The sequence below is a fragment of the Sebastes umbrosus genome, chromosome 4 (assembly GCF_015220745.1).
Source record: "Sebastes umbrosus isolate fSebUmb1 chromosome 4, fSebUmb1.pri, whole genome shotgun sequence".
NCBI lineage: Eukaryota > Metazoa > Chordata > Actinopteri > Perciformes > Sebastidae > Sebastes > Sebastes umbrosus.
Genome location: NC_051272.1, coordinates 12,439,244 through 12,500,191, shown reverse-complemented (window position 1 = coordinate 12,500,191; position 60,948 = coordinate 12,439,244). Strand labels below are relative to the sequence as shown.

Below are 60,948 nucleotides of genomic sequence, written 5' to 3'. Positions count from 1 at the left end.
TTAGGGCTGTTAACGCCATGATAACGCATTAACAAAAATTAATTTTAACGCCACTAATTTCTTTAACGTATAACAGTGGCAGCTGCATACGATTGTTTCTGACTGTGATCCAAACATTTCCAATAACTCCGGAGCGTTGTAAAGTCCAAAAGTATAAAATAGTCCAAATAGATCATTTCAAAATTCACAATATGTTTTAATTTAACGAAATATTCAGATTCAATCCATATTTGTTGGCGTTTAGCCTTTGAAAACTAAATCTTCCCTGCGGTTAAAAAACACGAAGGGAGGCAGCACTGACGAGTTCTATTCATTAAACAAAGTTCATTTAATATAAAAAGTAGGTCTGTCAAAGTTAACGTGATGATGCGTTAACGCCGCGTTTGCCATGTAATGATTTGAGCATATTTTTTATGCTAAATGCAGTACCTGCGAGGGTTTCTGGACAATATTTGTCATTGTTTTGTGTTGTTAATTGATTTACAATAATAAATATAAACATAAAGCAGCATAAAGCAAGCATATTTGTCCACTCCCATTTTGATGAGAGCATTCAATATTTGACAAATCTCCCTTTAAAGAGACTATTTGTAACTTTCAGAAATGCTTGTTAACAGCGACACCTGTGGCCGTGAAATCAACGAAAGTCAGCGTCGGGCTCGCGCTTGCTCGCTCTAAATAGACATGAACGAGCATCGCTCAAAACAGTGAGGCGACACACGTCAGCTAAAACCACAATATCACTCTATATTTCAGCTGCTTGGCAGTAATGTTAGCTGACCAGACGAAGGTCTCTCCATGAACATGATTTACATCTGGTCCTAGTGTTGGCTTTTCTTACCTCAGCGCAGGCTGAGAGGCAGCGGGGCTCTTCAGCGTGTCTCCCTGCTCTCTCCGCCCGCAGCCGGAGAGAGCAGGGAGACACCGGCACCCGGTCGGTAACGAGACGATAACGTTTCTGCAGGCTAAACTAACTCTTCTGCAGTGTGGAGTGAGCGCGCATTCACGTCTAGAGGTGGAGCGAGCTGAGCGAGAACGCGCGCGCTGTCTGAGTGAAGGCGAGCAGGCAGAGGAGGAGAGGCAGCGGCTACACGCGAACGCGCATGTGTCCCGACCCGGTACATTTATACGCTTTAAAAGTTACAAACAGTCCCTTTAAGGTACATTTTGAACAGATAAAAAATGTGTGATTAATTTGCAATTAATTGTGATTAAATATTTTAATCCATAATTACGAGTAGGAAAAATATCCAATAAAACCAAACCTGAATGTCCCTGGTGGGATCTGGACTGTAAACCGGTGGAGTTCTCTTTAACTAACACGGAGCTGAGGAGTGATGTGAGGTCTGAAACTAGACTCCTGAACCAGAACTACAGAGGAGCTGAAGTCGTAGGAGGTTGAACAGGACAAACTGGAGGTTAAAAGATGCTGCAGGGACTGAAGGAGGAACTGACTGGTGACTATGAAACACCTCTGAGGACCGAAGGAGGAGGAGGAGGAGGAGGAGGAGGAGGAGGAGGAGGAGGAGTAGTCCAGTTAGTGATCTGCAGTGGGCCCAGAGCTCCTCCTGGTGGGACTCCTCATTTCAGCAGCGCCTTGTAGAGCGTGAGGGAGCGGGCGGTGGAGCGCTCCTGCTCCAGACAGAAGATGAAGTCCCTGAGGTTAACTCGTGTGATCCGCTGACGGAGCTGCTGGCGAGCCGGCGACGTGGAGGAGCCTGACGCCGAGCCTGACGCCACCTGAGGGAGGAGACGGAGGAGCGTTAGCTATGGAGGACACAACCTGCCACAATCAAAAATAAATCAATAAATATGTCATTAAATGTAGCAAACATAATATTAAAAATAAATGTAGTCATTAATTAATTGATCAAATGTTACAATTTTTAAAAATTAGCTTTGTTATTGATTTATCTTGTATTAATTCCTTTATTTATTTACTCTTCTGTTTAATTTCCCCTTTTATCTATTTATGTATTTATTTCTATTAATTTTAAAATGTATTCATTTATCTTTGCATTCATTTTTTTTATTCAGGTAATTATTAAAAACTAGTACTATCATATCACATTTTCCTTTAAGCATTTTTCACATTATCAACTGTTCAAGTTAACGTTACATCTTTACATAACTTTTGCTTCTGTAACATCAGATAAGAGCTAGCTAACGTTCCTTATTGTTAGATAATCAATATAAACTAATGTTAGCTTATTGATGTTCATTGATAACATGATATCGTGTTTAAAACATGAAATGTACGATACGCATTAAAAACCATATAATAATATTGCAAACAATAAAACCGATGGCATGTCTTGGTTAACAGTTACACTATTAGATTATTTTGTTTTTTATAATTGCTGTATTATCACCATTATTTCAATAAATTCAGATCATAACTAATATCATTATACTAATATTTATTGTTACCATTATTTATGTACTACTATTTGCCTGTTATTCTGATTTCTCTTATTATTAAGCACATAATAGTAATATCAATAGCAGTGTTAGCGGTAGCCTAAAGACTGAAAGCATGATCGCTAAAACGGAGGAAGACATTTAATTGTACATTATATTATATTATATTATATTATGCTATATTATGTTATATCATTTAATGGTATATTATGTTATGTTATGTTATTTAACACTGTCACTTCATACACACTGGTATGATTAAAAATATTCATTACAGCTGAACCAATAATAATTAACAGTACGTTGATGGAGTGAAACAGGTTTTAATATGGTTTTAAGTCTGAACTCTAACTGCCTCAGGCGGTGAAAAGGTAAAGCAGGTTATTATGTGTAGTTGTTGTCAGTGAGGATAACAGAGCGTGTATTCATAACAGACTGAAGGCCCGCGGCGGTGGAGGAGGGCGGGGCTATCTGAAGCCTGATCGGGCCTGCAGCCACCTGAGGGCGGATCACAGACAACACTGAAGGGTTAGTGCTGAAGAAACACACCGACGGAATCAGTGATGACGGACATGAAGAGCTGAACGCATGAGATGGTTGTGGAGCTGCCTCACATTAACACAGATTAATCACCTCTTCTTCTTCTTCTTCTTCTTCTGTGGTGCTTTAATGGCACCGACCAGCTGGTTGTAGATATCATATTTATTCAGTCAGGTTGTATTTGGGGAATTTCTGCTGTCATAACTTGTTTCTGCCTCCAAGTGGACAAAAATATCAGCTACTGCAGGTAGAAGGTTTATATCTCTAAGAAACTGAACGCAAAGCTTTTCAAAGACTGAGCTGCTTTATATTACTGTTATTATTATTATTATCATCATCATTATTATTATGATAATTATTATTATCATTATCATCAACATCATCATCATTATTATTATTATGATGATTATTATTATTATCATTATCATCAGCAATATTATTATTGTCATTATCATATTATTATTATTATTATTATTATAATGATGATGATTATTATTTTAATTATTATTATTATGTTATATTTATATATTAATATTATATTATATTATATTATATTATTATTATTATTATTATTATTATTATTATTATATGTTGCTGTGACAGACAGAGTCCTGACATGCACACAATGAACACCAGGCCAGCACATAGCTCACATATCCCAGAGTGCATTGCCCCCCGTCAGAGGATGAAGCGACCCCCAAAATGTTGGATTTCTCTGCAGGCTCCCCTCCCATCATCACTGTGCTGCCTTTGTCTGAGACTGCTAGGGGGGTGGGGGGGTGGTGGTGAGCCTCAGGCAGGATGTGTGTGTGTGTGTGTGTGTGTGTGTGTGGGGGGAGCATGTGGGTGAGGGAGGGGCGAGCACGAGGCAGCATGACCCCCACAGGCCCCCCCCCCGCAGCAGCCCCGAGCTCATTTCTACAGAGCTGAAATCTATGGCTGCCCTGGGGGGCAGGGGGCCGCCAGGCAGACCCTGACCCCCTTCACTCAACTCTGGTCACATTCACTGGATTAGAGAGGACGCGGGGGGGGGGGGGGAGGTGGAAAAGGTCATGAGACACACACACACTAAGTGAGAGCGCCACATTTTTACACTACAGCAACAGCAGCAGCGTAACGAGGAGCTGAGCGTCTATTCTACGCTGAACGCTGCACGTTTGCTGTTTTTTTTGTCTGGGGTGTGACGAAATATCGTGCCACGAAATATCGCGATATACAAACGTGATGATATGCATCGTCGAGACGAAAAACTGAATGGTGATATCAGGGCATAATAGCTACTACGTACATACGTACAAACGGGCTCCGGGTCTAAAGCTGCAGCGTCTTCCTGCTGCTCTGTGAGGCCTATGGAAGGAGGCTGAGTACGTGTCATATCTTTGCGGTATAACACACGCGCAGTAAAATCTGGTCTGCCATCTCCGAAATTGAACCAATCACAACGCACGGCTGCAGCTTCAGTTACACTGCGCATGTGTTATACCCAATACCCCAAGAGCCCTGTCCGCCCGTGTCCCAGCCTCCTTCAATAGGCCTTTCTGCTCTGGGTCGGAGCTCCACACACATCAACACACACAGCGCAGTCAGCCGCGGTGGAGACGAGTTGACAACTATGTAAGTGCAATAAAACTTTGCAAGTGTAAAGCCAAGATACGTTATTACACCTGTTCAACAAGCATAAACACGATGAAACAGTTAAACATGGAGGAAAGCAACGTTTCAATCTGCTCTGTCCGCAGTCTCTCATCCTCACCTGCTGTTTACACAAGCAGAGCGCGTTAGCTCGGTAGCTAACAGCTAACTGTAAACAGTTATTTAGTTGAGTTGTGAATGACTTTACTTCCCTCTAGTAAGCCGTGTTTCAGTGTATGTGTCCGGGGAGTTTATTGTGAAGGGAGGAACGGAAGACGTGTAGCGGTGATGCGCTGTTATTGACAAGGGTGCAGACTACGGAGCCTCTGTGTTATTAATTTATTATCTTCATAAAGTATAGGAGCAGCGTAACCCTCGGCTACACAAGACTGAAACTAAAGCTGGCAGTAGACTTGTAGTCTAACTGTTTAGGTTAGTTTGTCACGTATCTTACTGGTAAACTGATCAGCTGGCTGAGACAAAGTGTTACAGGGTTTAAATCAGGTGTGATTCATCGTATTCATTAACTGCTCTGATGTTTTATTTCAGTGTGATAAAAACGAATACTGATGGTTTTATGTGTCACGTCATGTCCCTCCATCTTCTTGACACCACGCTGTTTATTAGATCTCTTACCTCTGTGCCGGACGAGGAGCCTCCCGGCGAGTCCATCTTGCGTTTCTTGCGTGGCCCGATGGCGGCGAGGGCCGTGAGGTTGGCGTCTCGTTGTCTCATCTGAGCCAACTCCTGCTGCTGCATCTGTGGAGGGAGACGCATCACAGAGACGTCACATTAACTGGAAATATAGATTTATTGGGGCTGTCACAGTTAACACCATAACGCATCAACGCAAAGTCGTTTTAACGCCACTAACTTCTTTAACACATTAACGCAACTTGTAATTTTTAGGTTGCAGCGGCTCAGTCTTAAAGCTTGAGTGAAGATACTGGTATCATATGAAACTAGAAAAAATCTAAAGAATCCATCGGTACCAACAGATAGAAAATGTGATTAAATATTTAATCGATTGACAGCCCTATATATAATACATAAATACTGTATATGTCATCTCTATGGGTTGGACAAAACAGAACATCTGGAGAAACTCTGGAGTAAAAAGATTTTCACTATTTTGTGACATTTTATAAACTCAACGATTAATCAAGTAATCGAGAAGAGAATCAGAAGATCTCTTCAGCATCACACTGCTCTGACATGCCTCCACCTGGCTCTCACTGCTCCTCTCCTCAGGCCTCAGCACAGAACAGGCTTATGGGTAATGACCCCTGACCTCTGCAGGCCTCGGGGTCTGCCCCAGGTCTCTGCAGGGACGCCACAGCCTGGCTGAGGCCTCGGGGCGCCACTGTAGGTGGACAAAGCCTCCACACAGGGTGGATGAGTTTGTCAGCTGGAGGCCATGTATGGATATAAAGAGGGTGGAGGAGGACGGACTGTTTACATGCACACAGTGTTTTAATCAGTCAGAGTCATGGCTAGACCAGCAAGCTGTGGGCGTGACCAGTGGACTGTGAGCGTGGCCAGCGGGCTCCATTGCGCCCCCACACGCACACCAGAGTTGCAAAAAAAGTTCCTCTGATGTTCATGACATTTGGTGGGATCATTGTTCTCATCTAGAAGAACATACCAACATTTTTTGAAATTGTTCCGTCCAACCGGAGGTCAGCCATTTGGGATTTTGTGCGTTCATTTTCATTTTACGAATTTCACATGCTGGATAAGAGTCCAAGCCGGAAGACATCTACATGCCTATATTAAGTCATAGTCATAGCGCCACCTACTGACAACAGGAAGTCAGCCTTATGTGACAACGATCCTCCAATTTACATGAGATTTACATGGTGTGATCTACACATGATGTACAGCTACATAATGTATAATAATTCCTAGGTACACAACTGCTGAAGTTTGTGCGATATGGTTGAAAGCTCTGGAACAGTTATTAAGGGGACCTGGAGGTGAGTGAGTGAACTTTGACCTTTAACTGTTATTTAATGGTTTAGTTTTTTAATCAAACATACCTCTTTAGCTTTCTGCTTCAGACGAGCCTGTTCAGGATCTTCTTGTCTGGCGCGACTCTGAAAGTAAATCACAGATGGTCAGTTTTTGTTTTCACATTAATAGATTTTATTTCACAAAGCATTGTTTTTCCACAATAGACCTTTCTTATCAATACTCTATTTTTGTAAATATATGAGCACAAACTGTAAAAGTAAAGAAAAGAAAAAGTACTAAACAAACTAAAACATAGAAACAATTAAATAACTAAAATTAAATCAATAATTAAACAAGTAAACACTACTAAAGAAAAGAGAAAAAGACAGAAACAGACAAAACATCACATTCATTAATCTCCTTTAGATGGTAGGGGAATCATTCAGAAAAATATTAAATAAAATAGCCGGGTTCAATGGCACTTCAGTGGCACCATTTACCCCAGTGGTCAACCTCCGGGTCTGAGAAATGAAGCCAAAGCTGAAGAGTCTTAAACCTACATTCTGTCTAACAGCCAGCAGGGGGCGACTCCTCTGATTGTATAGAAGTCTATGAGAAAATGAGCCTACTTCTCACTTGATTTATTACCTCAGTAAACATTGTTAACATGAGTTTATAGTCTCAATCGCTAGTTTCAAGTCTTCTTTAATACAGCATGATGTTCATTTAGTAAATCATGGTCCCATTTAGAGTCAAATAGACCATAAAGCAGGGGATGCTTTAGGGCGGGGCTACCTTGTGATTGACCGGTCGCTACCACGGCGTTGTCCGGTTTGGGAGTTGTCTGTGTTTTCGTCTTAGAACTTTAACCCTTTCACAGTGTGTTTTCACTTCATCAAAGTTAATTATAACATTTTGGTTGCCGGAAAATGTCTTATTCAGCGTTCAGTTGTACATAGCTCCACCCTCTTGTCTCACTTCTGGTTGCAAGAAACCAAGATGGCGACTTATGAAATGGGCTGTTTTGTTCTTGGTTTTAACATTGTAAAACTGTGAAACTCAGAACAATGTGTCCCCTCTTTAGTTTTCTTCTGTCCTGTGTCTCCTCAGTCTCCGTCTTTCACGGCCTCTACCGTTGTATCTTTGTAACTCAGCCGAGCCAACCAACCTGGTGATGTCACAGACTAGGACTGCAACATGGCGGCGCTCTTGTCTCAAAAGATGAAACAAAGCTTCTTTTTTCTCTCAAATGTTGACATTTGTCATGTTTGTTATATAACTTTTCATTTCCACTTTAAGTCAATGGCCTCATATAGTTACTCAGGTTTGACTTAATGTCGTGTGTGTGTGTGTTTGTGTGTGTGTGTGTGTGTGTGTGTGTGTGTACCTTGGCAGCCTTTAGCAGTATCTCTCTCTCTTGTTCGTCTTTCCTCTGTTTCTCCATTCGTTCCAACTGCTCAAAGAAACGAAGCTGAGAGCGAACGTCTGACGTCGGTTCATGATGCTCTTCATCCTGATGGAGGAGGAGGAAGAAAACACAAACATTTAGAGTTTTCCTCCTGTAATCAACGTGATGCGTGACTCTCTGAATCGGTGTAGGCCGGTCTGTTTTCTTACCTTCCCCCCGTCTGAGCGGTGCTGAGCGACGGCTGAAACCTTCTCCAGCAGCATGCGCAGTCTCGACTGGGTGGCGTGGGAGACGAAGTTCACCACCTCCAGCGGCACCTCGGTCACGCCCAGCTTCTTAGCTGAGGACGAGAGGAGAGACGACACGGATCAGTGACAAAATCTTCTCTACTGCCAGCTCAGATTAACACAGGTGACCCTGCAGGTTTCCTCCTGATCAAAATATAAATATATCCAACGAGGGACGGGGGACAATACCTGTGTCCAGGATGCGGCGGTGCAGAAGGCCGGCGGGAAGGAAGGATTCGTCCTTACAGGAACGGATCTTTGTGCCCACGAGCTCCGAGCTGGTTGCTAGGATACGGGCGTTTTCCTCGTTTAGGTTGACGCCGGCCATGGACGCCACGTCGTTGATGTCGTCGTCATCTCTGAGGACGACCGAGAACAGAACAGATTATGAGAGGGTTCAACATCATGTGTTCTTCACATCAGAAAAGCCTCCCAGTTACCAGAATAACCAGTTAGAGATAAAGTTTTAGTATGATGAGAATAAAGTCAGAAGTTTACAAGAAAAAGGTGAAGTGAGTGGAGTGAGTTAAATATACATTTCAGTCTTCAGAGGGTCTAATCCTTCAGTAAATGTAGCCTATATTATCATATTAGATGGCACAATGTAGTCTAATATATGATAAATGGGTTCTGTAGATAGACAGAGGAAAAAAGGTTCATGAGAGTTGAATGATAGATACTGTAAATCTGTATGTTGGTGCATAATTACAGCTCCACATAACACAGGATGACATAATTTAACATTTTATATGTTTATATGTATAACATATCTAAATTGTCATGACCAGAGATTAAAAAAGAAAAGTTAACAGAGTTTGTTTTGTCCGTTCTGGGCTGCTGTAGAAACATGGAGGACTCAGTGGAGAAGACCAGCTCCCTATGGAGATATAAACGGATCATTCTACGCTAACGAAAACACAACCCCTCTTATTATCAGCTGATTATTCACTAATGAAAACATAGTTATTAATATTATATTATATTTCTGCTAATCTAATCTAATCTCCTAAATGTTACATACTGGTCCTTTAATGCATTTTCATGTCGTATGTGCAGCTCTTTGACTTCTGCTGTTGTTGAAAGGAGCTGCATTAATAAACCTGCATTAATATTTTAATAATGATCCTCATGTCCAGCTGGAACAGTTGAATCATGAGATCAGAACAATCCTTCTTCATATTCTCATAGATCTGTGAAAGGTTTTAAGATTCAGGGTTGATGAGCTGTTTGAGCCCGTCAGATGTCACGACATCATCATCACTGCTGTCATGTTAATAAGGTGTGATGGGATGTACTGGGAGCAGCGTGTAGACATGCTGCCCTCTACTGGCTGCTCTCTGAACTACACCACTCAATACGGGAACAATACAGTCATCAGGGATCATAATAGAAACTATATTTATCTCACGGTTAAGAGGAAATACAATTCAGCACAAAGAGTTTGTGCAGGTAAAATAGAAGAAAATTAAGTGTTTGGTCTCATTAACGTATTAATGTATTTTAACTGTTCAGAGGTGCAAGGCTCAAATGTTGTTTTTAATGCATTTCATCACTTTGAATCGTCTGTTTCAGACAAATAAACCTGACTGAATTCTCCTGTCACTGAGTTTATAGTTCACCTGAAGGTGCCGCCCCCCGGGTCGCTCAGCTTCCTCTGATTGGCCTGAGCTGCCAGGGTCATCGGACTTTTACCAATTATAGTTGTGGGTCCTCTTACGAGAGTACCTGAGGAGAAAAACATGGAATATCAATAATTATCTGATGACGGGTTTTCACAGAAAATAAATAAATAAATACTAATAATAGGTGATGATAATGTAAATCTATAAATATTAATAATAATCTGCTGACGTGTTCTCACAGAAAAGAAAGAAAAAATAAATATACACTAATAATAGGTGATGAGGTAAATCAATGAATAATATTTGGTGATCATAAGGTAAATGATGCGTTGGTCCTCAGCAGCAGAACACAGTGAAGAGACTCACCTTGAGGTCTGAGATTCTGACTGAAGACGACAGGTGTTCGACTCTGGATTCCCGCTCTGTTAACAGCCTGAACAAACGTTAAAATAACGTCAAAATAACATTAACAACATGACAACAGCAGCACATGGGCTTCCAGTTAGTTTAACTTCTTGTTAACCTGGTTAGAGAAACATGAGTCGGGGTGAGAGGTTAACATCTTCAGCTGAACTACCTGGTTTATGTTCACTTTAAATGTTCATTAACTCAAATATTCCAGCTGTTTTAACCCAGCTGTGCATCCCAAAATGCATGAAAGTAGTTAGAGAGTTTTACTGGAGGGGGGTCGGGAGGGGGGTTATGCAGTTTTGTTTTCTACTATTATTATTTCGTCAAACCATGATCGCTACTGACGCATTCAGATTTTTAAATGTGTATGTGCACTAGATGTGTGTGTTTATTATTTATAAACATTTTATTCAATGTGTATTTTTTGTACATATTTTTATGTTTGTTATTTTTCTATTAACTTTTCTTTATTATTTCAATCATTACTTTGAATGTATATTATATTTTTTCATTTACTCATTGTTATTATTATATAGTTGAAGTATATTTGACAAGGACTGGTTCATTATCACTAATATATTATTATCACATTGATTTTCAATAATTATTAATTTCTCATGTTATTTTATTTTATTTTTCTGGTTTCAATATTTGTTTTAAAAACAAAAAGAAATGTTGATACACGTTGGAATTGAAAAATAAGCATTTTGCTAATAAAAATAAATATTGAAAAAAAAAAAAAGTTGCTCTGGTGTCCTCAGAGGACAAAAATGTCTGCGTCGAAAAAACCTACAGCCAATAAAAATATTATATATTAATATTGTTTTCCCCTTTCACTGAGTTAAGTCTTTTAACCAACTTCAGTCCGGATCACAACGACCAAATATTCATTTATTTTAACAACTTTAACCCTTTAAATGACCATTTCTCGACATGATGCCACTGCTGTTTCTTATGAATTATTCTCCGTATAATAACTACCAGGAGAACAACAGTAAGGGATGTGTCAGTGATTAATACCAACATTGATTTAGAACCAGTGATGCCCCCAGTGGACACCAGGAGAACAGCAGGTATCTGCCCCAAACATGAGAGAACGACTCAATGTGGTGTAAAACAGTAAAAGTCCAGTGATAAAGCAGGACTCCAGATTAAATCCTCATATAATACAATGAATGATTGATGCTGTAATGGGATCAAACATGCTGGTTTTAATGGTTTCAATGGAACATTTAGTCCTTCAAGGTCTAAGTGTATTTTGGCTTCACAGTTTATTATAAACTCATTATAGCTGAGGGTCAACAAAATAAATGTATGTCATACACAGACTACATGATCTAACAGGTAAACATTAATAACTATGAGGGTTAAGGATGTGGTGATCATACCATTGTGTTTGGGAGCGGAGCGTTCAGTCTGACGGCACCGCCGGCCGGGCTGATGGGCAGCCGCGGCCTGATGGCGGCAGCGGTAACGGAGCCGGGGGCCACCGGGGGGGGTACAGAGGTGCTGGGGGTCACCAGAGACTGCTGGCTGCTGAGCAGAGACTGACGAAGGGCGGGGAGGCTTTTCTGAGGGAGGAAGATGATAACGAAGAACAGTTACAATAGTAGTAGTAGTGGTAGTAGTGGTAGTAGTAGTAGTAGTAGTACTAGTAGTAGCAGTAGTAGCAGTAATAGTAGTAGTAGTAGTAGTATTGTAGGAGTAGTACCTTGAGGAAGGGGATGAGGTAGGGCTGTGGGGAGGACTTCAGCTCAGCCTGCAGCCGACTGGTGAACTCCTCAGGCTCAATTTTTGCATCCTGAACACACACACAGCTCCAGTTAAATATAGATAGATAGATATTATAATATACTATATAATATAATATACTATGATATAATATAATATAATATAATATAATATAATATAATATAATATAAGAATATAATATATATCTTAAGAGCAGGTCCTGCATCAGGGCCTTCACATTATAATACAACATAATATAATATAATATATGTTATGAAATAATATATGATATAATATAATATTATATGATATAATATAATATAATAATACAATATAATACAATACAATATAATATAATATAATATAATATAAATCTTACGAGCAGGTCCTGCACCAGGGACTTCACATTCTTGGAGGTATCTGGGGAGGGGGAGTTGTGGGACGCTAGTTTGATGAGCGTGGCCAGGAAGTTCTTACATTTCTTCACATTTTCCTGCATCTCCTGTTGACACGGTAACAACAACAACACAGTGGGGAGTCAGCCAGGTACTCTCCGAGTATCCTATTACTCTAGAATGAAAGTCCAGCAGCACTGAGCAGTAAACAGTAAATGGAGGTAGACCTGCGACACCACGGTGACTCTGGCGGCGGGCGTGGGGATGGGAGCGGGCGTGGTGCTGGTCAAGGGGGTGGACGGGACACAGGCAGGCTTGGCCAAAGGCGTCCCCCCCGCTGTGATTACCGTCTGGGCCTTCTGAGGAGTGGTCATCTTCACCGACACCGCTGCACCGCCGGGCGCCACCGACAGGGCCTTCTGAACACCACCAGGGAGAGAAACATTCATTACTGATATTCTCTTTAACCCCACAGGGATGTACAGTATGATCACTGCCAGGGAGAGAAACATTTAACATGTTACTACAGTTATTTATTAGGGGTGGGGAAAAAAATCAATTCACCTATGTATCGCAATTTTTTGTTTTTACGTTGTTGAAATAGATGTTTTAATGCCAGAATCGATATATTTGCTTAATTTGAGTCTATGTGGAGGTAAAAGGAAGTTACCGCTTTTATTGTTGTAGTCTGAGTAACGTGACGTCATATCCGTTCCGTATCCGTCAACCAAAACAAACCGCATCGAAGCGAAACAAGAAAGTAATAAACGTTTGAGGGTCAGCGTGGATATGACCTGCACCCTCCCATGTTAAATCCAAAGTGGTAAACACTACACATCCAGTAAAGTATGGAAACACTTTGGGTTTCACACATTGCAGGAAAAGCAGAGCTAGACATCACGGCTAAAGCTGCATGCTAACTCTGTCATGGACAGGAAACGTTATCGTATTGCTGTAACGTGTGGTCAAGCCGGCCGTCACACTCATCTCCGTGGTCAAATTGGTCGACGCTACAACTGTAGCGTACCCATATACTGACATTTATGTTAAATGCATTCAAATGGCCCCGATGGAGCTGACCATGGATGTATAAAGAGAACGGAGCTGACGGGAGAGCTAGCGACCACCTTGGAGAAGTTAGAGGAAGTATACACGTGGGACTACGTCCATTTTTCAAAATAAGGTGTTAATAAAGGGAACTGTATGTACAAAATACGTATATGTAAATAAGATTGATGGATTATATTCACCAGAAGTATAAAACATTACATGTCCGTTATAAATTAAAAAGAAAATACCACTAATTTGTGGGGGAAATTTGGGTTGCTGGCAAAAATGTAATAAATAATTCCTGACAATGATATAATATATTTGAATTCAGGACATTTCTGACTACATACATGCTGAAAATCAAACATTTTACTCAATTCATTTAGAGATTTTCCAAAGTAAAAGTGTATCTGATCTGAGAGCAGCTGAGTGGCTGAAATAGGAATCTCACCTGTACGGAGGTGGAGGGAGACTGAACCATTCTGGTCTGAGCGGGGGAAGCCAGGCGGACGGTCTGAGGAGCCTGCAGAAGACAACAAAACAATGTTATGTAGCAGCAAAGCATCATGGGATGCCTCCTGATGAGAATAAAGCTCATGTGAAAAGATCAAACACATTATTATCATGAAGCTTTAACACTAACGATTGTTTCACTATGGATTCATCTGCTGATTCATCGGCTATAAAATGTCCAAAACTATTCAGTTCACTGTCACAAAAAGAAAAGAAGAAAGTCCTCACGACTGAGACAACAGAACCAGAAAATATTCAACGATTAGTCAATTATCAAAATAGCTGCACATTATTTTAGTTGCAGCTCTTTTATTCTGTGTTCTGCAGAGATTTTATGTAATGTGAAATGGACGGAGAGAAAAGCAGTCCGGTGAGAGTGACTCTTCTCTCTCTTCACACCACAGCTCTTTCTACAGTTACTGTGGTGTCTTCCTGATTTTAGCAGCTTTTCTCTCAGTCAACTTCTCACAGAACTTCATCTGAATTTATTATCGTTTTGTAGGTTTTGGTTTTTGGAGCCTCTCGTCCCCATGCTGCAGTACCACTTTCCGCCTGAACTGTTACTATGGCACCAGCGGGGGCGCTGTTTTACAAAAACAAAAGCTTTATTAAACGCTGTTTAATAAGTGACATCAGAATCAGAAACACTTTATTGATCCCCGGGGGAAATTACAGTTATTCCATTTTAGAATAAAAAAATATAAAAACGTAGAGAACTTATAAGAAAAATAGAAATAAGAATAAAGATGAAATGTAAATATGTGTGCATTATCAAAAATAAATGCAAATATAAAATTAACTATCACATAAACTCAAGTATAGAGGACATCAGATTACTGCATACCATTTACATTTTTAATGAATATATTTTTACATATAAACATTTTTAATTAATAAAAAGGTTTAAAGGTCTGATCAGTCGTTTAAAAATCAGATCAGTGGTTTGCTGCAGACTGAATGAAGAGTTCGGATAAACTGATGCTTGTAGCAACTGAAGCAAACTGTAACTGATCCAATCAAAAGGAATAAAGTGGTGAGTATCATTAGGATCAGAATCCACAGACCCTGACGGGTACCAGACCTACCGTTGTGGCGGTGCCGACCCGGATGGTGGTCCCGGCCGTCGGCGTCGCCGGTCTCTGGGTGATGTTGGCCACCGCTTGGCCCTGCTGCGTCTTGGCCTGAGCCTGGGCCAGAACCTGCTGAGGGACCATCACCAGCTGACCCGTCTCCGTCCGGACCAGAACCATACCTGAAGGAACCAGGACTCAGTCATCACCTTTATCGGACTCAAACACCAGCAGCCTGCTGCACCAGCTATCCAGACTAAACGGTACGCTGAATCTATATTACTAGTTAGTTTGATCCTAAAGCCATGTTTGGTTGCACCGCGGAGACCTAAAGTTCATCTAAATCCAACCAAAATATTTACAGACGTTTTCTGTAGTTTTCTAGTATTGATAAAGTTCTCTGTAGTATTGATAAAGCTCTGTGTAGTATTAATAAAGTTCTGTGTAGTGTTGATGAAGTTTTGTGTAGGGTTGGTGAAGTTCTGTGTAGGGTTGGTGAAGTTCTGTGTAGTATTAATGGAGCTCTGTATAATATTGATAAAGTTCTGCATAGTATTAATAAAGTACTGTATAGTATTTGTAAAGTTCTGTGTAGTATTGATAAAGTACTGTGTAGTATTAATAAAGTTCTTTGTAGTATTGATAACGTTCTCTGTAGTATTGATAATGTTCTGTGTAGTATTGATAACGTTCTCTGTAGTATTGATAACGTTCTGTGTAGTATTGATAAAGTACTGTGTAGTATTAATAAAGTTCTTTGTAGTATTAATAAAGTTCTCTGTAGTATTAATAAAGTTCTCTGTAGTATTGATAAAAGTTCTGTGTAGTATTAATAAAGTTCTCTGTAGTATTGATAAAGTTCTCTGTAGTATTGATAAAGTTCTGTGTAGTATTGATAAAGTTCTGTGTAGTATTGATAAAGTTCTGTGTAGTATTGATAAAGTTCTGTGTAGTATTGATAAAGTTTTGTATAGTAGTAATAAAGTTCTTTCTGTATAGTAGTAATAAAGTTCTGTGTTGTATTGATAAAGTTCTGTGTAAAGTTCTGTGTATTATTGATAAAGTACTGTGTAGTATTGATAAAGTTCTGTGTAGTAGTAATAAAGTTCTTTCTGTATAGTAGTAATACAGTTCTGTATAGTAGTAATAGAGTTCTGTGTAGTATTAAGTTCTGTGTAGTATTGATAAAGTTCTGTGTAGTATTGATAAAGTAATAAAGTTCTGTGTAGTATTGATAAAGTTCTGTGTAGTATTGATAAAGTAATAAAGTTCTGTGTAGTATTGATAAAGTTCTGTGTAGTATTGATAAAGTTCTGTGTAGTATTGAAAAAGTTCTGTGTAGTATTGATAAAGTAATAAAGTTCTGTGTAGTATTGATAAAGTTCTGTGTAGTATTGATAAAGTTTTGTATAGTAGTAATAAAGTTCTTTCTGTATAGTAGTAATAAAGTTCTGTGTTGTATTGATAAAGTTCTGTGTAAAGTTCTGTGTATTATTGATAAAGTACTGTGTAGTATTGATAAAGTTCTGTGTAGTAGTAATAAAGTTCTTTCTGTATAGTAGTAATACAGTTCTGTATAGTAGTAATAGAGTTCTGTGTAGTATTAAGTTCTGTGTAGTATTGATAAAGTAATAAAGTTCTGTGTAGTATTGATAAAGTTCTGTGTAGTATTGATAAAGTAATAAAGTTCTGTGTAGTATTGATAAAGTTCTGTGTAGTATTGATAAAGTTCTGTGTAGTATTGAAAAAGTTCTGTGTAGTATTGATAAAGTAATAAAGTTCTGTGTAGTATTGATAAAGTTCTGTGTAGTATTGATAAAGTTCTGTGTAGTATTGATAAAGTTCTGTGTAGAATTGATAAAGTTCTGTGTAGTATTGATAAAGTAATAAAGTACTGTGTAGTATTGATAAAGTTCTGTGTAGTATTGATAAAGTAATAAAGTACTGTGTAGTATTGATAAAGTACTGTGTAGTATTGATAAAGTTCTGTGTAGTATTGATAAAGTAATAAAGTACTGTCGAGTATTGATAAAGTTCTGTGTAGTATTGATAAAGTTCTGTGTAGAATTGATAAAGTAATAAAGTACTGTGTAGTATTGATAAAGTTCTGTGTAGTATTGATACAATTCTGTGTAGTATTGATAAAGTTCTGTGTAGTATTGATAAAGTTCTGTGTAGTATTGATAAAGTACTGTGTAGTATTGATAAAGTTCTGTGTAGTATTGATACAATTCTGTGTAGTATTGATAAAGTTCTGTGTAGTATTGATAAAGTTCTGTGTAGAATTGATAAAGTAATAAAGTACTGTGTAGTATTGATAAAGTACTGTGTAGTATTGATAAAGTTCTGTGTAGAATTGATAAAGTAATAAAGTACTGTGTAGTATTGATAAAGTTCTGTGTAGTATTGATAAAGTTCTGTAGAATTGATAAAGTAATAAAGTACTGTGTAGTATTGATAAAGTAATAAAGTACTGTGTAGTATTGATAAAGTACTACTTCATTAAGACCCATTAATGCGCCACAGAACTTAATGAAGCTTCAGAGCTGAAAAACAAACTTGAAGATATTTGGACTGTATATTATTATTAGATTATTATTATTAGATTTGAATTATTAATAGATTATTATTATATATAAAAGTGTAAAGATGTTATATTACTCCTTCATCATTTAATATTTTAGTGTTTGTACTTTTCCCTGGCTGCACTAGTACATTCAGTAGATTTATGTAGTACTGTGTTCTGTATGGACCGAACCCTGGATGGACCGGTTCTACTGGGTCAGCAAGTCGTCTTCACATTCACAACTCCACTTTGAATAAAGAACCAGATAATTCACCACGTTTCTGTCACCATGGTGACCGATGATGTCACTGTGGCCCCGCCCCCTCCGAGTCCATCAGTCTACTCAGATCTCTGTGGTTAAATTTTATGTTTCTTTCACGCTGAATCACTGATTTTCTACAAACTTATGAGCACATCAAAAAAATAAAAAACAAAAATCTAAATCATCAGAGTGTTAGAGGATTAGAAGGTGTCACACAGAGTAAAGGTTCCTTTAGTCCCCGTTTGTTCCTCTTGTGTTCTAAAGGAAATGATTATATATATCATATCATTTTATATATATTAATTTAGCTTTGATTCAGTCCTCACATCGAGTAGCTGCTGCTCCTTTAATGGAGCTTCTACTGTGTTTAAATGCTCCATTTTTAACACCAAACCAAATACAAATTTCTGCCTTTTGCACACAAAATTAGAAAATAAAGTATTTCTATTCTATTCTTCCCATCAGACCCAGTCACTGTGATAAACTTGATTTATAGAAAGATAAATCAGAGAGAAGGTGATTAACTGAAGGTTTTTACAGAATTCTCAAAGACTCTTCAAACATCTGGATGAAGAATAATCCGTCTGAGTTTTAACATGTTGGGACTTTGTGTTCTACAAACAAAGATGGCTGCCAGAAGTAAAACATGTCCGCAACAATCCGTCTGCTGCAACGTAAACAACAGTTTGAAGTTGTGACTGACTTCCTATCGAGGTAATACGGTAACCGGTAATGACACATGTCCAGCTCTTAATGTGAAACACAAGCAACATGCTGTTGATGTGTTTGGAATGAAAATACATAATACACAAAAGAAACATCAATATATTTATAAAGACGTGTCACTTCTGGCGGCAATCTTTGTTTGTAGGACACTAAATTACAACATGTTAAACTTTGACATTTGGAAATGAAAACCTCATGAGCCTCATCAAAGCAGTGAAACATGATGAAGATGGAGGTCTCCATTGACTTTGACTGTATTACAAACACTTTTGTTTGTGAAACTGTGTTTAATATTTCCCAATAGAACAGTACTTGTGAATGAAACGAGGATAATTTCACAGGTCGACTAACTTTTTTTTACCAAAAAGTCCCAACGTAAAAGAAAATCACTCTTTGCGAATATGTCCCTGGGAACACGATACTACTAATACTAGAAAAGATCTTAATACAGTCAAAGTCAATGGAGACCTCCATCTTCATTATGTTTTACTGCTTTGATGAGGCTCATGAGGTTTTCATTTCCAAATGTAGTCAACCTTTAACATGTTGTGATTTGTGTTCTAAACCAAACAAAGATCTCCGCCAGAAGTGACACGTTTTTATAAATCTATTGATGTTTCTTTTGTGTATTATGTATAGAGTTGTTACGATACCGATATCCGTAATGCGTCCGATCGGGTATTGCCGAGTACGCTAGTCCGATCTGATACCATGATTTATTAAAATAAATCAACTTCTTTAACCAGAAATCAAATATTCTTCTTCTCTGCCTTCAGATCGGTACTCTGTATTGGCCGATACCCAAACATAATGAAGATGGAGGTCTCCATTGACTTTGACTGTATTAAGATCTTTTCTAGTATTAGTAGTATCGTGTTCCCAGGGACATATTCATAAAGAGTGATTTTCTTTTACGTTGGGACTTTTTGGTAGAAAAAAGTTAGTCGGCCTGTGAAATTATCCTCGTTTCATTCACAAGTACTGTTCTATTGGGAAATATTAAACACAGATTCACAAACAAAAGTGTTTGTAATACAGTCAAAGTCAATGGAGACCTCCATCTTCACCATGTTTCACTGCTTTGATGAGGCTCATGAGGTTTTCATTTCCAAATGTAGTCAAAGTTTAACATGTTGTGATTTTGTGTCCTACAAACAAAGATGGCCACCAGAAGTGACACGTCTTTATAAATATATTGATGTTTCTTTTGTGTATTATGTATTTTCATTCCAAACACATCAACAGCATGTTGCTCGTGTTTCACATTAAGAGCTGGACATGTGTCATTACCGGTTACCGTATTACCTCGATAGGAAGTCAGTCACAACTTCAAACTGTTGTTTACGTTGCAGCAGACGGATTGTTGCAGACATGTTTCACTTCTGGCAGCCATCTTTGTTTGCAGGACACAAAGTCTTCATCCAGATGTTTGAAGAGTCTTTGAGGATTCTGTAAAAACCTTCAGTTAAACACCATCTCTCTGATTTACCTTCCTATAGACCAGATGTTTCTCTCAGTGACTGACTGGGTGTGATGGGAACCCATGATAGGAACAAACTGGGACCACTGGCCACCCAACAACAGGTGACTTGTGTCGGCTCACCAGGAGGCATGGAGAAGCCGGGAGGCAGCTGGATGGTGGTCTGCTGCTGGGGCCGGACGGCCAGCTGCGGCTGAGGAGCGGCCGCCCTGGTGGTGTTCGCCACCAACCCGGGTCTCTGCTGCTGGATGGACGTGGCCACCACTGGGGCGCACGGCGGCCTCACCACGGCCACTGTGGGCTGACCCACTCCGTTCACCGCGGGCTTCAGGGTGACCGCAGCTGTACTGGTCCCAGTCTGGGGTGGAGCAGGTGGGGGGGTACTGGTCAGGATGACAGAGTTCCCAGAGACCGGCTGGCTAGGCACCAGCATCTTGGTGTGCATCAGAGGGGTGCTGTAGTTCACGACCTGAGTGCTGGAGGCTGCAGCAGAGGGGGCACCCTGGGGCGCCAGAGGGGCACCCTTGGGGTCTACTCCGTTCTGTGCGCCGCTGGTTACCGGACTGGGGTGCCTCTGCAGAGCTGCAGCAGCGGGGGACGCCACTGTGGACTGGGGGAAGTGTTGCTGAGCAGCCATGGGGGTGATGATCGTGGAGCCTCCGGTACTGACAGCACTGATAACCGTGCTGGTCCCGGCTGCTGCTGCTGCTGGGGGGACCGAGTTCACCAACTTTACCGCTCCAGCGCTGCCGTTCAAACTTTGTAATCCTGGAGAAGCGGTCCTGGTCGCCTCCACCGATGCAGCCGCCGCGGGGGAGACGTTGCTGCTCGGAGCCGCCGCGCTCGGACCCCGGTGGAAGCTAGCAACGGCGGACCGACTGGTGGTCAAAGTTACGGGTCCCGGTACCGGGGAGATAGTGGGAGGAGATGCTCCAACACTTTGCAGACTGGCCCCGGTGGTGCCCGCGGCCCCGGCGGCCACAGAGGAGGTAGAGGAGGTGAGGGTTTTACCGGACAGCGGCTCAGTGTCGGTGCCGCCGGGTTCCTGGTTTAACCCCGCTTTAGGATGCCCTTGTTGCGGCGGCGGCTCCAGAGACCCCACCACTACTTGATCGTGCACTTTCCCTGAGAAGTGACCGGCGGCCGGCGGAGCTGCGTCCCGTTTCCCGTCGGAATACGAAGCGGCGGGAGCCTTTCTGTCGCCGAGCTGTGATTCCAGAGAGCCAACTAAGTCGCTAACTGCTTTCTCATCCACCTCATTGAAGAGCATGTCCTCCAGTGGGTCGGAGGCTCCCGCCATCTTTGATGTCGGACCGTTGTGCAAATCGTATTCTAGAATCTGCGCATGCGCGGAGGATCCGAGCTGTTTCTGAGCATAGAAACAGAAGAACTAGATTGTGTGTGAGTGTGTGTGTGTGTGCGTGTGTGTGCGTGTGTGTGTGTGTGTGTGTGTGTTCAGTGTGGAGCTATACTGTACGCCGCTGTGCTACGTCAAGGTGTGACTGGCTGCTGCAGGTAAACCTGTCAGATACCAGAGGAGGAGGAAGTACTCACAGCTTTTACTACAGTAAAAGTACTTACACCACAGTCTAGAAATACTCTGTTACAAGTAAAAGTCCTGCATTCAACATTTTATATATTATCTTATAATATTTCATATATTTAATAATTTGCATTATCTGTTTATATCATGTTTATTTTTGTTTATAGCTTATTTTGTATAAAACGTTATATAAATATAAAAAAAGCTGTATATTATTTTATATATATACAAATTTAACAATTTTTTTACATATATATATATATATACATTTAAAAAAAAAGTTTTATATATATATATATATATATATATAAATATAAAAATAATATAATTTTTTTTAATATATATATATATATATATATATATATATATACTGTATATATATATATATTTAACCAGCTGTAAAGAAGCTGCCAGAACTGCAATGTGACTGAACAACAACAACAGTTTCAGGTTTTTTCAGCAACATCCACTAAAAGGACATGTTTTCCGCTGCTGGATAAATAAACTACATGTATACTCGCTGATATTGATGCGGGGACACACACACACACACACACACACACACACACACACACACACACACACACACACACACACACGCACGCACGCACGCTGGTCATGTATTGCTCTTCTATTCCGCAGCAGCTCTAGATCTCATGTCGGAGCGTAACCTCGCGATATTACGGGTAATCCCGTTAGCCCCCGCGCTCACAGCTCAGCCATTCGATGGAGGATGAGGTAGCCATGTTGTTGTTGTAGCGGTGACGGTGGAAAAGAAAAGCACGAAACCGGAGAGAAACTCGGTATATAACCCGTTAGTGCTCACTAACACGGCTCGGAGACGGTGCCGTCCATCCCGTTCTCTGTCTCTCGGACTGCCGACCCTGTAGCGGACACTATGAGCGGCGGGACGCCCTACCTGGGCAGCAAGATCAGCCTGATCTCCAAGGCCGAGATCCGCTACGAAGGAATCCTGTACACCATCGACACCGAGAACTCCACCGTGGCTCTGGCCAAAGGTTAGCATCAGGCTAATGCTAATGCTAATGCTAATGCTAACACCAGCTAGCATTAGCTGCTAACACCAGCTAGCATCAGCTGATGTTGTTATCTGGCTGTGTGTCCGTGTTGTTTTAAATAACAATTAAAGTGTGATTAAGTGTCAGACGGACGTCAACACACTCTGGAGCGGGTTTATATTATAGATTATATATAAGAACGTGAACTAGCTGTAGGTGGCTAGTCTATCTCGCTAGCATGAGCTAAAGCTAACTAATGTTACCAAGCAGGGATGCTTACACGTATTTTATTATTATATATTTAACAAGTTTTGTTTATATATATTATTTTTTATATTTTTATATTTATAAATTTAACTAATTTATATATATTATTTATTTATTTATATATATATATATATATATATATATATATATATAAAAAAATATATATAAAAAAAATTGCTGCTAATGGAAACGTATTGTTTTTATATTTATATATATTTATATATACAAATTTAACAAATTTATATATATTTTATTTATATATATATATATAAACAAAAAATTGCTGCTAATGGAAACTTCAATTTAATTGTAGGGAAAAAAAAGACACAATCTAAGGAGTTTTTTTTGATTACCTGTAAGTAAATATTGATCAACATGAATCAGCTTTCCAACTTGTCAGCTAGTATTAGCATGTTGGCTAGCTTTATTTTAGACTTTATATATTTATTAATTTTATAGTTGCATGTAATCTGAATGTTATTATTGCCATGTAGGTTATCACAGACAAGGAAATTGCTTTGGCAATAAAAGTAATTATAATAATAATAATAAATTAATAATAAAAGAATCTGGTTTATTAGATTGATAAGTAGATTTTCACATAAAAGGAATTTGTTTTGGTGCATAGACAATAAAGTTAAATATAGAATAAAACTATAATACAATAAAAACATTGTAAAAAAAATACCATTTAAATATACATATGTAGCTAACTGCTTAAAAATATAACGCTATGCAGGAATGTGCAAGAATGTGTTTTAGGGGATGTATAACGGTTCACAGTATTGAGAATAAAAAGAATATTTAATATATAGAGATGATGGTCCAAAAGATGTGTGTTAATGTAACGCATTGTGACAGATGTGATGCAGATGTTCTCAATATGTTTTCAATACCGGGGACTCCTCACAAGATAGAGAATATACCAGGGACCCCTCACAAGATAGAGAATATACCGGGGACCCCTCACAAGATAGAGACTATACCTGGGACCCCTCACAAGATAGAGACTATACCTGGGACCCCTCACTAGATAGAGAATATACCGGTGACCTCTCACAAGATAGAGAATATACCAGGGACCCCTCACAAGATAGACTATACCAGGGACCCCTCACAAAATAGAGACTATACCTGGGACCCCTCACAAGATAGAGACTATACCTGGGACCCCTCACTAGATAGAGAATATACCGGGGACCCCTCCCAGGATAGAGAATATACCTCGTACCCTTAAACTTATTACATTTCTATGGTCTTTAGATGTTGGTTATGTAAAGAGAATAAGATGGATAAATACACTTTCCATCTTTGTTATATAAATGTGACCAAGAAGCGCAAGATCTCTATTTAACCATCTGTCTAACCTTGATAAACTTTTAAGTTTAAGTTTTAGCCTAATTATTACACTTCTATAGTCTAAGTTATGTGGAAGAACAAGAGAAATGTATTAGAAAGATATAAACATTATTTGCAGATTATAAGAGTTATAGATTTGTTAGATTACAATGCCATCTATGAGCTTTTATAGATTTTAAATTAAAACATTTTTTGAACTATGAAGCCTTTTGTAATAAAAATACAATTTTATATCATGATAATTTAAATGACCCCCTTGCAGAGCGCCATGGACCCCCGGTGGTCCCCAAACCCCACTTTGAGAATCACTGTGTTAATGCAAACCTAAAGAGAAAATGTTGGTGTAACGTTCACTGACAGCCGCTAACTTTTCTATCAGTTTCATGTGCTAACGAAGAGGCTTATGAACACCTGAGGTCAGTCACCTCACCTGGTTCACTAGTAGCAGATTATGACGTTGACTAACTGTTTAATGACACCTCCATCCCAGCAGCCTTTATCCCTTTTAATGAGCAGCCAGGTTAATGAAGTACACATTATAAATAAAGTTGTGGTACTTTTATATTTAATATTACTTTACAAGTCAGGTAATTCAAGTTATTTCTTGTCCTATGCACAACCTTACAATCTGTGTCAGCATATAATTAACTGTTTTCATTAGAGCTGAACTATTAGCTGATTAATTGATCAACAGAACATTTATCGGCTACTATTTTGTTCACAGTTCACAGATAAATACACATGGATACCTCCAGGGCTGTTACTAACAATCAATTTTCCAAATTGCTGCCTGTGGTCACGTCTTCAAATGTCTTGTTTTGTCCGACCAACAGTCCAAAACCCAAAGATATTAGATTTATTATCATAGAAGACGAGAGAAAACAGAAGATATCCCGATTTTAAGACTCTGTAACTATAGAATCTTTTGCTTAAAAAATACTCAAACGATTAAATGAATATTTAAATTTAAGAACTACAACAGCAAACATGAGTGTCACAGAGACATGATGGTAGTCGTAGTGTTTTTTATGTTGTGTTGATAAATTCCAGCAGGCAGCCAGTCTGACACTGGTTGTTAGACCATCTCCAAGTGTGCTGTGAACCAATAAGACCACTGGGACTGACAGTGTGTAGGAGCCTTTAAAATTTGTGTTTATGTAGTTTAACACAACTCATCCATATCAGATGAGCACCAAAGAGTGCTCATTCAAATCTAAAACATGTGTTGGTGCGGTGAATATAAACCTTTTTCCTCCTGCTCAGTGCGTTCCTTTGGTACCGAGGACCGGCCCACTGACCGACCCATCCCGCCTCGAGATGACACCTTTGAGTACATCATCTTCAGAGGGAGCGACATCAAGGACCTGACTGTGTGTGAGCCGCCCAAACCCACCTGCTCTCTTCCTCAGGACCCTGCCATCGTCCAGGTACGCGTCACACAAACACCTGATGGTAGTGTTGTTACGATACCAAAACTCTGACTTCGATAGGATACGCTGCCTAAATATCTCGATACTGAAACGATACCACGGCAAAAATCTAAAACATCAGGAAAAGTAATGGAATAATAAATGACACAACATGGAACTTAAAATATTTTTTTTATTAATTCAAAATGTTTTTATTAAAAAATTAAATGGTATTCAGTAATTTGATTTCCCCTATACTTCAGTTTGTGGGGTTTTTTTTTATAGTTAATTTTATATTTGCATTTATTTTTGATAATGAACACATATTTACATTTCATCTCCATTCTTATTTCTATCTTTCTTATAGCTTCTCTATGTTTTTATATATTTTTATCTAAAATGGAACAACTGTAATCGCACCCCCCCCCCCGGTAAAATTATACTTTAACACATGCTCTTTGGTAGATTATGTGTTTGTGGTATTATTCGAATAATTCCCAGTGATTTTCTAATAGTATTTTTGCTTGGATTGCATATCCCTAGTTATCACTACAGTTTAGTTTTTGACTGTTTGCTCCACCAGTAGTAAAGTTCTAACTTTCTGCTCCCGCGGGATCCCAATCCTGATGGCGTCTTCTAAAGCAGAGCGCTGCACACACAAACGGCCCCGCGGTCGCACATCGCCGCAACTCAGAGCTCATTCTTAAAGTATCGGTACTGATTAAACGCGGTATCGTACCGTTTATAGCGGTAGGGTATACCGATACCTTTCCAGTATCAGTATACAGTGTGTATTAGTGGTTCACACTGTAACATTCACCGTCTTCCTCCTCAGTCGTCCATGAGCTCCAGCTCCTCGTCTTCTGCTGCCGCCGCCCCAACCCCGTTCCAGTCTGCTGGTTCCTATGGCCTCTTCAACCGGGCTCCAGTTCCTGCCTACAACCAGTTCAGCACCAGCCCCCTGGTTTCCCCCCAGTTTGGACCAGTTGGTGTGGGTAAGTTCTTGTCCTGTGTTCTAGCAGGGACTCAGCTGGGCATGGTATCCAAGGGTTCAGAGTCTCTCTGTGGCTCTGGGACCACGTAAAGCATGCCATAGAGACTGAGGAGGGATGGAGTCATGGCACCACCGAGGCCTTCACCTTCCTCCTCTACGTGTAGAGTAACAATAATTATTTGTTATTAGGGATGAGTTTAGGGATGCACCGATTTATCGGCCAAACGTCGCTATCGGCTGATATTCACCTTGTTGACTGCCATCGGCCTGTCGGCAAATGAGATTACATTCTCCGATGGCAGTGGCCGATGTTAATCTGTAGTGTTGCATCAATTTTGCGTCGGCTAAATGTTGTGTTGGTTATTTGCGGTCAGTCTCTGACAGTTACAGTAACCAGCTGATGATTCAGAGAAGAAGCCGCTGGATGGACGCGCCTCTGACAGGGGTGAGTGTGGTTTGTTTACAAATAAAAGTGAAAGGAAAAGTGGTCCGTGTGGGAGTATTACAGTATCTCAGAGACAGATCAGCGTCAAGAACGTTATGTTCAATGACATATTAAGCGGTAAAACAATGATTTACAAGATTGATTTAAAACGATCACAGCGGTCTGGAGGAACAAACTTGGTGAGGGCGTAATGTGTCGGTCCAACGAGGGATGACGCAGCGCCCAATACGTTACCGTGGGAACATCCTCCACGCCGTGCAGCCCGTACAGCACTCCGTCCCCCATACCGGGATCCAGTCCCGGTTGAGCAGAGTGCAGCTGCACGTCGTGCCGCCGCATCGTTGTCTCGTGGGTCCGTCTGGCTCAGACAGATGAGGCAGCGAGGTCCGAGGCTGCTTCAGCAAAGCGGAGCTCTCCATGCCGCTACTAGCCCACTAGTTAATCGCTCGCGGATGGCATCGTTCTCTTGGACGGATACAAATGCTAAAATGGGTTGCCAAATATACTCTTGGGCCTGCCCAAGTAAAGTCTATGTGTGAGAAACACTGCTCATGTTACTAATCACCTTTACATCAATATTTAATTTATGTTTCACAAAAGTAATATTTTAGTTGGGCTGTACTGAAACACTCTTCTCATTGAGTCGGTAGTTGTAGAGCAGCTGAAAGGCTTTTGAAGCAGTTATTTAAAAAAATAAAAATAAAAAATCATATGAAAGACGGGTATACTAAAGGTTGTTTCATAAATTAGTATGATTGAATTTCAGCACAGTTATGTTTTATATAATGAACAGCTGTTTGATGCCCTGGAACAAAAGAGGAATAATAAACATCAGAAACTAAATAAACTGAAACATCTGTATCAGCTATCAGCCAAATTGTTATTTTGTCAGCCCAGAATTTTTAAATCGGTGCATCCCTAGTTGTGTTGATTTTAAATGACACATAAAAACTGTGTAACTGAATATAACCTTCACTCGTATAATAAGCAACAGGAACTGTACATTTATTGCACATACAGTAGTATTAAAGCTCAGTGTCCTCAGCTCACACTAATGAAGACACCTTAACTGTGAACTCCGGAGGATGCTACTGGAAAATAGATTTCCCCTGTTAAAGCTTAACCTGACAGAGCTTATTGGAGGAAATATTCATTTTCACAATAAACTTGAACTGTAGCAGCAGAGTATACATGATTGGACAACAGAGAGATGACAGGACAGGAAAGAGAGAAGATTTAATACTTTTGGGTTTCTAAAATCATCACCAATAACAATTACTTTTATTTGTTCAGTTGTGAGCAACTCCTTCATCACAGTAATGTTCATAACAACACACTCAGAAATCAGCTGAATTTAATCTGCATTACAGCTGCTTGTTAATGGTTAATCAACAGAAAATGTATTATTTTGATAGTCAGATGATCACTAACTGAAGACCTTTGTAGTTTTTGGACACAAATGACGTGTGAAGACGTCACTGTGGACTTTTATTGACAGCGATTGATAGTTGATGAGTTGATCAGTTTACTACAAAGTCTGAAGCTGTGTAGATTTAGTGTGTTGTGTGATTATGGGAGACGGTTATTTGATCTTGATATGGGTCAGCGTTGGTCAGGTGATGTTCTGATCCAGCAGGAGTTCTTACCTCAAATAGTCTGCTGGTTCACAGCGGTGCAGAGCAGCAAAGTGCATTTGAAGGAAGTGTTGTTGCCCTCAATACAGTAATGTTCCTGCTGTTCCTCCCATACAGGACGATCAGTGACCTCGACCCAGTCTCAGAGCTCTGCTATTGGCTCTGCTTGGTCCTCTGACTCTCTGTCTCTGGGCCCGTTTGTAACCGAAGGTAAAGACCTGCAGGGGATCACTGATGAGTGTGCTCACCACACCGGTGGTACCAAATTACTCCTGATCCATTCACACAAGAGTGAAACTAATATATCTGATGAAATACTGAATCGGTTCAGAATCTGCAGACGGAGAACGTCTGATGGATTTAAATGTTTTAACCTCTTTCTCTCCTCACTGACTTAATTGTCTTCTCACATTGCGCCAGAAAGTAATGACTGGAGTTGGGTGGCTTTCCTGTTTTTCCGGTCTGGTCCGGTGTACGAGCTTAAACCGGTTTGATTTGATGCAAACCGGCTGAACCGACATTTGTCATTATGACACGTTCTGGCAAATTAAAGAGTAGCCGACATCAGCAACCTGTGCCAACGGCGTCAGAGCGCTTAATCAGCTTGTATTGTATTAGTAATAAGCAATATGACAACGTGATTAACACGTTATTATGTTTGTTTGTAAAAGGACTGATGGTTGGTGTCCACAGCCTCCGTCCTTTCCACACTTCCCATTCATTGTCAATGTTAGCAGCTGTGCAATGCATTCTGGTAGTCGTCGCTAGCTCTCCTGTCAGCTCCGTTCTCTTTATATATCCATGGCCAGCTCCATCGGGGCCATTTGAAGGCATTTAACAGTATATGGGTGCTCTACAGTTGTAGCGTCGGTAGGATTTGTTTTCTAGAAAAGTTCATGACGAGATGAGACGTCGTAAAGTTAGTCTTAAAACTAAAACTGCGCTAACATGGCAACATTTTGGATTTGAAGCAGAGAAACATTCATTATGTTCCACTCTGGAGTCCTGGTGGGGAAATCAGGTAGTCCGGTCCGGTGTTTGGCTCAATACCAAACCGGTTTGAAAATTGTTTACACCGGCCCAACCGCAATGACTGAGATTAAACATTACAAGATGCCTCCAGTATTAAAAGTTGCACTGCAGTAAATTAAACAATAGCATGCTCTTCAAAGTAACCTGCATGTCCTGTTGGATCAGTTCTGTTCCTATACGATTAAAACCCAGGCTGAGCTGAGCAGAACCGTCCTCACACCGAGGTCTCTCACACCTGAAGCTCAGTTCATCTGTTCCGGACCAAGATGAGCCTCCAGAGGTTTCAAAAGGCGTCAAACAGCATGACTGATTCCAATCAATACTGACCACTGATGAGGTTGATTTAGTTCACTGTGTGCACCACTGACCCTGATCCCTGTCCTGGTTCTCTCCCCAGGTCGCAGCAGCCCCAGCCTGGACCCTCTGAGGAAGAGCCCCACCCTGGAGCAGGTGATCCAAAGCGCCCCGTCGGCCCCGACCGCCACCACCACAGCTCCGGCCCCTGGCCTGGGACGCAGGAGCCCCACCCACGGTCGCACGGCCCCCTCTGCCGCCGGTCAGAGTGGCCAGAAGGTCCAGCACCAGGACGGCATGGACATGAGGAGGGGTGAGACAGTCAGGGGAGGCCGCAGCAGCCATGGCTGGTCTGCACCCCGAACCATCTCGTCCTCTCACATCACTGCTGTAGATAGGTCTTCCACTGCAGGGCTTACCCACTCTATCTTTAGCCACCCAGGTGAGACACACAGACCACAGACCAGCACACTAGTACCAGTTATATTCATGCCTCCTTCCTGAGCGCACAGCGGACATTTTCATCAGAAGAAAATCATTTAGTTTGAGCAAACAAATCACATTTATTTATTAGGGGTGGGGAAAAAATCAATTCACCTATGTATCGAGATTTCTTTTTTTATGATTTTGAAATAGATGTTCTAACGCCAGAATCGATATATTTGCTTCATTTGAGTCTATGTGGAGGTAGAAGGAAGTTACCGTTTTTATTGTTGTAGTCTGAGTAACGTGATGTCATATCCGTTCCGTATCCGTCAACCAAAACAAACCAGAGAAAGTATAAAACGTTGGAGGGTCTGCGTGGATACGACCTGCACCCTCCCATTTTAAATCCAAAGTGGTAAACTCTACACATCCAGTAAAGTATGGAAACACTTTGGGTTTCACACATTGCAGGAAAAGCAGAGCTTGACATCATGGCTAAAGCTGCATGCTAACTCTGTCATGGACAGGAAACGTTATCGTATTGTGGTAACGTGCGGTTAAGCCGGTCGTCATTCTTATCTCTGTGGTCAAATCAGCCGACGTTACAACTGTAGAGCACCCATATACTGACATTTATGTTAAATGCATTCAAACGGCCCCGATGGAGCTGACCATGGATGTATAAAGAGAACGGAGCTGACGGGAGAGCTAGCGACCACCTTGGAGAAGTTAGCGGAAGTATACACGTGTGACTACGTCCGGTTTTCAAAATAAGGTGTTGACAAAGGGAACTGTATATACAAAATACATATATGGAAATAAGATTGATGGATTATATTCACCAGAAGTATAAAACATTACATGTCCCTTATAAATTAAAAAAAGAAAATACCACTAATATGTGAGGGAAATGTCTTCTTTGATTTTTGGGTTGCTGGAAAATACTTAATAAATAATTCCTGACAATGACTGATATATTTGACTTCAGGACATCTCTGACTACATACATGCTGAAAATCAAACACTTTGCTGGATTCATTTAGAGATTTTCCAAAGTAAAAGTCCCTAGAAGTGTATGATTCAACTTTTTCCCATGGTCTAGTGTTAAAAAAGTTAACATAAATCATAATATTGAATCGCAATACTTAAAAATAACAATACATATCGAATCAGCACCCAAGTTGGTGATAGTATTGAATCAGGAGATAGGTGAATCGTCCCAGCTCTAGTGGTTTATGTTAAAATGTCCCTGTGCACGCTCAGGAGTCAGGCATAAATACAACTCCACAGTAAAGAAGTATTTACACTCTGTGTGCTAACGCTTTGTTCTAGAGGTCCAGAGGTCACATTTGAAAGCGTTGTGTGAAGGTAGGAGACTAGTGGCAGCTGGACTGTTTTCTCTTGACTGTTGACGTTGTGTTGGGAGACTAAAAGACTTTGCTGTTCCAGGCCCTGACGCCCAGAAAGTCCCCAAACCAGAGTCTGAGCAGGCGCGAGGTGAAGGCAGGGATCCCAGTAAACGTTCCTCAGGTTAATCCCACCTCTGCTCTGACTCCATCCTCAACAGCCTCATTCAGACTCTGCATGCCTGTCCAGCTCTCCTCTGGCCCAGTGGAGCCCATACACTCATCCCATCATCCCTCTTTCACATGGTTTTCTTTGCTAGTGAACATGTGTGCAGATTGACATGCTGTTCATGTCAATGGATGATGAGGACGCGTCTCCTCGTCTTCATGCTCAGTGAAATCCTGAGAATGCTCCCTGAGTGATTTACTGCATTCCTCCATGTTTGATGTGACTTTTGTTTCTGGATCTGACACCTGAAGCCAGGCTCTTACTTTATGGCTCTAACTCATTTTAAAGACTCTTCTACCATAGTGGGTGTGTGCCTTGGTTTACTACCTCATATGTTGCCATGTTTACCGGTGTTTTTGTTCTGCACCACCTCTTTAAAACTGTTTTATTATGACAGCTAATGTACTCTATTACTCTGTTATTCAGCAGCTGCTGGAGCTCCGGTTAACCGGCGTGGGCGAGGGGGCGGACACCGCGGCAGAGGGCGCTTCAATGTTCGCCGAGACGGACCCATGAAGTTTGAGAAAGACTTTGACTTTGAGAGCGCCAACGCCCAGTTCAACAAGGAGGATATCGACAGAGAGTTTCAGAGCAAGCTCAAGTTGAAAGGTCTTTATAATGAAAGGAAAATATTAATTTTATGGATGTTAATGCCTGTTGGTTCCCCACTGTTTCTACCGCCATGGCCTGTTTCTACCGTCAGAAGTGTGACTGACTGTGTTGGTTCTCTCAGATGAGAAGACGGAGAAGACGGAGAAGGCGGTGAACGGAGAGGATAAGGGCGACTCAGGTGTGGAAACCCAGAACAGCGAAGGTAACGCTGACGAAGAGGGCGGCGACCCGCTGGGCCCCAACTGCTACTACGACAAGTCCAAGTCTTTCTTCGACAACATCTCCTGTGACGACACCAGGTACGAGTCCCAGTTGGCCACTTTATGTATATGAATGAAAGGCCACAGCGACACGTGACGGTCTATATGTTTTCCATCAGTGTGTTCTGACCTCCATGACATCAATGACATCAATGACCTCAATGACCTTCATGACCTTCATGACCTCCAGCTGTGGGAACTAATGACTCGACTGTGTTGTCTGTTTTCTGTTCAACAGGAAAGCAAATGAGAAATCTGGAGTCTCAGGTTTCCCCAGGTGAGTGTTCATCTAGTCACATCTAGTCTAACTGATGGTTCAGGTGTTGGTCAGTGGTGGAGTTTGATATTCTATCAATGACAGATAATAAAAAAGAAGCTCTGTGTTAATAGAATAAATATGAAGGCGACCCGCTAGTTAAACCTGCAGCATCTAGCTGTTAAAACAACGTTATTATCAGTGTCTGTCGTAGTCTCTACCTGATGTAGAACATGAGAGCTCCTCCCACCTGTAGCTGCTCCTCTTCATCTCCTTCTCTTTATCTCCTCCCCATGCAGGGAGCGGAGGCAGACCTGGGCGGAGGAGAGGAGGATGAACGCCGAGACGTTCGGCCTCCCTCTTCGTCAGGGCCGAGGCCGCGGCGGTTACCGTGGACGTGGCGGTATGGGCTTTCGTGGAGGTCGGGGTCGTTCGGCTAGCCGAGGCTCCTTTGGGCCTCCACAGGGAGGCGGCGGCTTCAGGGGAGGATACAGAGGAAACCAGGCCGGCCGCGAGTTCGCCGACTTATCAGCATACAGGGTAACGTTCAGTGACATCATTTTCACATGTAACGCTGTATTATATTTAAAATTTCAAAATCAATTTGAAAATGGAATTTAAAAGGACAAATAAATAACTGGATTCATAAATTGAATTAAGAATACAGGTTTTAATCAGTTATTTAAAATGGTTATTTCCTTTCCCATGCTAAATGACTAAGCACATTTAACAGTTAATAGGAAAAGGAAAAACAAATGGTGAAGGAAGTTACCCTTTTAAATTCCAGATTTGTGAATCCAGTTATGTATTTCTCTTTTTAAACTCCATTTTCAAATAGAATTTTAAATATCATTATTTATTTATTTATTTATTTATGAATTCATTAATGTATTTTTAAATGATGTACTTACTGACTGTTTCATGGTGTTTTTATAAATCCCTTTTTAACTTGAACTATTTATTGATGGATTAATATTTCATTTGTAGATTCTTTTTATAATTCTTCTTTTAATCGCCCATTAAAATGTCACATAATGAATTACTTTGTGATTAAGTCTATTTATTCATAGATTAATAAGTTAATTTGTAAACAAATTTATGAATGCGTATTTTTATTGTACAATTAGTTATTAAATAATAACATGCTTTATTATTTGATATTTTCTTCCACCTCTACTGAACTCACACCTGCTTGGTGACAAAGATGTGATGAATAAAAGGTGTTTAATTTATTTTCTCCTTTGTTCCAGAAGGATAACAAAGTGGCTGCGTAGTCTCAACGGGTGGAAGACTCGACAGAAAGGTGGAACTTCTTCACGCTTCAGTGGAAAACAAATAGTTTTTTGTTGACTAAAATAATGAAGATTGTCTACTAGTTGTATATTTGTCACCAGCACTGGGGGTAGACTGCTTGAACACAACGGTGGAAACAACAACAACAACAACAACAACAACAACTACAACAACGACGCAATTTATCAGAAAAAAAACAAAACATTTTAAAAAGTCCAGATCTCAACAAAATATTAATAATAATGTATAAATGTGATATTTCAGAGGGATGTTTGTTTGTTTTTCACTGCGTTATCTCCCGGGTCCTCTCCTAAACCTGTCTTTGATAATCTTCTGTTAGCTGACTGACACATAGCTTTATTTGGGGGGGTGGGGGGGTACAGCAGCATATCCTGTAACTCCAGTCTCAGTCACACCTTTCTAACATGTATTTTTCTACTATTACATCTAGTCGGCACGCTCACCAACACGTCTATCCACAGTGCTCGTCATCTCTCATAGTCGCCTCTCAGCTTCTGCAGCTTCCTTTTCTTTCTTTAAGTGTTTACTCATATTAACAGTGTAGAAGATGTTTCACACCGTAAAGGGTTAGTTGTGGCGTCTCTCAGTGTGGTTGTCTGATAGTCAGCGTATTACTACAGTAGAATGAGACAGGAGAACCAGCACGGGAGCAGATCAATGTCCTGCTGTGGACGGGGGCAGCAGCTAAACGCATTTTACACACATAAAAACATCAATATCGGTCTAAGTGGACGCTATATTTAGAATATTTTCACCTCGTCACCTCGCTGTCAGACAGATATTTCTGACGGGGAACTGAATCTGTTATATCGCTCTCTTCAAAGACACCAGACTACATTCACAGAAACAGTCATTTTAACTCAGAACAGGGGCGTTGCTGGTCTACCGCTGCATCCATCTGTTGGTCAGTTTGTGTTATTGTGTGATTTTGGTCTTTTAACGGGTTAGTTCAGATTCATCAAAGTCAAACAATAACACAAATTAACCCATCAACTAGGCCTGCCTGATTATGGACAAAATGATTATCACGATTATTACACGGCTGTGTTGAATACTCGATTTTGATTGGTCAAGCACGGCGTTCTACGGTCTGTTATTTCTTTATAACCGACTGTTGCTATGGCTAAAAGAGCGTTGCTATGGGCGCAGTTCTGATGTCGGACTCTGGAGGATCATTTTTCAAATGATTTATTTCTTAAAGCGGAAGTAGGCGAGATTGAAGCAAATATGATTTTTTTAAAAAAGTTATTTTTATAAAACGGGCGGTAGTTGGTGTTACACGGTGGTCGGGCACACACCGATTACATTACGTACCCAGGGCCCCCACCGTTTACAGAAATAAAACCCATTTAGTTCATTTGGGCGAATCAGCGTTGTGTTATCAACAGATAGTTATACGACGGACGCTACAAACTGAAAGTGAAAGTGTGCTCCGTACGGAGTCTCAGCTCAGAGTAGCAGGAGTCAGATTTCACACACGGGACAAGAGAGAGTTGACTGACAAGACGATGGCGGAGGATTTGGTGTCGAAGCGAAAAGCAAAAACTGCTATTTGGCAATATTTCAGATTTAAACCCAATGGTATAAGAGAACCATAACGCTGATGAGGTAATCATCGCGAGGAGGACGGAGCGGTCATAGCCGGTGTGCGAGGCGGAGCGGCGCCGGGTGGAAACCTGCAGTCTCGCAGTAAAAGCTGGCCGGAGAGGTCAGACGCACCGTCACCCGACAGTAAAGATCAGAGTCAGAGCTCTACACATATTGACCGCCATCTTTTCCTGTAAAATGTCCGGAGTAATCGGTAACACCGGTGTTGTCCCAAGTTTATTAACCGGTGGAACATTTCCTCACCGTCACATCACTAATAATGAGGTTCTTCTTCACCTGACTTCAGTGCATTTTGCCTGTAAAATATACAGAATATTACTGTTCTACATTCAGGAAAAAACATACATCGGCGAGACCACTCCCCAAAAGTGAAGCCAAAGCATCTGGATCGCCCCCTGGTGGCTGGCTGTCAGATGAGGAAGTGCTTGATTTGATATATGGAGCACGCATTTTAAACATCAATATAGCAGTCGATCATGGTCATTTAATTGTGGGAAGCCAAAATCGTGATTGCGATTAATATTTAATTAATTGCGCAGCCCTACGATAGATGCAGCGGTAGACCAACTACTCCCCTGTTCTGAGAGGGAAAATGACTGTTTTTGTGAATGTAGTCTGGTGTCTTTGAAGAGAGCGATATAATCGCTTCAGTTCCCCATCAGAAAGGGCTGTCTGACAGCGAGGTGAAGAGGTAAAAATATTCTAAATATGGCGTTCACTTAAACTGATATAGATGTATTTAGGAGTCTAAAAAACGTTACTCCAAACTCCATCTACTGTAGTAATACACTATGGAGAAGAACCTCATACAACCTCACAGAGAAACACCTGAACTATCTCTTTAACGTTAGAGTAGGGAGCCGCTGGTAGACGTCAACATGTGTACTGGACTGGTTTTTGTGGTAGTTTTTCCTCCCAGTCCACAAGCTAACTGGGTCGGATCATAGGTCAAAATTCAGTCGCTTTCTGTTTATATTTTCCACTTATTTCTCTCTTCAGTCATGGGTCTATGGTGCTTAAATACAACGGAGTATTAGGGCCACATTAAAGGAAAAAAATAATAAATAAAGTCATAATATTATAAAGTAGTAATTTCAGTGTTATTTTAGAGGGGAAATAGTGGAATGTGGAGCATCTTGTGAAGTTATACTTTAGTATAAGTTTCACAAATAACGAAATACTTAATCTTTTGGCACATCAGCACCACATTATCATCAGTATCAGGACCTTGAAAAGATATATATGTATTTATTATGAAGAAAGAACAGCACTGACCTGGAGGAAACTGACTCTTGTGGAGGAGGAAATTACTTTTTTTCTCCTAAAGTTATGACTTTATTCTGGTAATATTACGACTTTTCTCGTAAAGTTATGACTTTATTCTCGTAATATTAAGACTTTTTTTTTCTTGAAATAGTATGACTTTATTCTCATTAAATTACGACTTTTCTTCCTCATAATATTATGACTTTATTCTCGGGATGTCAGATATTTTTTTTCCCCTCAAAGTGGCCGTAATACTCCGTCCTACTTAAAGTAGTTAGTTAGAGCTGCAGTGAAATCCATGCAGACGACGACTCAAATATTAATATTAACTCGCTTAAAGCTTCCCAGCAGATGGATACGGAAGGTTTAAAATGCCTAACGTAAAACAAATTAAGTGTTTCCTTTTTACGTATGCATTTCTTTATCTTTAATAATTGAACAAATTGTTTTTTATTGTGAAAAATCAAATCACAGCACAGAAAACAAAGTGAGGAAGTGTACTGTAGTTCAGAGAGCAGCACAGACCTGCCAAGTAAGAGATAACGTACAGCGAGAGGGTCATTGTTGTGAAATGAACCCCTTCAGGGTATTTATATCACTACAATGACCCCGCTAGCTGTCCAGCTTATTACACGGCTACTTACTGGAGAAATTAATAATTTGACACAAAAACAGTCCCGCAGAGTCCGACATCAGAACTGTGGCCATAGCAACGGTCTATTATACATAGCAACGGTCTGTTATAAAGAAATAACAGACCGTAAAATGCCGTGATTGACCAATCAGAATCGAGTTTTCAACAAAGCCATGTAATAATAATAACAAATAAATAACACTTTCGTGAAGTTTTTGTTTTTAGAGATGGAAAACCTGAGTAGATGCACCAAAAAGACGATTTATTGAGGAAGTGTCACCACGTAATTGTACTTTTAAGTTAACTTTATAATACTTGTGTTGTGATTTGATTTTAATGTCACACTGAATAACAGTTCTCTCAGTTATTAAAGATAAAACTTTAAATAATTGTCCTTAACATGTTTCATGTTGAATTATGACAGTAGATGTACATATAAAGGAAATATGTGTATTATATTTCACTTTATTTCTTTGTTGGATTTGTTTTAATTTGGGCGTTTAAAATCTTCCGTAGATGAAGGTTTTCCAGATGTTCTAACTCGATGTTTGTCGGGCTGCTGCTTCATAAGACACTAATTTATACCGCCATAAGCTGTTACAGTAAAACTCCACCCTCACTTTTAACGCCACTAACGTTGTCCCGCGGCACTGCACGGTGGTGGACAGCCCGCTAAAGCTACAGGAAGTGATGTCAACTATACATAGAAAATAAAAGACTAGAAAAACAAGCTAGCTGTCTGCGTGTAGCATCATAGTTTTCTAGCAATATAACGAAGGACGGGGGTGTGACGAATCATGACTGAATAATCTGACGCCATCTTGGCCGGGCATCATTTAAGTACTTTAAAACTCTTTCAGTGGTTTCAGGAAACGTTTAGAGTTGCACTTTTTTCTGTTCACCTGTCCTGAGATTCTATTTAGATAACAAAGAGGATAAAAACAAGTAGTTCTGAATGGAGATGAACTTCAGGAATATCGTTCTTTGCAGACCTGGATCATACAAAGACGGCTCGGTTACTTTCTTCAGTTTAAAATGTACAAAAGTTAAATGGAGTTCTGTGTGGACCAGGTCTTTTTTTTTTAAACGCCGTCTGCTTCACGGCTTCAACTCCAGAACAGAGAAATGTTGTCATGCAAAGTTACCTTTAAAGTACTTAACTGTGCTCAGGAAACGTAGAGAAAATGTGTTTTTCTTGATTCGCCTTACTGCTCGAGAAGAACCGCAGATGATGAGAGAAATGTATAATGAGACTGTTTAAAATCTTGATAAATGGGATTGAACTTTGGTTTGTTTCCTCACTGTTGTAGAAAGCTACTCCTTCACATTAAAGCACTGAAACCGATCGAGTCGGATACAAGAAGAAAAGCTGCAGCTCTCAGACAGACTGTTTTTATAAACTCTTATCAAGTAATAAATGGATCCATTAAAATAAAAAAATCATCTGGCTAAACTTTCCATTTCTTTATTTTGAGTTAGAAAACTACTGAGAATATTTAATCTCAACTCATTTGATGATTATAACGATGAGAAAACTGAAAATGTCAAAGCAGGAAACCTGACTCAGAAAAAATCAAATCAATAATTAATTTAAAGACAGAATAAGGAAATATGATTAACTGGCAGATGTAATTATATATTTTTTTACTTTCATAATGCATCATTAAAATGATTGCTGATTGTAATGAAGGGTTGTAAGAGTTTATAATTATTGTGTAGATGTCAAACGTGGCTGAAAGCTGTGAAGTTTTCTTAATGTGTCCAGACTCGTTTGGTATCCAGGCGTCCAATCAGAGGACAGACATCGTTAGTAGTCTAATTCGTTTTCAAAAGGTCGCAGACGACGCTGGTTCTCAAGTCTTCCGGCGTCACATCAGCTGGAAATAAAATGTGGGGTTACCTCACGATGTGGCCAGTTAGTTTGTGCTAATTTAAATATTGTCAATAAAGCACATTATAACCTGAAATGAGCCTTAAAGGAATAAACCAGATGTACATGTTAATAATCAGAGAGACAGAACTGAATTCATCAGACAAATAATCAACTATTTAAAGTTTTCAGCCTCTCAAATAGAAAGATTTGCTGTTTTTCTCTGTTTTATATATCAGATTAAACTGAATCTCAACAAGACATTTAAAGGCTCAGACACACCAAATCAAGTTTAATTTAGTATACTTGTAGTATAAACACTAGTAAACTAGTAGTTTACTTTAAAGTGCACTTTCATAAACTATAACTTTACTTTTTTATACATGAGGCCCCATGACTGTATTTTTGGCACTTTTCCCCCCTCATACAAAAACTCCTCTACATAATTAACGTTCTGGACTGTATTTTTTTTTTTTTTTTTTTTTTGTGGCACTAATCACTCTCCATACTTCCGTGCTGTCAGTGCAGTGGGCGGAGCCTAAACCTCCGTCCTGTCAGCTGTAGAGCTGCTCCTCCTCCTCCTCCTCCTCCACCTCCTCCTTATCATCACCACACGGAGACCAGACCAGTCCAGCAGCACCAAGCAGGTCGGAGTGAAACACGGGACCCTCTCTACCACCAGAACATCACCAGAACCAGTAGCACCAGCAGCACCATGGCTCTCACCGCCGACCCGTCCTACCAGAAGCTGGATCAGTGGTACCGAGCTAACGCCGGCAGCCTCCGCATGAGGGACATGTTCGAGTCCGACCAGGACCGCTTCAACACCTTCAGGTGAGACAGACTAACACCTGAGAGTAATGATGATGGTGGTGGTGGTGGTGGAGGACAGGTGGGCGTGATGCTGACAGAGTTCCTCTGTTACCTGCAGCGTGTTTACTCAGTGAATCTCAGGTGTAACGAAGCTAGTTAGATCAGCTGTTATTTGAAAGGAGTCTGGTCTGAATACTCTTCCTCTGTTTGAGCTACAAGGTCACAGTTTCACATCGCTCCATTTCCGCTTCTAGTTCACTACCTGCTTACTTCCCACCTATCCTGTTCAGACCTGTTCTCACCTGTCAGGTAACTCCTCTCACCTGAGTGTCGCAGCGCGTTGAAATCCACTGACAGGCGAATTAAAGCAGCTAGCTAATGTTAGCTGGCGTGCTAATGTCACCAGCGTCCATTATCGGACAGATAGCTCTGGGCAGATTACAATCTAACGTATCGTCACAAACTGTTCAACAAAAGCACCTTGACTTAACGTGCACACGTATTAATGTTGCCTGCTTGTATTTAATATGATAAACTATGATTTATTCGCCTCTAACGATGTCTAAAACCTTCTTAAAGTCACCTATTGGTGATAAAAGGCCATAAAACTGCTCTAAATCCATATTTTAAATGTGTTACTGTTTTAATCTGCTGTGTAGTTTGTTCACAGACATGTTAGATTTGTTACAGAATAAACTGGTTATAATGTTTAATATCTGTTAAACATCGTGGTTATACTGACAGCTAGCTGAAGCATAGCTGAACCTGTTGAACTGTGTTAGCATCAAGCTGTCCGATAATGGATGCTTCATGTTCTTCTTCTGTTAAAACCTACAGCACCAAGGTTCATTCATATTGTGAACACTTTAATGACAAACAGCTGTCTGATTGAAACCTTAGACTCCGTGTATCGGTGTTAATGTCTGCTGGATGTCTGCTGCATTCACCGGGGAGTTTCACTCCTCCTGTCTGGCTAATGTGCTTCATTCATGGAGGCTACGTGCTCTGCAGCACATCCTCCTCCTCCTCCTCCTCCTCCTCCTCCTCCTCCTCCAGAGATGGATCCATCAGTTAATGCAAGACAGGACAGCTACCATGTAAAAACCACCAAGGCTGTCAGTCCATTACATTATTGAATCGAGATTAATAGCATGGTTGTCCATGATTAATTATAAATTAATCACATTTTTTTGTATCTGTTCTAAATTAACCTTAAAGGGAGATTTTTCAAGTATTGAATACTCTTATCAACATGGGATTGGACAAATATAAGTCCTGCAAAATTAATCGAAATTGTATCAAAATCGCAGTTAGGTCTACTGCAATTTTCATTTCTAATATGTAAAACAAAATGGTACTTTAGTCCTAAATTAAAGGGACTGTTTGTAAGAATCAGAAATGCTTGTTAACAGCGACACCTGTGGCCGTTAAGTCAACGAAAGTCAGCGTCGGACTCGCGCTTGTGCTCGCTCTACATAGACATGAACGAGCACCGCTCAAAACAGTGAGGCGACACACCTCAGCTAAAACCACTAAACTCTGGTTTAGTGCTGCAGCTCCTCCAGACCAACACATATCTGGAGGTCAGATATGTGAATGAAATTTTTATTTTATAAATTGTCAAAAAAAATTGTGAGAAATGTCCATCACACATTCTTCTCTTTTCTTTTCTGTGAATAGTTGATCATTTTTAGTCTATAAATAATCAATTTCATTCATTCATTCAACCTTTATTTGAATCTGGAGGAATCATTGAGGGCTTGGCTTCATTTACAATGATGTCGAGAGTACAATAAAACAGAATAAATACACACAGAACACAATTAATGATTTGCAAGAAGCATTCAGCCAGACAACAATAGAACAAGGTTAAAGACAGTTGGTAGATTGTGATCATTGTTTTAAAATCACCTCGAGATACAAATGTGTTTAATTTGAATGTGTTTTGTAAACTGTTCCAAGTTTTTGCAGCACAAACACCGAAAGCAGTTTCCCCAAATTTAGTGTTTGTACGCAGGACTTCAAGTTTCAGCCGATCACTTGAACGAGGCGAATAATGATTAAAGGACCAATTTGATAAGGATGAGGGCAAGTTGCCATTAAGGGCTTTATAAATAAATAAAAAACAATGCCTATCACGTCTTACTGTTAGAGACGCCCACCAAACCTTTTCATACAGGATGCAGGGATGAGTAGAATAACTGTCAGCGGTAATAAATCTATAGGGCGGAGTGATAAACTGAATCTAACGGTAATCAATAGATAATCAATAAATTGTGAAAACTCAGGTGAGATGCTGGAATAGTTTGTATTGTCTGACCAACCGTCCAAAACTCAGATATTTCATTTACTAGAATAAAAACAGCCGATCATAACGTTTGAGACGCTTCATCAGTGACCTCATTGAGTAGTGATTTTATATATATATATATAAAATGACTATAAATGAGTTTGTTGTGTGCAGACCGAGTGCAGAAATTGATCATTTCTCTGCTGATTGTTTATTAACAGCACGACTCTGCAGACGGACGAAGGAGAAATCCTGCTGGACTACTCCAAGAATCTGATCAACCAGGAAGTGATGGACATGCTGCTCGCCATGGTAACACCCCCAACCCCCCCACCCCCCCTCTGATTTGAAGATATCCTGGGTATGTTTAACTCTCTTCGTAGTCGAAGTCACACGATTGTACTTGTATAACCGGTGTGACAATAAACATCTTGAATCTTGACTCTGGATCAGGTATTTACAGGTTTCAAGATCCTGGGTCCTGTTTTTGTTTTTTTTACCTTTTATTTATTCATGGGGAGGTTCACTGAGAGCAGGTGCTCTCTTTTTCAGGAACGCCCTGAGGAGGCTGGGTCACGCGTCATCAACGCCTCATATCTTTGGGGTACAACACATGCGCAGTAAAATCTGGTCTGCACTCGCCGAAATTGAGCCAATAGCAACGCACGACCGCAGCTTCAGTTACACTGTGCATATGTTATGCCCCATACCCATGTCCGCCCGTGACCCAGCCCGTGACCCAGCCTCCTTTCCATAGGCCTTGATCAGAACCAGGAAACACACTCCGAGCTCTCTGACACAAAGTAAAAATCATGATGGTAGTTGTAGTTTTCTGACATGAAATATTAAACAGTGGAAAAATAAAAGATGCAGAAAATATGACCAGTTTTTATGTCTATAACCCCGTTTAGACTGTAAATAAAACAGGAGATAATGAGACTCGGCTGTTCAACCACGTAGTTCTACAGTTCCTATAATAACGCTGCATATTTCAGCCTTATCTCCTCTACCACTATCTGATAAATGATTATTGTTGCTGTAATGTGAGCCAGTCTGCTGAAATCCGCTATAACAAAGCTTCTATTCACCGTCCTGAAAGTCCAACTGATTTCCTGCTCTGAGACGTGTGATAACAGCGAAACAGGAAGATTTCAACACTTTATTTTGAAAGAGAGACCTCTTCCTGTTGCAGCGAGCTGCTTTTGTCCTGCAGGGAATGTGGTAATACAGCTTTCAATACTTCCTCCTCAAGTTACTGTACACACGGGAAGTGATTGCTGAAGACACTTTCACACTCTGTGGCTGGAATCATGTGTTCATGTTCATGTGTTCACAGGCCAAGTCCAGGGGAGTGGAGGAGGCCCGAGAGAAGATGTTCTCTGGAGAGAAAATCAACTTCACCGAGGTACTGTACACATGACTGTTAACACGTTCATAGAGGCTTTACCTCAGACAGCCCTCTCTGATGGGGAACTGAAGTGGTTATATCGCTCTCTATAAAGCCACCAGACTCCATTCACAAAAACAGTAATTTTACCCCTCAGAACTGTACATATACTGTACGTATACTGTACATACAATCCCACTTCTTTTAGTTATTTCCAACCTTAGCACAGCTAACATTGACTCAGCCATTGCAAGTGTTCAAATTATTGATAACCTTATTGATTAGCTTTCTGTTGTAACCTACGTCACTGCTTTCTGCTAACGGCTGAGAAAAAAACACCAGAACCGAACCAGATGTAGCCGCCCTTTAACAGGAGAAGCTGAAGCTGAGCAGACATCAGCGTTAGAGACCAGCGAGCAGCAGAGAGTCAGACAGAAGCTGCCCTCACAGTGACCACACACACATTAACACACACTCGCAGCGGTCATGATGCAACGGCGTTGTGTAACAGCGTCCTCAGTGACTTTGCAGTTTGTGCAGACTCACATCGATCGGGGAAGACATATTTATGGAGCGGATATAAAGTTAAATACTTCCGTTAATTATCAGTCAACCTACTGATGGGATTAAGAGTTTATAACATTTTCTAGAAAATAACAATTAATTCCTCACTCAAATTGCAAATCACTAAAGTGCTTGTTTTGTCCAACACTCCAAAAAACTCAAAGTATTTGATTTAGTATTTTTGTATGAAACAAAGTAAAACAACAACTGGATGATTTATGACCAGATACCTGCAGAACTAAAGACGTTCATCAGCCTCAGAGCTGCTGACATGAAAACATTATAGAGATGATCATTGATTAATTCTTAATCAACGTACAGGTTTCAATAGATTCAGCAGTAGACGTGTGTTTATGTTTGTGTGCGTTTGCAGGGTCGTGCTGTGCTCCACGTCGCTCTGCGTAATCGCTCCAACACGCCCATCCAAGTGGACGGTAAAGACGTGATGCCGGAGGTGAACCGCGTGCTGGAGAAGATGAAGACCTTCTGTCAAGTACGTATGCCAGTTATAAAGCTTCTTCTGTCACCTCATTGGAAGACGTAGAGGTCGTGACCTCTGACGTTATGCTGTTCACAGAGAGTGCGTAGCGGCGAGTGGAAAGGCTTCAATGGGAAGAGCATCACAGACGTAGTGAACATCGGCATCGGAGGCTCTGACCTGGTGAGTGACACCTGTCAGTCAAACACAATATATTATATTATATTATATTATATGCCTTTCAAAACACAATAACTTCTCAGACATGTGATGTGACAACAGTAACACGGAATTACAGCTGTGATGAAGCGGTGCTGCGTTCAGGGCCCACTGAACAGCTGTAACTAACTGTATCGTGGTGCTGCGTTCAGGGCCCACTGAGCAGCTGTAACTAACTGTATCGTGGTGTTGCATTCAGGGCCCTCTGATGGTGACGGAGGCTCTGAAGTCGTACTCGGCCGGTGGACCAAACGTTTGGTTCGTCTCCAACATCGACGGGACACACATGGCGAAGACCCTCGCTCAGCTCAACGCAGAGACCACGCTCTTCGTCATCGCCTCCAAGGTGACCACACACACACACACACAGCGAACCCAGCGGAGATCCTGAAACCTGTAAAAACATGCTGAACGTTGTGTGAACGCCCTGTAAACACTGTGTGTTTGACCTTTCCCCAGACGTTCACCACTCAGGAGACCATCACCAACGCAGAGTCTGCCAGGGATTGGTTCCTCCAGACAGCCAAAGACGTGAGTCCATCTGTTTCCTGACAGCTGATTAGACGACACTGATTGAGACCGATGAATCTGTTTTCTGATAATCAGAGAGAGCGCAGAGAGAGAAGGATTGAACACATCTAGAGTTTCATTCTGACAGATATAAAACTGAGGAAACATTAATATGCTACTGTAAAATGGAACTATGTTAGTCTGCAGTAGTCAGTCTATGTTTTCCTGTGATTAGATGCTCGCTGCAGGACGGATCTGTCCCTGAGACAGAGTGTCTCATCACATTTCTGTCCCTAAGACAGAGTGTCTCATCATCACATTTCATCCTCATGTTTCTCTTCTTGTCCTTCACAGAAATCTGCTGTTGCCAAACACTTTGTAGCTCTGTCCACCAACGGAGTGAGTCTCCATTTAAACTGACTTTCATCAACTCTGATGAATGACTGACATGAATACACAGTACATGATACTATACTACATTATACTATATTATGATACACTATACTATACTATAATACACTATATTATGATACACTATAGTATTTATATCTGTTAGCAGTTGTTCCTGTCAGACAGCTGATAACTGAAATATGTGAATAACGTTTCCTCCTCTCCTCTCTTGTTTCCTCTCTCCTCCTCTCCTCTCGTTTCCTCCTCCTCTCTCCTCCTCTTCAGGTCAAAGTGAAGGATTTTGGCATCGACACAGCGAACATGTTTGAGTTCTGGGATGTAAGTCTGTTTCTCCTGTTTCTGATTGGCTGACAGATAGTGATGTGTGATGTCATGGCCTTCATAAAGATCAGCTGTATGTACTATGAGTAATGGATAGCAACAGTCTGTTATATGTAGCAACGGTCTGTTATACGCAGCAACGGTCTGTTATAAAGAAATAACACCAACAACTCCGTGTCATATTCTAGTATATCAGCTGTAACATGTTCAGAGTGAAACGTGAACTAACCCAGAACAAAGACTGGGAACCACCTGGACCAGGTCTTTGGGTTGACCCTCCTCCTCCTCTCGCCTCCTTGTAAACTGTTGTTGACGTGATGACGCTCTGCGTGCGCTCTGATTGGTGGAGTGACTGTGTGATGTCATGTTTGCTCCTCCTCAGTGGGTCGGAGGTCGTTACTCTCTGTGGTCAGCCATCGGTCTGTCAATCGCCCTGCACATAGGTACGTCATTACCTTTTGACCTTTACTCAACCCTCAGATCAAGGCTGGGTATTGATGAGTGTTGTATTGATTAAAAGCAGTTAAACTGACTCATATTCATAATACATTTACACACATCATGACATGGAAAATAATGAACTCTGTAGTGTGAACGATGAAGAGTTCTGTTTACTGAATAATTAATACCCAGCCTTCAGCCTCAGCTGTAGTCACATGTGACCTCTGACCTTTGACCTGTGTGTGTTTCAGGCTTTGACAAGTTTGAGCAGCTTCTTGCAGGAGCTCACTGGATGGTAGGACACTCTTTGTTTCTATTCACAACATTGTATCTGCTGTTGCTTCATGTTTCAGTGTTTCAACACACCACACACTTTTTATATTTCACACGTCAATATTTAATTTTTTTTGTTCAAGCACAAGAATTTAATCTCTGAGAACATGTCCGTATTGTTCGAAGCTAAGAAGCTGCAGAATGAACAATAGTTGTAAATAATTATTTATTAAAAGTAATAACACATTTTATTCATCTCTATTCAGAGAGCATTAATTTGATTAATTATATCATAAGAAATTAAAAAAAAAAAAAAATTAAATTAAATAATTGTCGCTGCTGGTTTTCCATCATACTTTGGACATGAAACAGGTATTAAATAAAATTTTCTGTGGTATTAAAAAGGTCTTAAAGCTGCAGAAACTAAAATAAGTAAGACCATAAATTTAAAGAACATGTCAAACTTAAATAAAGGAGCAGAGGACGATTCTCTCCGTTTTATTCATTTCTCTACAAACACAAACATGTAATAAAACCACTTCTGTCCTCTGCAGGACAACCATTTCCGCAGCACCCCTCTGGAGCAGAACGTCCCCGTCCTGCTGGCTGTTCTGGGCGTCTGGTACATCAACTTCTTCCAGGCCGAGACTCACGCCATGCTGCCCTACGACCAGTACATGCACCGCTTCGCTGCATACTTCCAACAGGTCAGTGTGGGGGGGAAGACAGGAGGGGAAGGGACTTGGACATACCATACTGTGACTTTTATCACTTTTTATGACATACTATACTATGACTTTTAGTTATTATCACCCGATATGAAATATTGTCTGTGTTACTGTCAGTATTATTGTGACTGACTGTGTGAGCGGTCTCTGTGGTCGTCAGGGCGACATGGAGTCTAACGGGAAGTCCATCACCAAAGATGGCGTCCGTGTCAACTACAACACCGGACCAATCGTGTGGGGCGAGCCCGGGACCAATGGACAGCACGCCTTCTACCAGCTTATCCACCAAGGTGACGCACGCACACGCACCAGTACAACACACACTGGAGACCAGTTCTAGTCTCATGTTAGGATGCAAATGTTGAGCTGCTGTTCCAGGATGTTTAAACTAACTGACTCGTTGCTTCCTCACCAGGAACTCGTATGATTCCTGCTGACTTCCTCATTCCTGCTCAGTCTCAGCATCCAATCAGAGACAACCTCCACCACAAGGTAACGCCCACTGTGTCTGTCACTCTCTCTCTTTCTGTCACTCTCTCTCTTTCTGTCACTCTCACTCTTTCTGTCACTCTCACTCTTACTGTCGCTCGCTCTCTCTCTTTCTGTCACTCTTTCTCGCTCGCTCTCTCACTTTCTGTCGCTCTCTCACTTTCTGTTGCTCTCTCTCTTTCTGTCGCTCTCACTCTTTCTGTCGCTCGCTCTCTCTTTCTGTAGCTCTCTCACTTTCTTTCTGTTGCTCTTTTTCGCTCGCTCTCCCTCTTTCTGTCGCTCTCTCTCTCTCTTTCTGTTGCTCTCACTCTTTCTGTTGCTCTTTCTCGCGCGCTCTCTCTTTCTGTCGCTCTCTTTCTTTTGCTCTCTCTTTCTGTCTCTTTCTATCGCTATATTTCTGTCGCTCTCTCTCTTTCTGTCGCTCTCTCTCTTTCTGTCACTCTCTCTCTCTTTCTGTCGCTCCTTCTGTTTCTGTCACTCTCTCTCTCTTTCTGTCGCTCTTTCTCGCTCGCTCTCTCTTTCTGTCGCCCTCTCACTTTCTGTTGCTCTCTTTCTTTCTGTTTGAAATATGAAAGTGTCCTGACCTGTTGACCCGTTGACCCGTGTCTTCAGATCCTGGTGGCGAACTTCCTGGCTCAGACAGAAGCTCTGATGAAGGGAAAGACTTCTGAGGAGGCTCGTAAAGAGCTGGAGGCCGGAGGCCTGAAGGGAGATGCTCTGCAGAAGCTGCTGCCTCACAAGGTAACGCATCAATCAATCAATCAATCAATCACATGTTTGATTAGTTTAGCCAACAGTGATTATGCTTCCTTCACTATCAACATGTTGCTTGGTTTGAACCCTTCACTGATCACTTCTCTTGAGTTCACTGGCTCATCAGATAAATGAGGGAGAAACAGTGAGATAGCTTGAGAGAGAAGAAGATATGAAACCTGTCATCAGGAGGCAGAGCGACTCGTCCACTGATCACAACTGATCACAGGGTTGGTGGTTTGATCCCCGGCTCCTCCTGGTGGTCGGGCCAGCACCTGGTTAAAAACATCAAATCAAACTGTAAAGCTGAAGATGTGCTGGTGGTAGTCATGTTGGTGAATCTCATTAAGGTTAATAAAGACGTCACTGATCTGATTCAGGTCTGTGTTGGAGAACATTTACAATAAACAGAGTTTAATTCACCTTCATGTTGGTTATTGAGGGCCTGGAGGAGGTTTATTAAAGGTTTAAGAGATTTTATAAACTCTGATTTCTTCTCTGTTTTCATTCGAAGGTTTTTGAGGGAAACAAGCCGAGCAACTCCATTGTTTTCAAGAAGCTGAGCCCGTTCATACTGGGAGCTCTGGTTGGTGAGTACTGGGAGTTACACTGAGTTGTGTTAAACCAACAGAAGCTCACCTGACTGCCACTAGAGGTCGCTGTACCTGCAGCTTAAGATAAACCTTCAGGTTTAAGACTGCAGAGTGGAATATAATGATCATAATACACACATCTGAAGGCTTTCTAATAATTTATTACACAGCGTTATTGAAAACTCGATTCTGATTGGTCAATCACGGCTTTCTGCGATCTGTTATTTCTTTATAACAGACCGTTGCTATGGGCGCAGTTCTGACGTCGGACTCTGGCGGACCGTTTTTGTGTCAAATTACTGATTTCTTAAGAAGCCGTGTAATAAGCAGGATAATGTACAGTCAAACATACACAAGTTAGATGTTTATATTGATTTGCAGCTGTAGTTTTATTTCAGCTCAAATATTTGTTGTTAATACTGGAAATAGACTGTGGTATCTGTTTAACAAGATTATAATTTGTATCAGAGCCTTGATATGAAATTAACATCTGTTTAAGATAATAACTTGATAACTTTATTATGTTTGGCTGCAGTTTATCTGAACTCAACACAAAGCTGCATGTTGTAATGTGTCACTTTAAAACATTAGTGCCAGTACTCCTCTTATTCACATGTTGGCGTGTGTATCGGATAGTGTAGTCTGGTTTTAATTTAAATCCATAAACGATAATAAGTCATGTAATTTCTCTTTATTTCCAGCCATGTACGAGCATAAGATCTTTGTGCAGGGCGTCATGTGGGACATCAACAGCTACGATCAGTGGGGGTGAGTTCACTTACTAACTAACTCTCAGTCAGCAGATGAAGACTGTGAGATCTGTGTGTTTTTTACTAAAACTAAATAACATGAACCAACATCAATGACATACTAGACTATAACTTTTTTAAGGATTTTTTCGACGTATTATACTACGACTTTTTTCGACATACTGTACTAAGACTTTTTTAATCATAAAATTGTAAATTTTAATCACAAATCCTATAAGTCATAGCATAGTATGTAAAAAAAAGTCATAGTGCAGTATGTCGAAATTTTTCATGAAAAAAAATCATAGTATAGTCTATCGAAAAAATTTCACCAAAAAAAGTCATATTATAGTATGTCGAAAAAAGTCGTAGTATTGTGGCGGTACTGATTTCCTCAGACTGTAGTTGATCAGTCAGAAGACTGAAAAATAGTTCCCATCCACATAATAATATAAAATAAAATGCCTCCTTAATAATAATAATAATAATAAACAAATGCCTCTTCGATAACAAACAATTAAGGAAACTGAAATATTGTTTTTATTTTTCCTTTTACCCTCCTTTAAAGTTTCCCCAAATAATAATAAAATGGGTATAAAGGGTTTCAGTGAAAATCAACAAATGAATAGAATAACAAAATACAGCCTGCAGGCATTAGGCTATTGTGAGGCAAGCCAGATTCTTGCACAAATAGCACCTAAAGGTCCTAGTGCAGGTAACCCAATTGAACAGACCAGAGTTTCTGGTTTGGCTGATAACACATGTTGCATTGAGTGAAGGAGAGATCAGAATGACACTGGGTGTGCAGTTTCCCTCCTCTTTTAAGCCCTACAGAAAGGGCGTCGTTACACCCTGATTGGCCAAGAGGGGAATGCACCAAGCTGTTCTCAACTATCATTTAAGAGCCAGTCCCCACACCCTGTGCAACAGGTGAACTGAATAACCCTCTAATCACTCAGCAACTCAACCAAAAAAACACCAGAGAAAAGGTAAATGACAGCAAGCACCAGAGAATTGGCAGCTGCCACAGTATAGTCTGTCGAAAAAATTTCACCAAAAAAAATCATAGTATAGTATGTCGAAAAATTTCACCAAAAAGTCATACTTTAATACGTCGAAATATTTCCTGAAAAAAAATCACAGTATAGTATCTCGAAAAATTTCATTAAAAAAAGTTATAATATTGTATGCTGAAAAATTTCATGAAAAAAAACTCATACTTTAATACGTTGAAATAATTCATGAAAAAAAGTCATAGTATAGTCTGTCGAAAAAATTTCTGGAAAAAAAGTCCGAATTCGACATACTATACTATGACTTTTTGTTGAAATATTTCGACATACTATACAATTAATTTTTCAGACAAATTATTATACAATGAATTATTTAAGACTTTTTCAGGACGATATACTAAACTAGCACTTATCACTTTTTTAAGACGATATAAATTATTATACTGTGACTTTTTAATCTTTTCTTTTACTCACTATACTATGAGTTTTTTTAGGACTTTTTAAGACATACTATGACATCGACAGCTACGATCAGTGGGGTTCACTCAAGGTTCACTTACTAACTCTGTCATTGGATGAAGAAACAACATGAAGTTTATGTGTGAAGTGCAACACCAGGTGTTTCCAGAGAGATGAGGTTCATCTATTGACCAACATCACTACGTTAAATACTGAATGGCCTCTTACTGTTTTTCTGCCGACAGCGTTGAACTCGGGAAGCAGCTGGCGAAGAAGATCGAGCCGGAGCTGAAGGACGACTCCGAGGTCACCTCCCACGACTCGTCCACCAACGGCCTCATCAGCTTCCTGAAGAAGAACTTCGCCTGAATCCTCCTGTATCGGACCACTTCCTGTATCAGACCTCCTCCTGCTGTGTCAGACCTCCTCCTCCTCCCACCGTGTAGTCCTCTCTCATTGGCTGGAATCCTGTTCACTGTATGTCTGTAGACGTGTTTCAAAGGGCATTTATCAGTTGCTTTGGTCTGGAGGACAAAGAGAGATGTGCAGATATTACTGTAGGTGACGACATGTCCCACTTTAACATAGCCAGCACTCACTTTCAAAATAAAAGTCCTGTTTGTCACTGAATCTTTGTGTCTTGTTCTGATTGTCTGATTGAAGGTTGTGTCCCTGTAATTGTTATTATTGTCAATTCATCTGACAATTGTTTTTCTTGATTGATCATTTTGTCCATTAAATTTTCAGTTTATCACAAAAGAAAAGAATCTCATCCTCACATTTGAGAAGCTTTGGCTCGAAAAATTAATGAAAAAGATGAATCGCATCTGTACGTACAATAGTAAGCGAACGTATCGTCTTCAAACCCGTACGTACAACAGTAAGCGAACGCATCGCCTTCAAATCCGTACGTACAACAGTAAGCGAACACATCACCTTTAAATCCATACGTGCAACAGTAAGCGAACACATCACCTTTAAATCCGTACATACAACAGTAAGCGAACACATCACCTTTAAATCCGTACGTACAACAGTAAGCGAACACATCACCTTTAAATGCTTACGTACAACAGTAAGCGAACACATCACCTTTAAATCCGTACGTGCAACAGTAAGCGAACACATCCCCTTTAAATCCGTACGTGCAACAGTAAGCGAACACATCACCTTTAAATCCGTACGTGCAACAGTAAGCGAACACATCACCTTTAAATCCGTACGTGCAACAGTAAGCGAACACATCACCTTTAAATGCTTACGTAAAACAGTAAGCGAACACATCACCTTTAAATCCAATACTACAACAGTAAGCGAACACATCACCTTTAAATCTGTACGTACAACAGTAAGTGAACACATCACCTTTAAATCCGTACGTACAACAGTAAGCGAACACATCACCTTTAAATCCGTACGTACAACAGTAAGCGAACACATCCCCTTTAAATCCGTACGTGCAACAGTAAGCGAACACATCACCTTTAAATCCGTACGTGCAACAGTAAGCGAACACATCCCCTTTAAATCCGTACGTGCAACAGTAAGCGAACACATCACCTTTAAATCCGTACGTGCAACAGTAAGCGAACACATCACCTTTAAATGCTTACGTAAAACAGTAAGCGAACACATCACCTTTAAATCCAATACTACAACAGTAAGCGAACACATCACCTTTAAATCCAATACTACAACAGTAAGCGAACACATCACCTTTAAATCCAATACTACAACAGTAAGCGAACACATCACCTTTAAATGCTTACGTAAAACAGTAAGCGAACACATCACCTTTAAATGCGTACGTAAAACAGTACAAGTACAGTCATTTTATTAATTTAAATCTCTGATTTGTTTTTAATGTTCCTGTTTGTTGCAGCGGTCTTTGTGTTTTTTCAATCTTTTGTGAAGCCCATATGTGCTTTATAAATTAAGTATTATTATTACAGAATTGAAATTACCTTAAACTTGTACTAAAGCGCAGTACTGGGGTAAATGTGAACGAGGCCCAGAGGTTTTAGTCTGCTGCTGTAATAAAGGTTGTTATCTGAGGACTGAGGGAGTCGAACACTCGACAGATTGTGATTTGTGATATTGGACTAAATAAATAAAACGGACTCGACTTGAAAGATGTTCTCAGACAAATAATGACGGGAACAAGAGAAACTGCTGACGTCTGATAACGATCTTTATCATCAGAGTGTTGGCGAGGGGGAGGGGAGGGGGAGTGGACAATGAAAAATATGTGCAGCTGCAGACGAGGAACAGGTTTGAAGGAAACACACCTGTTGGCAGCAGCACAACATACCTGTGTGCCGGTGGGTGAGTGTGGGCAGGACCGTGAGTGTAATGACTTTCAGATTACCCTTTGCAGGCTGACACACAGGTAAAGCAGGTGAGAGAGACAAACACACTGACCTGTCAGAGGATGGACATCACTTCCTGTTTCTGTGGCGTCGCTGCAGCGGTGTTCTTCCTCACCGTGCTGTGGAGGTTTAAAGAGGGCTGTGGAGCAGGAAACTGGCCCGGTACCTTCGGGGCCCTCGGCGTCGGCGGGGCCCTCGGTGGCGGGGCCGCTCTGTATTTCACGGTTCCTCCTGTTGTCTGTGTGTCCGCGGCCCTCCTCGGCTACAGCCTGGTCCTGATCTGTGACACTGAGAGGAGAGTGGAGCTGCTGCAGAGCAGAGCGGTGCTGATTACAGGTGACGACACACCCAACACACATTATATGAGTCAGGTCACATTAGTCATATCATTGTCACTAGATTATAACTGTTGATGCACTCAAGTGTTCATCAGCTGGTAAAGGTGGAGCTCACTTTAATTACTTTATAATCTGCTGCAAAGGAAGCTCGTAACTATATAAACTTTTATCGTAACCTATAAAACCTAACCTATCCACCTTATGCTCAGGGGTGTTACTGCAGAAATGACTATGGGCGTAACTTCCAGTGTGGTAGCGGAAGTAGCAGTAAGCTAGTTAGTCCCATAGGCTAACCATAGAGGCAACCATAGAGACTAACCATAGAGGTTAACCATAGAGGCTAACCATAGAGGTTAACCATAGAGGTTATCCATAGAGGCTAACTGCCAACGGCACTTCTTTTGAAAAGTAATTCGCCTTCAATTTAGCAAATCCTGCTTTATTTTTAACAGATATTTACTCACTTACTCATCACTCTCACTCATCTTCAACCCGTTATCCGGGGTCGGGTCGCGGGGGCAACAGCTCCAGCAGGGGACCCCAAACTTCCCTTTCCCAGGCCACATTAACCAGCTCTGACTGGGGGATCCCGAGACGTTCCCAGGCCAGTGTGGAGATATAATCTCTCCACCTAGTCCTGGGTCTTCCCCGTGGGCTCTTCCCAGCTGGTCATGCCTGGAACGCCTCCCAGGGGGCATCCTTACCAGATACCCGAACCACCTCAGCTGGCTCCTTTCAACGCAAAGGAGCAGCGGCTCTACTCCGAGTCCCTCACGGATGACTGAGCTTCTCACGCCAGCCACCCTCCTGAGAATACCCATTTCGGCCGCTTGTACCTGCGATCTAGTTCTTTTGGTCATGACCCAGCCCTCATGACCATAGGTGAGAGTAGGAACGAAGATTGACTGGTAGATCGAGAGCTTTGCCTTCCGGCTCAGCTCTCTTTTCGTCACAACAGATATTTAATTACCGTTAAATTAACATTTTCTAAAATGTCTTGGCGGAGCTCTGGTATTTGTTGCGCTGTTGGCGGCTGTACTAACAACCAGACAAAGCTGTGTGTTGAACATGCACCCTCCCCGAACTCCTCCCATACCCGGGTTTTTACTTTGACAACCGCCACAGCTGCAGCCCTTCTGGCCAACCGGTACCTGTCTGGTGTTTCTGGTTACCCCGGGCCAACTAAGCCCAAAAGGCCTCTTTCACCGCTGGCGTCCACCAGCGGGTTCTTAGGTTGCCACCACGACAGGTACTGACGACCTTCAGACCACAACTCCCAGCAGTCGCTTCCACAATGGAGGCTTTTAACATGGCCCACTCAGATTCCATGTCCCCAGCCTCCCCCCCGGGATGAAAAAATCTTCTGGAGGTGGGAGTTGAAGACCTTGCGGACCTCAGGGGCCTCAGCCAGACGTTCCCAGTTCACCCTCACTACATGTTTGGGTTTACCAGGTCTGTCCGGCAGCCTCCCCTGCCATCTGATCCAACTCACCATCTGGTGGTGATCAGTTGACAGCTCTGCTCCTCTCTTCACCCGAGTGTCCAAGACATACAGCCGCAGATCTGAGAATACGACCACAAAATCGATCAATGATCGTTGGCCTAGGGTGTACTGGTACCAAGTACACTTATGAACCACCCTATGCTCGAACATGGTGTTTGTTATGGACAATCCATGACTAGCACAGCAGTCCAACAACAAAGCATCACTCGGGTTCAGATCAGGCAGGCCGTTCCTCCCACTTTTTTTCCAAGTTCAGTACGGACTTTGGGGACAGTTAATAGGATTAAGTCCTGGGAACGAAGACAGTAACTTCCCGTACTTTTTCGAAGGATGTAGACCCGTAGGTAAGATGGAAGCAGACCAAGAATAGCCTTATAAATAAGAATACACCAGTGGTTCAGGCTCCGGGTGGACAAGGCAATCCATCCTACCCCGAAGAGCATACAAAGAGCAACAATGCATAAGGGCTTTAAAATTCATAATAAATCTCAGTGTTCCATGGTAGATAGTATCCAGCGTGTTTAGGCTTTGAGAAGATGCATGCATGTATAGAACATCGCTGTAGTCCAGCGGAACTAACTTCCAGAAGGAAAAGACTTGTTTCTAAAATAAAACCTTTAAAAACCTTTAAAGATACTAACACTGACTACAGAGCTTAAATGAGAAACCAGGTTTCATTCTTGTATCTTTTCTTTTGACAGGTTGTGATTCAGGTTTCGGTCTGGCGCTGGCGACGCGGCTCAGCGAGGTGGGAGTGAAGGTGTTTGCTGGTGTCCTGGATGTGAACGGAGCCGGAGCTCGACAGCTGAGAGAACGAGGATCTGAAAACCTGCAGGTGCTGCAGCTCGACGTCACCGACGGCTCCCAGATAGAGGCAGCACACAGGTACATCTGTACTCAGGTGGCTGACACAGGTAAGACACACCACTGACAGGTGGTGGGGTTAAACCTACTAATAGTTTCTATTAATGCTGAACGATAGATCGTATTTTCAAACTGAATGACTTTTATTTGACGAAAGTTTGAATGCAGAAATATAGATATTTTCAATTAGCAGAGATTCGTTGTGTCTCGTGACTCGTCTTGTGTCTCATGTCCTTGCAGGTCTGTGGGGTTTGGTGAATAACGCCGGAGTCCTTCTCTGTCCTGTGGACGCGGAGCTCCAGCCGATGACGGCGTACAGACTCTGCATGGACGTGAACTTCCTGTCTGCTGTGAAGATGTGTCAGGTGTTCCTCCCTCTGCTGAGGAGGTCCAGAGGACGCATCGTCAACATGTCCAGCCTGGCAGGTGCGTCCCACTGAAGACATATGTTCAACCACCCACAGCATGTCTGCCATGATTTAAACACTACAAATCATCATGTATAAACTACTTCTGTCCATTTACTACAGCACACAGAGGAGCTGTTGGTTTCAGTAGATTTTGAGGTACAATCTTACAGTTTTGAGGTACTTGTACTGTACTTGAGTATGTCTGTTATGTTATCTGACAGCTGCAGTAACTGGTTACTTTACAGATGAAGATTCTACATACAAAACCTTTTATCAACTCATTAAATATAATGCATTTTTATTAGGGCTGTCAAAGTTAATGTGACAATAACGCGTTAGCGCAAAATTGTTTTAACGCCACTAATTTCTTTAACACATCAACACAACTTATGATTTTTAAGTTGTAGTGGCTCAGTTTTAAAGCTAGACTGAAGATACTGGTCATAGTATCACTATCATATAGTATCATATGAAACTAGAAAACATAAAGAATCCATTGGTACCAATCATGTCATACAAGCTTATCGTATTAGTGGTGTATTAACTATGCATTAACAGTGTATTAAACGGTGTAATAGTGGTGTACTGTGTATTAATTGTGTATTAACGGTGTATTACTGGTGTATTACCAGAGTATTAACAGTGTATTAACGGTGTACTCTAGGGTGTATTAAACGGTGTATTTACTGTGTATTAATGGTGTATTACCAGAGTATTAACAGCGTATTAAACGGTGTATTAATAATGTATTAACGGTGTATTAGTGGTTTATTAACAGTGTATATTAATGTATTAATGGTGTATTAGTGGTGTATTGACGGTGTATTAACGGTGTATTAAACGGTGTAACAGTGACGTACTAACGATTTATAAGTGGTGTATTAACAGTGTATTAATGGTGTACTAACGGTGTATTAGTGGTGTATTGACGGTGTATTAATGGTGTACTAACAGTGCATGAAACGGTGTAACAGTGGTATATTAACGGTGTATTAGTGGTGTACTAACGTATGTTAACGGTGTATTAGTGGTACATTAATGGTGTACTAACAGTGTATTAATGGTGTATTGATGGTGTATTAATGGTGTACCAACAGTGCATGAAACGGTGTAACAGTGGTGTATTAGTGGTGTATTAATGGTGTACTAATGGTATATTAATGGTGTACTATTAATGGTGTACCAACGGTGTATTAAACGGTGTGCCCTGCAGGTGAGGTGCCGATGCCCCGGTTAGCTGCTTACGGAGCCTCTAAGGCAGCGCTGAGTGTTTTCTCTAAAGTCATGAGGCTGGAGTTATCCATGTGGGGCGTCAAAGTGGCTTTAATTCAACCTGCAGCCTTCAGAACAAGTAGGTCTCATTTTAATGGTTTACTGATGATCACACTCACATTTTAAATTAGTGATTCATTACCTGAACGTTTTCTTCACTAAATTAGTTTATTTAGAATTTACTGTATATGTTTACATTTCATTCATTGGTTAATCTTGTTTTGTTTTCTTATTATTTGTCTATCTAATTATTTCTTTTTATTTCAGGTAGGGGCAGATTAGCCTGCTAAGGGGTTCTGCTTCGCCCCCGTTTGTCCCTCTCTCTCTGCATTGTTTAACTTGATTAAGATAAACTATTTTATTGAATGAAATGCATCATGTAAGCAGAAAATATACAGATAATAAAATGTATAATGACAAAAAGGTCTTCAACTATATTTTTAACTTGAGATGAAGTAATAATGCAGGTGTCACCTTGAGGTCACATTATTTACAGACTAACCTGTAATTCAACATGGTGAACCTGGAGACTCTGGGACCCATATATATACAGTATATATATATATTTTTTCCTCTCAGATATCTTCGGGAACAGTGACGACGTTGCTCGCTACAGCGACGAGATCCTCACAGCGGTTTCCTCTGATGCCAGAGAGGATTATGGGGATACGTACATCTCGTCCCTCCCCAGGAGTCTGTCCAGAATGTCCCGTCAATGTGCGAAGGATCTGTCTCCGGTGGTGGACGACGTGTGTCACGCTCTGCTGTCAGTCCGTCCTAAACCCATGTACACCCCCGGAAAGATGGGATGGCTGCTCCCGTTCCTCCACCGCTGCAGCCCCACCGCCGTGTTCGACGCCGTCATCACGACCCTCACCGAACACGCCGACTGTAAACCAGCAGGACTCAACAGGAGCTGAGGCTCATGGGAAAACAAACTTAAGACTGATCTTCTATCGTCAGCAGCAAAACCCTTCTTCAGAGACTTGAAACTTGCTTTGAAGGAGGTCAAATGAACATTTAGTCGAGAATATACGTATTATTTTAGGCACGTTACATTATTGTCATGGAGGTCACTAAAACTCTTGTTGTTAAAAAGCAGAACTGAACATTAAAAAATGTGAACATCTAACTCTTAACAAGAAAGAGAAGAAGTGTCTTTCCCAAAATATTGAACTGTTCCTGTAAGAGCTATTTAAATAAATCACGTATGAGGCACGAATACACTGAGCTAAGCATTTAATGAAGGTCTCATCATGCAGCACAGACATGTTAAAACACTCTCACATATCTTTTCTTTAAAAAACAGGATGTATAACATCCAATCAGCCTTAAAACACTGAACATTCTGCTCACTGATGCTCTCTCTATAGATTCTGCAAACAAGGATGTAAAAAAAAAAAGGATTATTTTGAGTCATTTACATAAAAATAAAGTCCATCACATGGATCAGTCCTGAGGTTTCAGGAAGACTCTCTTTGTATCAGTTTCTACAACGTTGCTGTTGACATCCTCCTCTTCAGTAGCCGCTCTCTCTCGCTTCTTTGCAAACTTCTTCTTCATGCTTTTGACTAAACTCTCGTATCTAAAGAAGAAGAAGAAGAAGAAGAAGAAGAAGAAAAAACATAGTCAGAAACTAAAAGTTAAAAATCCTGCTACACATGAAGAACAGCAGGTCCGCTTGTTAAAATAGTAACTAGCTGAAGATAATAAAGGTATGGCTAGTTGTTAGAGATGTGACAATTCACCTATCTCCTGTTTCCACACTATCACCATCTTGGGTGCTAATTCAATATGTATTGTGATTTTTAAGTAT

The 60,948-nt window shown here is 40.9% G+C and overlaps 5 protein-coding genes across 11 annotated transcripts in view; 3 read left to right on the top strand and 2 right to left on the bottom strand.

Annotated features, from left to right (window-relative positions):
- Positions 1-1,201: 1,201 nt before the first annotated feature.
- On the bottom strand, positions 1,202-21,615 carry LOC119487546 (transcription initiation factor TFIID subunit 4-like). Of its 2 annotated transcripts, none has more exons than XM_037768517.1 (15): positions 20,191-21,615; positions 15,049-15,215; positions 13,902-13,973; positions 12,628-12,816; positions 12,385-12,507; positions 11,986-12,075; positions 11,663-11,845; positions 10,230-10,296; positions 9,861-9,966; positions 8,431-8,600; positions 8,164-8,294; positions 7,934-8,059; positions 6,633-6,689; positions 5,230-5,352; positions 1,202-1,740 (listed from the first exon to the last, which is right to left on the bottom strand). In XM_037768517.1, the coding sequence occupies exons 1-15, from the start codon at positions 21,365-21,367 to the stop codon at positions 1,582-1,584; spliced, it is 2,940 nt and encodes a 979-aa protein (XP_037624445.1). In that variant the 5' UTR covers positions 21,368-21,615; the 3' UTR covers positions 1,202-1,581. The 2 variants fall into 2 exon arrangements, with proteins under 2 accessions (XP_037624445.1, XP_037624444.1); XM_037768516.1 differs by having other exon boundaries at positions 12,628-12,819; positions 20,191-21,613.
- A 689-nt stretch (positions 21,616-22,304) lies between these two features.
- lsm14aa (LSM14A mRNA processing body assembly factor a) lies at positions 22,305-34,752 on the top strand. 5 transcript variants are annotated; one of them, XM_037767725.1, is made up of 10 exons: positions 22,305-22,629; positions 25,519-25,682; positions 26,500-26,659; positions 30,167-30,505; positions 31,939-32,019; positions 32,491-32,673; positions 32,798-32,975; positions 33,175-33,213; positions 33,492-33,732; positions 34,446-34,752. In XM_037767725.1, exons 1-10 carry the CDS (start codon positions 22,509-22,511, stop codon positions 34,464-34,466), a joined length of 1,527 nt encoding a protein of 508 aa, XP_037623653.1. In that variant the 5' UTR covers positions 22,305-22,508; the 3' UTR covers positions 34,467-34,752. The 5 variants fall into 5 exon arrangements, with proteins under 5 accessions (XP_037623653.1, XP_037623652.1, XP_037623655.1 ...); XM_037767724.1 differs by having other exon boundaries at positions 34,443-34,752; XM_037767727.1 differs by having other exon boundaries at positions 22,306-22,629; positions 30,167-30,376; positions 34,443-34,752.
- A 5,717-nt stretch (positions 34,753-40,469) lies between these two features.
- On the top strand, positions 40,470-53,005 carry gpia (glucose-6-phosphate isomerase a). The gene is made up of 18 exons (XM_037767441.1): positions 40,470-40,718; positions 43,209-43,299; positions 44,324-44,392; positions 45,312-45,431; positions 45,516-45,599; positions 45,835-45,981; positions 46,095-46,166; positions 46,500-46,544; positions 46,821-46,874; positions 47,260-47,320; positions 47,570-47,613; positions 48,146-48,298; positions 48,480-48,609; positions 48,735-48,811; positions 49,421-49,549; positions 50,076-50,151; positions 50,856-50,922; positions 52,621-53,005. The coding sequence occupies exons 1-18, from the start codon at positions 40,600-40,602 to the stop codon at positions 52,742-52,744; spliced, it is 1,662 nt and encodes a 553-aa protein (XP_037623369.1). The 5' UTR covers positions 40,470-40,599; the 3' UTR covers positions 52,745-53,005.
- Positions 53,006-54,642: 1,637 nt separating this feature from the next.
- Positions 54,643-60,519, top strand: hsd17b2 (hydroxysteroid (17-beta) dehydrogenase 2). Of its 2 annotated transcripts, none has more exons than XM_037767443.1 (5): positions 54,643-55,080; positions 57,288-57,500; positions 57,691-57,876; positions 59,074-59,211; positions 59,712-60,519. In XM_037767443.1, the coding sequence occupies exons 1-5, from the start codon at positions 54,807-54,809 to the stop codon at positions 60,050-60,052; spliced, it is 1,152 nt and encodes a 383-aa protein (XP_037623371.1). In that variant the 5' UTR covers positions 54,643-54,806; the 3' UTR covers positions 60,053-60,519. The 2 variants fall into 2 exon arrangements, with proteins under 2 accessions (XP_037623371.1, XP_037623372.1); XM_037767444.1 differs by lacking the exon at positions 59,712-60,519 and adding an exon at positions 59,400-59,655.
- mphosph6 (M-phase phosphoprotein 6) overlaps positions 60,355-60,948 on the bottom strand; it is a 3,973-nt gene continuing 3,379 nt past the window's right edge. The window contains exon 5 of the mRNA XM_037767445.1: positions 60,355-60,717. Within this exon, the coding sequence (XP_037623373.1) occupies positions 60,582-60,717 (136 nt within the window). The 3' untranslated portion in view covers positions 60,355-60,581. The remainder of the gene's footprint in view (positions 60,718-60,948) is intronic.

Bases quoted from the DNA above. Each gene is read 5' to 3' on its own strand.
- LOC119487546 (XM_037768516.1), bottom strand. From the start codon at position 21,367: ATGGCGGGAGCCTCCGACCCACTGGAGGACATGCTCTTCAATGAGGTG. The intron at 13,974-15,048 runs GTAGGTCTGGTA...TGTCTTCTGCAG, and splicing joins GGGTCGGCACCGCCACAACG to GCTCCTCAGACCGTCCGCCT. The intron at 8,295-8,430 runs GTATTGTCCCCC...TCTCGTCCTCAG, and splicing joins CCGCCGCATCCTGGACACAG to CTAAGAAGCTGGGCGTGACC.
- hsd17b2 (XM_037767443.1), top strand. From the start codon at position 54,807: ATGGACATCACTTCCTGTTTCTGTGGCGTCGCTGCAGCGGTGTTCTTC. The intron at 55,081-57,287 runs GTGACGACACAC...TTCTTTTGACAG, and splicing joins CAGAGCGGTGCTGATTACAG to GTTGTGATTCAGGTTTCGGT. The intron at 57,877-59,073 runs GTGCGTCCCACT...TGTGCCCTGCAG, and splicing joins CAACATGTCCAGCCTGGCAG to GTGAGGTGCCGATGCCCCGG.
- lsm14aa (XM_037767724.1), top strand. From the start codon at position 22,509: ATGAGCGGCGGGACGCCCTACCTGGGCAGCAAGATCAGCCTGATCTCC. The intron at 22,630-25,518 runs GTTAGCATCAGG...CCTCCTGCTCAG, and splicing joins CACCGTGGCTCTGGCCAAAG to TGCGTTCCTTTGGTACCGAG. The intron at 30,506-31,938 runs GTGAGACACACA...TTGCTGTTCCAG, and splicing joins CTCTATCTTTAGCCACCCAG to GCCCTGACGCCCAGAAAGTC.
- gpia (XM_037767441.1), top strand. From the start codon at position 40,600: ATGGCTCTCACCGCCGACCCGTCCTACCAGAAGCTGGATCAGTGGTAC. The intron at 40,719-43,208 runs GTGAGACAGACT...GTTTATTAACAG, and splicing joins GACCGCTTCAACACCTTCAG to CACGACTCTGCAGACGGACG. The intron at 50,923-52,620 runs GTGAGTTCACTT...TTCTGCCGACAG, and splicing joins AACAGCTACGATCAGTGGGG to CGTTGAACTCGGGAAGCAGC.